At 46.3% G+C, this 72,089-nt stretch overlaps 2 protein-coding genes across 2 annotated transcripts; both read left to right on the forward strand.

The window, feature by feature from the left end:
- Nucleotides 1–11,589: 11,589 nt before the first annotated feature.
- EI90DRAFT_3195972 (uncharacterized protein) lies at nt 11,590–13,745 on the forward strand (the record flags this gene model as incomplete). The annotated part of the gene is made up of 7 exons (XM_039066405.1): nt 11,590–11,706; nt 11,768–12,361; nt 12,441–12,644; nt 12,707–12,877; nt 12,940–13,011; nt 13,087–13,135; nt 13,675–13,745. The coding sequence occupies 7 exons, from the start codon at nt 11,590–11,592 to the stop codon at nt 13,743–13,745; spliced, it is 1,278 nt and encodes a 425-aa protein (XP_038907847.1).
- Nucleotides 13,746–14,195: 450 nt separating this feature from the next.
- Nucleotides 14,196–20,250, forward strand: EI90DRAFT_3023485 (uncharacterized protein; the record flags this gene model as incomplete). Its single annotated transcript, XM_039057870.1, has 12 exons — nt 14,196–14,989; nt 15,048–15,326; nt 15,388–16,116; nt 16,147–16,254; nt 16,293–16,320; nt 16,480–16,866; nt 17,107–18,421; nt 18,492–18,853; nt 19,109–19,216; nt 19,349–19,389; nt 19,539–19,680; nt 19,729–20,250. 12 exons carry the CDS (start codon nt 14,196–14,198, stop codon nt 20,248–20,250), a joined length of 4,815 nt encoding a protein of 1,604 aa, XP_038907848.1.
- Between the last annotated feature and the right edge of the window lie 51,839 nt (nt 20,251–72,089).

Here is a 72,089-nt window from a genome sequence, read left to right on the forward strand (position 1 = left end):
CTTGTTGATGTTCCAAAGGCCGTATTCATAATCTTCACCGGATGCAAAAGACCCTGAGTCAATAGCTGCTCTCGTTCCCGAGTTATTCAATAAACACACTTGTGCCTTGTGCCCCATTTGCCCATTGTCCAACTTTGTTTCTTGAATAACTTCACAACAAGTAACCCGTTTCACTCAGAGTTTTTTTCATCGTGTAGAAAAGGTCCATGCGGCCTTTGGACACCAATTTATATGTCATAATATTAAGAACTCAACAAGTACTGGCCAATGGCACGATAGGGCACGACTTGGCACACTATTTTCTTTCCTTGATAACTTGGTAACCAGGGCAGCTAATCACTCCGGGTTTGTTGCATCTTGTAGAGGGCATCTATACGGCCTTTGGACATTCATCAAAGCCTGATAATACCGACAAATGGATGAATAATGGTCCATGGCACGATTGGGCACAAGTCAATCGTGCCCTACTTGTGCCATTGCTGTTTTCTCCCCCATTTCTGAGTATTATCAGGCATCGTTGATGTTCCAAAGGCCGTATTGATAATCTCCACCGGATGCAAAAGACCCTGAGTCAATAGCTGCTCTAGTTCTCGAGCTATTCAATAAACACACTTGTGCCCTCCACTTGTGCCCATGGTCCCATGTTTGAACTTTATTTCTTGAATAACTTCACAACCAGTGACCCGTTTCACTCAGGGTTTTCTGCATCGTGTATATATTTTCAATACCTACCTTTTGATATGCTATAGACCCCAAATGAATCGATTCTCAACTTGAGCTCAAACACTAAAACTCAGGGCACAACTTTGTTTCCTCAATAACTCAGTAACCGTGGCAGCTATTCACTCGGGGTTTTTTGCATCTTGTAGAGAAGATCCATACGGCCTTTGGACACTCGTTTATATTTCACAATACTGAGAACTGGCCGAGTACTGGCCAATGGCACGATAGGGCACGACTAGGGCACGACTGGGCACGACAATGAATTGGCCATAACTCCTGAACCGTTTACCGGACTTCCATTCCCGTTACACCGTTGGAAAGGTGTGATTTTTCTCTTTTTTATGATACCAAAAAATCGCCATGGCACAAGTATTATGATTCATAATACCTACTGTGATTAGATAGGCAAAACTGACGCACCCAATCCCGAGAGTCATCATAGAACCAACAAGCTAGGAACCTATGGCTTCGTTGAATAAGATGGCCTTGGTACCATGAGGACACTTCGGCTGGCGACTTCCAAGCTCTGGTTCGGTGGCTATGAGACTTGTTGTGAATCAACGAATGGCCCCCCAAGTAAATCCTTATCTCCACAACCACTGGACCGTTTTGGTTCAAAGTTTGTACATGTGGAAAACTTATTTAATATTGTTTTATGAACCCATAAAAAATGACAATTCACCTTGGCATCTCAATGCCGCCAAATTTCTTGTGCACGCCTGAACTTGAGGCTCAAGTGTGGAAATCCGCAGTTGAAAAAATAATGTAAAATCTTCAACTAACAGAATGAGATTCGAATAAGCACGGTGCAATTTTTGCAATTTTTTCCAACACCCAGGCTCCAACTTCCACCGACATTACCCAAAATGGCAGTTGTGGATTTCGTCCACAAGTTCCCGAGTACACATAAAAAGTTTTCTTCCTCCCCATATCTCCTCAACCAGGCGACCATCTAGGACAAAATTTTGGGGGTGTAAACTACTAAATCAACTCTACATTTAGAGCCCAAGAACGCATCGTGGGAGTACGAAATGGTGGAGAATGAGGGGATTGAAGCGAAAAAATATACATGAGGCCCTAGCGTGGAACTCTGCAGTCATAGAAATCGTATAAAATTGTTGGATAACAGAACAGCATCTAAATAACCACGGGGAAATTTCTACCATTTTTTCTCGGCATGGGGAGTTCCCATGAGCCTCCAAATTGCGAGCTGCTCCATTGGACTCTCACTCGGAATGACATTGTCGTGAAAATCAGGAAAAATCACAAAACGTTCGAGGAACATGTGAATAAACAAGAGGATTTTTTTCTTATTTTCTTACTCGATGAAATAGGCTCATTTGAGGCCGAAATGACGAAAACGGAGCCCATGAACCTCGCCCACAAGAAAACGAGGATATGTAAAATAAGATACGTACATGCAAATGACACAGGAACCATGATGACACTGAACAATGCGGATTCCTTGATCAAGGAACGAGAACTTTTATACCGCACTCCCATGTTCATCGTTGCTGTGGCGGGCAGTGGCTGCATCCTCGAAATGCGCAGCTAGATGGAAATCTTGTTGGCACTGAAGGTATGGTCATAAACAACTGGTAGAAGGTAAAGGTGCCATAATAGCTGAATGAGTACGTGCCAAGGGTTCTGCTCCACAAGCGCACAGGCGTTGCGAGCAGGTGGGTGGCCTTGAAATCTACAGGGTTGCCGGCATTGGTGACAGTGATGATGGCAGTCACAGGGGCAAGCTCGGTTGGGGTGACGGCAGGGATGTTGAAGGTATGGGCAGGTGCAGATGGGAGCACCAGGGAACAGCACTCAAATTAGTAGGAATGGTGGCACGGGGCGTTATTATGAATGCAGATCACAGTGTTGCATATGACAACAGTGATGGTGCTACTCGCGTGTACTCCGCTCGTTCCCCAGCCCCCAGTCCTCGCTTCGCTGCGGGGGCTGTCTCACTTCACGCTAAATGTTACATGGGATTGTTTTTTTTTTTTTCAATAGCCCGCACACCATACCACAGCCCCACGCAAATCCAACCCACTACGCAAACCCAACCCCCGGTGGGCAATGAGAAATGAGAAATACGGCATGGCTAGTACAATATGCGAACAAGGAGGCAAAATATAATTTTGCAATTAATAGTGTACACATAAAATATGAAGAAAAATATACAAGATACGAAATAATATGTGAAATGGATAGCATTACTCGATCAAGAAGCCCTGGAACCCATAAGCACCAGAACTAACAGACCATTGCGCACATGATAAACAGGCCAAACCTGTGAACAAGATGTTTAGCGGCACCGAGGGAATCCTACTGAAGCCGGGGTCACGGGATCAACGGGAATAGGATGGGAAAGGTTGCCGGTCCATATTCCGAGAGTTTTGGAAATTGCCAAAACCCAACCCAATAGGACCAAGCGTGAAGACAAGCCTGATAACAACACTTTTAGCGGCACTGGGGGCGTTCTATTGAGTTTGGGGTCACGGGGTCAATACCAGTAGCGTGAGAAATGTTGTCGGTTCCTATTCCGAGAGTATCGGAAATTGCCGAGCCACAACTCTGTAGGCCGTGGGAAACAGTGAGGACGATGTGTGTTGCTCAGTGATGTGATGAAGGGAGTTACCGGGCTGTGGGAAGGAAGGGAGTATTCAAAATGTTGCGTGGGAACTCCCTCGAAGGGGTCGTGGGAATGCCCTCGAAGGGGTCGTGAGAACAAAAAATCAATTCAGTAAAGTGTGGGAATTTCCCTCGAAGCCCCTTCGAGGGCGAATCCACGGGATTGGAAATGCTTATATAAGGATGTTGGGATGTTTCTAACGAAACATCCCACTGTTTCTGTGCACAGACCTCTCCCTAAAGTATAAATACCTTAAGGGCAAAAGGCTGATGAGTCCTCAGACGAAAGCGCTTGTATTCCTTGTGGGATAAGGCACTTCCTTTTGCTCTGTCATTTTCTCATCATTACCATTCTAAAACACTCGATTTCTAAAACACGCAATTACTACTTTTGCCACCCAATCTATCTCCTGTGTTTCGAAATCAGCTAAGTCATGGCCCCTTCAAACATGTTACCCCATTTTCAGAAGCAATCCTCCTCTAGAGCCCTCTCCCCTGCCTTGATTGGTGCTAGTGTGAACTCTTGGCAGGTTACTTCCAGCCAGAGGATGCACTCCCTCTCTACCTGCAATACTGTGGGTGAGGTTATAGCATCAATCCCTGTGTCCTACAGAGAGGTTTTATCGCCTCTTCTGTACCAGCTTTCAAGTCTCACTGTTAAACAGGGAGCTGTGCACATTACTTATACTAAGTTAGTGCATCATAAAGCTGTTGGTTCTTGGCCCCCTCAGTTGATGGGGGTCCATGAACCCTCCTTTGGTCTCACCAAGGAGTTTAAGGACACCCAGCCTAATCTGGTGGCAGAAATGTCCCAGAGATATGCTGAATTCCGAACCCAGATGCTGGATATGGCTATCCAGCTGAAGGATCAGGAAAGAGGCTGGCTGGCAAACTCGTTGCTTATCAGCAACTACCTTCCACCCATGCTGGATGTTATCCATGCAACTTATCTGGGCCTTAAGGACCAGTATAAGCAACCTCAATTTGAGGAAACTCCTACTGCTCCTGGTGAGCTTAGGATTGTTGGGTGGAAGGATCACCCTGTACACTTTGGAGAGTACCAAAGGGTGAGGGATGATATTTCCTCCATTTGCGCCAGAATTGTGGAGATTGAAAAATCGAAGCAAATAAAGGCACAACAAGCAATGGAGGCAAAAATCTCCCTAAAAGAGCAGGCAGATGTGGTCATGGGTGATGCTGCCACCCAAGACCAGGCACTGAAGGATGTTATTGCTTCTGAAGTGGCCAAGGCTCTTGCATCTTCTAAGAAGGTGAGTAGGCTCTCCAAGTCGCTTGGAAACCTAAAACTATCTGCTAATCCCTCCTCTCTTTCAATAGAAAGCCAATGGGCCATCCACCCAGACCAAGAGGAAGGAGGCTCAGGATGCTGGGAAGAAGCACTTTATCAAGAGTACTTCCCCCAAGGGCAAGGCCTCAAAAGCCAAGCCAGCTCCTGGGAAGCCAGGCAAGTCAAAGACGAAATAATGTCTTTGAACTGGAGGTATGAACACCCTTCTACTTACCCAGATAAAATCCTGACTATACCCACCCCCTTAGCACTCAGATGTATCATCGCCAAGGTCCCAGTAAATGTGTTGGAGGCTGCTAGGTTTAGAGGGCATGTACACTGTGGGGAGGGAGTTAATATACCAGATTTTCTTGCTATTCATGTATCTGCTGGTCTCAAATACATGTTTTCATCATATTATCGTCCACAATTAGTTTATGATGCATATGAAAACTTTGCCACATCCTTAAAGTGGAAAATTTACTTCCTAAGTAAACAAAATGAGGATGAACAACCTTATGATCCAGACTATGAGGTATATGACCCTCTGAAGGAGACTTCTAGGGCACCTTTAGCACCTCAATATATAGAGAAGGGTCTGGAGGCGGGAAAAACCTATATAGACAACCACTTGAAAGTTACACCCAGCCTTAAGCCAGGAAGAAGACACCCTGAACTCGTCCTGGTGACCCAACTTGAGGAGTATTTGACACAACAGGAATTGTTGGTCTTACCCACAGACAAGAACCTAGGTGCTTGTATAGTAACAAGGGACTGGTTCATAAGGAAATGCATAGACCTTCTAGGAGACACTCACAACTACAAACTAGTTACTGAGGAAGAGAAGGACACTATACTTAAAGAAACATACAACAAGTGTATGAGGTTAAGCACTAGGCCAGTGTTAATTAACAACATACAATTGAGCAGATTTCTTGCTTCAAAGATCCCTAAGGAAGGACTTTACATGACAGCTAAACTACCTAAGTTTTATGGAATTCCAAAAATACATAAGCAGCCTTGGAAACTTAGACCAATAGTACCCTGTCATAGCAATATGCAAAGTCCTGCTGCTAAGTATGTTTCTAAGCTCTTGAAACCATTGGTGAACTGTAGACCATATGTCCTGAAAGGTAGTAAGGACTTGGCTAGAAGGTTATCAAGAGTAACCATTCCTCCTAAGAAGAAAGTCTTTTTGATATCTGGTGACGTAGTTGCCTTTTATCCTAACATTCCATGCAAAGATGCCATTGCTATCGCATTAAAGTGGTGGCTCCAGGATGTTGGAAAGGACTTGCAACAAGCAGAAAAAGATCTATTTATTAGAGCTATGCAAGTTGCGAATGGTAACCTCCTCTTTGAATTTCAAGGACAGACATATCTCCAGTTGAGAGGCCTAGCTATGGGTGTGGCATGTTCACCAGACATTGCCAACTTATATGGTGCTCATTTTGAGGAGAAATTCTTCGATGAAGAAGATCGAGACAACTACCTATATTATGGTAGATTTATCGATGATTGTCTTGGCATAGTAATCGCCTCAAATGCAGAGGAAGCTTTGGGCTATGCTAATCAAATTAAATTTGATAACTGTGAAATTCTGTGGTCAGTGAAGGAATGGAGTACCCCATTTCTGGATCTACTGGTATATATCGATCCTGTAACTAACACTATCGAACATATGCCATATCGCAAGGCACTGAACCACTATGAAAGAATCCCATGGGCATCCCACCATCCAGTTAATGTGAAAAGAGGCACTTTTCTGGGTGAGATGTCTAGACTAGCCACACTAAGTAGTCGTTGTCAACATTACTTAGATGCATGTGTAGACCTAGCTAAGCTATACATTGCTAGGGGCTATCCAGTCAAATTGGTGCAAATGTGGATAAGAGATAACACCTCCATAAGATGGCAAAACAGGCTTAGTGAACCTGATGCTGGCTCTAGAGGGCTTATGGTGCTCAAATCCTATTTTAATCCAGCTTGGGATAATTTCAATGTCCATGAACTGTGGGACATAATCAGGAAGACCTGGGTAACACACTATGACAAGGTAACATGGTGTAACACCCCAGATTGTGCAAATGTTGGACATGGCTGGAAGTGGTTGACTCTGGGAAGACCAGAGCCTGACCTGCCAGACAAGATCCAAGGCAAGAGAGTTGTCTGGGCCCACTACCAAAAGGTAGATGGTACTGCTTCGTACTGGTCAATTGACTCAGAGGCGACCAAGAGGCTAAGGACAGATGAGTACAAGGCTAAGGTATGGGGTGACAGGCTGCCTCAGGAGGAGGATAAGTATGTTCCCAAGCCAAAGTCTGTTATCAGATGTACTGATCCTCCAAGTCCTTCTGTCAAAAGATTTCAGGATGTTAAAGGACCACTCTCCTGGGTCGTGGAGGAAGAGAAAGCTCCTGTCCTGGGTTGGAAGCGAAGGCTTCTTTTTGACTTGCACAAATCTGACTTCCTTGATTTTAATCTCCTAGTGAGCAAGAAAAGAGTCTCTAACCTAAGAGATCTTACCAACTCCTGGAGAAAAAGTGTCCTAGCAGCACATTCAGAGGCACATGGTGACCTACCTGAAGACATGGATACATGGGGATGCTAATCTGAAAGGGTATGGGGTGGTATAAAGTTGAAAGGCCTTGGGGGATCAAAACCCAAACAACCCACCCCACCCAACTACCCAAACACCCAACCCACCCAATACAACCACCAACTCAACCAAACAGTTGTTACTATATCGGGTTATAATATAAACATTTATATACATATATAAACTATATATTACTTCTATTTTCGGATTAGCCTTGGTACATGCTTATTAAGCATTGGAAATGCTTATATAAGGATGTTGGGATGTTTCTAACGAAACATCCCACTGTTTCTGTGCACAGACCTCTCCCTAAAGTATAAATACCTTAAGGGCAAAAGGCTGATGAGTCCTCAGACGAAAGCGCTTGTATTCCTTGTGGGATAAGGCACTTCCTTTTGCTCTGTCATTTTCTCATCATTACCATTCTAAAACACTCGATTTCTAAAACACGCAATTACTACTTTTGCCACCCAACCCAACCGACTCAACCCGACTCAACTATCCTAAACCCAACCCCTCCGCCGGTTGCGCCCCCTTATATATACTATCCCCTTTCACTACACCGGTTGCGCTATACACTCCCACTCTCCTATCCCCTCTCCTTCTCCTCCCTCTTCCTCTTCCTCCTCTTCTTCTCTCTTCTCTCTACTCCTCCGGTTCCACCACCCTCTTCTCTTTCACTTCCCCTTCTCCAGTTCCCACCTTCTCTACTTGTCTGCTTGTCGGCTTGTCGGCTTGTCGGCTTGTCCAGTTATCCCGTCCCCCACCAAGTTCCACAGTTCCACAGTCCCAAGTCTAGTCTACTTCTCCCCTTGTCCAGTTCTCTGCTTGTCGGGTTCCCCACAAACTTCCACAGTTTTCACCTTCCCTACTTCCACTTCCCCCTGAGCCAGTTCCCACCGAGTCTACTTGTTGTCCCCTTCTCAGCTTCTCGGGTTATCCCGTCCCCAGTTCCACAGTCCCTCAGTCTAGTCTACTTGTCCCCTTCTCAGCTTGTCCGCTTGTCGGGTCCCCCACAAACTTTCACAGTTCCCAAGTCCAAACCTTTTTTTGCTTCCTTCTCTAGTTCTCTAGTTCCAGCCTTGTCCCATTCTTGCCTTCTTGTCTTCTTGTCTGGTCTAGTTCCACTTCAAACTTCAGTTCTCACTTTTTTTACTTCCTTAGTTTTGCTTCTTCCCAAGTCTAGTTCTCTAGTTCTTGCACTCAAGTGAGACTTCAAACTCAAGTCTCCACTTTTTACTTCCACAGTTCCGCATTTTCGCTCCTTACCTTGTCTAGTTCTTGTCTTCTCACCTTCTCGCCTTGTCGCATTGTCATATTGTCGTGTTGTTGCCTTGGTGCCTTGTCTAGTTCACCTTCTTAGCTTCCAAACTCACACTTCAAACTTCAGTTCTCACTTTTTTTAGTTCAACAGTTTTCCATTTTTGCTTCTTCCCTTGTCTAGTTGTCTAGTTGTTTAGTTGTCACCTTGTCGTGTTGTCGTGTTGTCGCATTGTCGCATTGTTGTGTTCTTGTGTTATTGTCTTCTCAAGTCCTTCTCAACTCAAGTTCTAACCTCTTCTCCCGACTTTCTCACCTTCCACTTTCTTCCTATCAAAAATTGTCTTGTGGCTGTGCAAAAAAGTGCACAGCCACTTCTCTTTTTTTCCTTTTATAATTTTCACTAAAATCACACCTTCCTAACCCTCTCAACCATTTCAATTTTCGTCCATCCAGTCAAAAGTTATTTCACTTTTATTTCACTTGCACCCTCACTGCACCCTCCTGCACCCTCGAAATTTATTTTCCAAAAAAAAATATTAAAAATTTCCATTCCATTCTATCTTCTAAATATATCACTCTGAAAAAGACCCCATATTTATATCTATTTTTTTCACCTAGATATTTCACTTTTTATTTCAGTTGCACCCTCACTTGCACCCTCTGCACCCAAGTGCACCCTCAAAAAAAAATCTCTCCAAAAAATTCCAAATAAAATACTTTCCCACTCTAGTTGCTCACCATATTCCACTCCAAAAAACCCCGCATTTTTCCCTATTTTATTCGTCCACTTATCAATTTATTTATTATTTTTTTCCTCTAAATTTTATTTTCCCCATATCTCCTTACCCAGAGCAGCTATTCACATCCTCTTTTTTTCATCCTGTAGATCTCCCCTACAGCTACCTGGAATGCCTATTGCCGCCCATAATTCTCAAAACTGACTGAGAAAACATCGAGGCTTCAGGTCAAGGGTGCAGGGTGCAGAAATGTCCACGCTTATAACTTTTCAACGGCCGAACCAAATTTCAAATGATTGGTACCGTTAGAAAGGTGTGATTTTTCTCTTTTTTTCAAGCCCGGAAAATCCCGAGGGTGCAGCGGCAATAGCCTATCGCCCCCCCCTTCTATAGAGTTCTACTTCTCCCCTTGTCCCCTTGTCTGCTTGTCCGCTTCCCCACAAACTTCCACACTTTTCACCTTCCCTACTTCCACTTCCCCCTTCTCAGCTTCTCCCCTTGTCCGCTTGTCGGGCCCCCTCCAACTTTTACAGTTCCCAAGTCCAAACCTTTTTTTGCTTCCTTCTCTAGTTCTCTAGTTCCAGCCTTCTTGTCTTCTTGTCTTCTTTCTTCTTGTCTTCGAAAGTCACACTTCAAACTCAAGTCCCCACTTTTTTTCCTTCCACAGTTCCCCATTTTTGCCACCAGCCTTGTCTAGTTCTTTAGTTCACTTTCTTAGTTTCTCAACTCACACTTCAAACTTCACTTCTCACTTTTTTTTAGTTCCTTCTTCCCTTGTCTAGTTGTTGCCTTGTTGCCTTCTTGTGTTCTCCTGTTGTCACTTTGTTGTCTTCTCACCTTCTTGTCCCCTTGTTGCACTCAAGTGAGACTTCAAACTCAAGTCTCCACTTTTTTTACTTCCACAGTTCCGCATTTTTGTCACCAGCCTTGTCTAGTTCTTTAGTTGCGTTGTTGTGTTGTTGCCTTGTCTAGTTGTCTAGTTCACATTCTTAGCTTCCAAACTCACACTTCAAACTGAACTTCTCACTTTTTTTACTTCCTTAGTTTTCCATTTTTGCTTCTTCCTTCCTTGTGTTGTTGTGTGGTTGTGTTGTCACCTGTTCTAGTTGTCGCATTCTTGTCTTCTCAAGTTCAAGTTCAAACTGAACTTCTCACTTTTTTTAGTTCAACAATTTTTCATTTTTGCTTCTTCCCTTGTCTAGTTGTTTAGTTGTCGCATTGTCGCATTGTTGTGTTGTTGTTTAGTTGTCGCATTGTCGCGTTGTTGTGTTGTTGTATTGTTGTTGTCTTCTCCACTTCAGTTCTAACCTTTGTTACTCTCTTCTCCTAACTTTCTCACCTTCCACTTTCTTCCTATCAAAATTTTTCCTCTGTGGCTGTGCAACAAAGTGCACAGCCACTTCTCTTTTTTTGATTTTATAATTTTCACTAAAATCACACCTTCCTAACCCTATCAACCATTTCAATTTTCATCCATCCAGTCAAAACTTATTCCACTTTTAGTTTCACTTGCACCCTCACTGCACCCGAGTGCACCCTCCAAATTTATTTTCCAAAAAAAATTATTTTAAAATTCCATTCCATTCTCTCTCCTAAATATATCACTCTGAAAAACACCCCATATTTATATCTATTTTCTTCACTAAGATATTTCACTTTTAATTTCACTTGCACCCTCACTTGCACCCTCTGCACCCGAGTGCACCCTCGAAAAAAAACTTCCCCAAAAAATTACAAATAAAATATCTTCCCATTCTATTTGCTTACCATATTCCACCCAGAACACCCCGCATTTTTCCCTATTTTTTTCGTCCACTTATCAATTTATTTATTCTTTTTTTCCTCTAAATTTTATTTTTCCCATATCTCCTTACCTAGAGCAGCTATTCACATGCTCTTTTTTTTATCTTGTAGATCTCGCCCACAGCTACCTGGAATGCCTATTGCCGCCCATAATTCTCAAAACTGACCGAGAAAACATCGAGGCTTCAGGTCAAGGGTGCAGGGTGCAGAAATGTCCACGCTTATAACTTTTCAACGGCTGAACCAGATTTCAAATGATTAGTACCGTTAGAAAGGTGTGATTTTTCTCTTTTTTTCAAGCCCGGAAAATCCCGAGGGTGCAGCGGCAATAGCCTATCGCCCCCTCCTTCTATAGAGTTGGTCAATAACATTGATCATCTGAGGTCGTACTCATGTTCACGAGCACTAGTACGATCTAAATCATTCTATACCTATCACTCCACCCAGGTCGTAGTAGTGTTCGCGAACGCTTGTACGACCCTCAACACCCAACACTGTGATCTAATTATTATTATTATTATCAACAGATTCATGCATGGCTGGATCCCATGTCCATCTACCTTATGGACTGGCCGAAAGAAGATCCCTCCGACCGTTCATATGTTCTTTTCGACTCCTTTCACCGGGATAGTTCCCTTACTTGTGCGTGGAATGTTGAGCTTGTGGTGAGTATGGCAAAGTTGTCATTAATCATCAATTGCATCTCATGATGGCTATCCTTCCAAGTTCACCATGCATGTACTTTCAAACATGGTCCCCCATTTTTCCAACTGGGTCGTTGAAATGACACATAGTCCTGACTATGTTCCGATTCCAGTCCCCAAAGATACCAAATTCCCTTCGGATTTCTTCACCAAAGTAAGCATCTACGAAGAGAAAGCGAAGGGAAAGGGAAAGGCCTCCGTGGATGACTCCTTCCCCAAAAAACCAGATCCACACAACAATGGTCTCTTTGGATCTGGGGTATTGGAACTCAGCTGGCACCAGGAGTGTCAGTATTGGCGGACAACTCAGGAAGTTTTTCGCACGTGGAACATGCAATCGCAAACACAGCGAGACCATGTTGCATACCGCAATTCAACAGACCGTCTTCACCGGGCGATGGCTGTATACCAGCCAATCAAGATTGCTGAGGGAAAGGGTTCAAATACCCATCGCCTCTCGTCCAAATTCCGCATCGCCATGGTGCTCCTATCCCGTCATGATACCAAATGCCGTCGCCCCCTGATGCAAGGCAATGGTATTACTCCATTTCTATACCTCTCACTTCTAAATGCCCTCAAGCCTTGGACTGACGAAGATCCCAGTGACTTCGACTTTGTCATTGGCCATGCCAAGAATTCGAAGCAAAACAAAAATGAGTACATCCAGAACCCCGCTCTCTCTTTTTGTTCGACAGCTCCAGGGCATTGGTGATGAGTCTGGGGATGAAGTTGATGAAGAAACTCATTTGGGGGGCTACAAAGCATGTCGACGAATCCATGCAGGTGACATCCGAACTCTTCGTGATGCATTCAAGGACATGGGCTGGGTCCACAGGGGGGACAATCGCAATGGCCCAATGGACGATAACCTCATTAATGCATGGAATGCATTTGAATCCGTAAGTTGTATACCAAATAAATATTTGTGATGCAGGATAATAGATACCAACCTGCTGCTTAGGCACTCCGACGCCACTCAATACTTTCATCTCTCAACCATGTCATTAGCAGAGAGCAGAAGGACATTGGCAAGACGACAATCAAGGGTTCCCTGTATGACGATGACCTTGATGTCAAAGAGTGGTTGCAATCATCTGGGTGGGAGTTCAGCCCAACGTTTTACAAAGGACCGGTAAGTTTTAATAATAATAATATTGATCATGGTCTCAATTGCTGAGTGATTCTGCTGTTCAGCAACGGTCCACTAACTCCAAACCGCTCCCCGACTTCCTGAAAGGGAGTAATGATTTTAACACTGTGGTCAAAGTGAGTTCACTCAACTGTTTGATGATTCTGGGCATCCCACTCAATAATTATGAACGTCCACCGCATCATATCCAGGCCAATCGTGACACCGTGATGAAGGATCTGGAGGAGAAAGAGGATGAAAGTGAAGAGGATGAGGACAAGGAGGACGAGGACGAGGATGAGGATGAGGATGAGGAAGAGGACAAGGAGGACAAGGATGAGGATGAGGATGAGGAGGATGAGGGTGAGGACAAGGATCATGAGGGAAATAATAAGGATGATGTCAGGGGTAACCCTACAGCATCGTCCTCACCTCTCACTTCGCTAGGTGACACACCTCCACCACCCACCAAACGTCCTCGCCCTCCTGGGTCCTTACCAACATCTCCATCTGCCATGCCAACCAAACGTGGCAGAACCGCTGCTGACCCAATCCCAATTGTTTCTGTGCCCACCCGACAGAGGGCTCGAGGCACCACCTCCAAGACGACTGGTCCCTCATTGTCAAAAACGAAACAGAAAGGTGATGATGGAGACCTGGTGCCAAACACCACTGGTCTCAAAAGGCTCGGGGAGTGAGTCCCTCTTCCGCTGATTGTCCTGATTATTGTATTCTTGTATATACAATATGATGTCCACCCACACGCATATATAAATATGATTTTGTCGAAATGATTCCAGTAATTATTATTCCAGACCTCACCCAAGGGATCGTATTGATGTTCGCGAACATTAGTACGATCTGGAGTTGACAAAGCTGGTAAAAATGCTGTCAGGTGAAGATGGCATTGAATAAAATATATGATCCCAGGGAAGGGTTGTCACTAGAGTTGTTTGATAGTGGTCGTATTTATGTTCGTGAACACGATGACGACCAAGAACTTTGCGGTTGTATTGTTGTTCGCGAACACGGATACGACCTATGGTGAACAAGGAAGGGTTGTTGCCATTTTTTTTGTAGAAAGTTGATTTGATAGTGGTCGTATTTATGTTCGCGAACATGATGACGACCAAGTTCTTGGAGTATAGGTTGTTTCCAATAATTGATTATTGTGTATGTTGATATTTGCAACCACCACAACGAGCAACTGGCTCAGATATGGTACTAGTTATTTGCAATTGTGTTTTGAAATTCCCAATCCATTGAACATCTCTCTTTTGGCTGACTGAGCATTTCTGCAACCCTCTTCCTCCTCACCGCCATGGCAAACTTTGGGGATCCCGACAATCATCATGATGTGATCGAGCCAGTCCCCATTGAAGCAACAATCCCACCTTTTGACCTGGAAAATCCACAGGCTGAGGAGGCCTATGGATCAGTAAGGCAGGATGTGATTGCTGGGGCCATGATAGGCACAAACAATACTGCCTCCACCATCCGTGAACGAGACCGCTACTATCGGAGGGCTGAACAACTCTTGAAGCTCAGCCTCCTCCAAAGACTCTATGAAGAGGGAAGTGGTGCAAAGGCATTACGCCTCCTAAAGATGAAGAACAGACTGGATGTCGACGCAAAGTTTTACAAACCTGGAAATTCCGCTCTCTTTACATACCGGATGGAAGGTCACCATATTGACTTCTCACTCAAAGTCCCTGATCGCATGGGTTTTGATGTCATCCTCCCTCCCCCCTCCATTGGTGTGAACACCACCTGGTGTTTCAACCTGAACTTGCTAGGATCCGTCCGGCCATTCTTGAACCACAGAGGCGACCTTGGTTTTGACCCAACAGGCAGAATGCTGTTCATTGGGACACACAACCATGACAACGTCTTCCTTGCAATGGCACCACGGACCTTTGTTGAGGGCGATGATGAGCCAGTGGCACCGGGGACTCAATCTGGGCCCACGACGATGACTCACACTCATGTCCGGATGGCAACATGCATCATTCTCTGGGCAATGGGCCGCATTCCACACCGAGACTATTCGACACACAGCCTCTATATCGATTTGGGTGAAAGACTTGACAAGTACAGAGCCATCGCGGATTGGGTGTAGGTTGACACTGCATTACTTGCAATATTCCCTTGCTGATGCTGATCAAAATAATAGCTCGAAACAATCTTTCAAGGCAATGCTAAACCTCCCAGATGTCCGCTCCATGCATGACACGATGCAGCTTTATGAATCTCATTTCTTTTCCAATGCGCCCGAAGAATGGCATGATGACCCTTGGTTTGAGGAATCAGTGCCCCTGATTGTTTCGATGAAGTATGGTCAAGACCTTCCTCTGGATACAGAAAACTTTCATCAGACGATCACAACATTTGACCACAATAATTCCTTTGAGCACATATCACGATGGAGCTTGGCACTTGCAAGCCACCTGCGGTAGGCTGTTACGCCAATATATGATAAAGATTCCTTTGCTCATGATGTCTTGACTCCCTAGTGCTCTTCCTGTGGCGAAAATGCAGAACATTGATCCAGCTACCATCCTAGAAGCACGTGGAATGGTATTTGATGAGAATGAGCAAGAAATTACGGATCTTGCCAGTCTTCCCTATGAGGATATAGATGGAAAGGAGATCAAGATATTTGATTTGGAGGGGACACTCGTTCCACGAAGAGTCCCATTCTTCAGTCCAACAGCCCCAGCAGGAGGCCCACTATTCCAGTTGGACAATGTCACCTCAATGTTTGATCACTTCCACCATGGGGACCGGAGTGGCCATGTCGATGTGTCCATATATCCCCAAGCCTTCATGACACGGTATGGGCATTTACAAGCCAATACTGTCCTCCCTGAATTCCACCAGGCAGCACAAGCCATCAACAGTGGTCTACTATCTCGTGAGAGGCCAGTGCAGACATCTAGGGACCATGACAGTCCGGTGGGACAGGATGAGGAGGATCCAGACTATCAGCCCTCAAACCGATCATCACCATCGGATGATGATCAACCGCTTGCTGGAGAAGAACTGGATGAGGTTGAGGACCTGCTGCATCAGCATGCGGTGGAGCCAGTCAAAGGGGTCTTCTTCCAGGGATACAATCTTCTCCAGCATCGGATTGCACGGCGATCAGGAGGAGCAGAAACCATGCATGGCGTGGTCACTGCAGCTCTTGCTGGAGATTATGCCCAACACACTGAACGTGCGAAAGCTGAAGAGATGTTTTCGTATGTTGAGAGAGAGATGCCATTTGACAGGATGAAGGCCAAGCTCAACTCGGATGTCAAACCACCAACTGATCTCCGGCTAGAGAACTATTGGACTGTAAACTTTACAGGCATTGCCGAGAAGAAGCGGACTGGAAGGTGAGATGGCAATAATAAATCTTTATTTTATGGTCAAGTGGTACTGAAGTTCATAATATTCTGAAGGTCTGTGTTCGAAAAGATCATCACCCCCCTTCTAAACACATGGGTTGACCCATCATTGGTGGAAAAACTCAGACATCATATGGTAATCTTCGAACCAGAGGTGCATATAAATATTGCTTCTTCGACGGGCCTGAATAAAGTTAATATTGTCACATTTAGGTTCTTCAACAAACATACCTTTGGACAACCTATCCTCTGTTCTGGGGCATTGATCACATATACCATTGCGAGGTCCAATGCAAAAAAGAGGGACACCCACCAAACCTGCTGCGGCGCGAGTTGGTTTCTGCCCTTGAACGGGCTGGAAGTTTTGGGTTTTGTGGAGCAGGCAGAGTGTTATCCACATATGTGATGGACCCTCTGCTGCTATCAGTGGGGATCAAAGAAACTGGATTCCCATCTCTCAGTGACGTTGTCAGCATCCACCCAGAACGCATGGAAAAGATTGAAGTTGATGCTTCTAAATGGCCTCGAGATCCTGATGGGGTTCCACGTTTTGCTTCAAAGCGTGTAGTGCTTTATCACTATTCCCAGAGCACATATGAAGTAAGTGTCCACATTTCTCTCTGACTTGCAATTGGTGATTGGCAAGGTCAATGGTTGTTTTTCTGCTCGCGAGCACTTGTACGACCTTCCATCATTTTCTGGTTGTTTATGGTAACATAAATAATCATTATGATGGTCGTCATTGTGTTCGTGAACACCAGTACGACCCAGCCTTGTCATTTTATGGCCACTCCCAATGAACCAGATGCCAGAGGCTGACCACATTATTGATATTTCTAGAGAATAAAGGCAACCTGCTTCATTGAGCTGATCCACAAGGGTATCCATACCGATATCAGTCTTACCTCCCTCCCACTGCCAAGGGAGAAGAAAGTGATCCGATCACTGGCAATTTATGCAGTTGAAACACTTGAGAAGGATGCCTTGTATGAGATTGAAAAAGGAATCAAGAAATTCATCCAAGGATGCTTACCCACAGCAGATCAAGAGCAGCGACAACGCCTGAAGCGTCAAGAAGACTCACTCAAGGCACTAGTGCAGTGTCAGCACCCATTTGACAATTCCCGCAATGCTACAGAACGTCAGATTCTTGCACTCGCCACCTCCAGCCAGACCATTCACACCATATTAAAAAACCTCCCTCACATGGATGTCTATGAATGGGTCCGGCATCTGTATGACATGGTTTCTCCCCCAGACCCAGCTAAGGAGACATCAAGGAAGAGCACAAGTTCACGTCTGGGTGCACCCTTGTTTCAAGGAGGGTCTGCCCAAGAGGTGCTGATGCAAGTGTTTGCAGCATTGCGGGAACTTTCCACTGGCTATGGTTCCTGGCAGGCACAACGGGAGTTCTGCATTGAGGCCATCGTGTACCAGATGGATTTAAGTCGCATCTACCGATACCCTCATTCTCACACCTATCCCTCTGGGAGGCAAAGTCTTTGGGCTCAGTATCATTCATGGGTGGATTTGGTGTACCCAACCCAGAGCCAAAGATCAATGCATTCTGACACAATGACTGATCCTGATCGCCTTGCTGCTAGGATTGCCAGCACCCAGATTGCAGACAGCAACCCACAGGCATCATGGAATTGGATGGAGACAAAGCTGTCTGACCTTACATGGATTGTCAAGCGGTCTCGACTCCCACTGGACTGGATTCAAGCAGAGCAGCTGGAGAACCCAGTGTGCAATGAACTGACAGAGTGGCTCAAAGAAAACTATGACCACTTGGATGCCAGATTTCACATAAGCCTCATTGCTGCATTGGTTCTCACAGCCTGGGCTCCGTCCCATCGAATCAAACATAATGAGGGCAACATTCCATCAGAACGCAAGAAAGGCGCAAACATGGTGGAGTATGCACACAGCCTTGTATGGGATCATGAATATTGGACAACTCAATCAGGATGGAAAGCCAAAGTGCCACTCTTCCACCTGTGGCTGATCTTTATCTCAGCCATTGTAGTGGAGGAGAGTCCTTGGTGGCAAAGGGAGGAACGAAAAGTGCGGACTCAATCAATCAAAAAGGCATCCCGTACACCTGAGCAGGAGGAGAATACAAATATGATGAGTGCTTTTCATACCAAACTACGTATGTCCTCCCACTTATGTTCACACTGGCTTAGAGGAGCTAACAAATAATTATTATTTATTCTTCACAGAGCGGAAAGGAATCACAGTGGCTATCCTTGCCCGACTCAATCTGGTGGAGGCCTGCAGTCCCAATGCTTTCAAACCAGGAAGCCGCTTTCTGAAGGACTGGAAACTCCATACAAAGGCAACGCTTGGAGCTGGGCTGGCAACGGTTTACAAGCACCTGGCACAACCAGCACACATGTGTCCTGTGTTCTGTGCAGTGCGTCACTTCTTGGGTGATGAGTGCCGCAGACTACACATAGGAGAGAAATTCCGGGTCCCAGCCTTTAAGATGCGTGTCCCTTCCAACTCATTGAGACACAAGGCTTCAGAACAATCCCTACGTGAAGATTCAGAGTCATCAGATGATGATGATGAAAATCCTGGGGTGAGTGCCCGTCCACGCAAACGTCATCGCATCCTCTAGCCATACTCTTGAGAACCTGGTCATCATCATATATTTGTGTACATAAGTACAACTGCAATCACAACTCTGTTTTCATGCAGGCATGGTCGTATCCATGTTCGCGAACAACGATACGACCCAACTGATAGCCATTTTTTTGCAATCTCATTCATGTTTGCTACCTTATCATTGTGCATACACATCAGTATGGCCCTGTAAACAAAATGAAGATAACAGTTGCACAACACATCTAGCCAAGTTTGTCCAGAGGTCATACTAGCGCTTGCAAACAGGAATACAACCTTACCGTATGCATCAGTTTGGAAAGATGTGAAGATATACCAAGTCAGTGTGGAGGTCGTACTAGTGCTCGCGAACAGTAATACAACCTCGCCACCTAATAATTATTCTTCAAAAATCAACCAGGTTATCTTATTGTTTGCAAGCGTGAATATTGACCTTAGCATTGACTTGTAGATGGGAATTATGAGTTTAGAAAATGTGAAAAAATATGTCAAGTCAGTGTGGAAGTCGTACTAATGCTCGCGAACACCAATACAACCTTGCAACATCATTCTTCAAAAACCAACCAGGTTATCTTATTATTTGCAAGCATGAATATTGACCTTTACATTTTGACTTATAGATGGAAGTAATACGACCACAGACCAGTCTTTTTTTTTCCTATACAAGGAGCAGGATCTGAGATGCTAGGGGATGACTGCTTTTGCTGGAAGTTTGGAAATCCTACTACGACCATGGGGGACTTTGGCATCGACACGGGGTCATACACCAACCCGAACCAGTGGGTTTATTTAACCTATAATTGTTGCTCTCCTGGGCGGATCCTGAGATAGGGGACAGGAGAAGCAGCTCGCGTTTGGGAGTTGTGCAAGTCGACACTAGTTGCCATGACTGTTGCCACTCAAGACAGCGCCAATTCTCCTGGCGGACTCCACGATGGGGCACACACAGGATGGCTTCATCATTTGAAGTTCCACCACATTTCTCAGAGTTTTTCCCAAGTCGGACGCATCGTTACCACGATACACAAGCCCCTTCCTGAGCCAGACGACCATTTAAACCACATTCCTCTCACTTTCATTTCGATTTCCCCCGAGTGTTCACAGCGTCGCTGGTTCAAGCCCAAAGAGCTAAAGCCTCCCGGCCAGCTTGGAGTTCCCGCTTTTGATGACGGTCCAGAGCCCGTGCACTCGCATGATGCCCCAGAGACAAGTCCAGTACACGACAGCGCTGAGCACAAGCTAGAAGAGCTAAGGCCGGGAGACCTTAGTGACGAGAATCCATTCATTTTCGAACGCGAAGCCGATCACGTTCTCCAGTACCAAGTTGCGCGCACGGCAAAAGCCTTGGTATAGAGCCAGTTGACGATGGTGGGGTGAGGTGGGTGTTGATGGTTGGATGGTTGGATGGTTGGGTGATTGAGCGCGACAAGATCCCGTGGGAAAGTTCTGAGGTCACATGGCATTCAACACCATGCGGACTTCTTTCTTTCTTGAATCAGCAGTTTTTTATCTTGACTCCAGTCTCAAGCGGCAACAATCTTCTTGTATTTGACTCTGGGACTCCAGATGCTTGGATCCTTTTACTTCTTGTGTTCAGTGATGTAAATCGTCGATATGCGCAGTAGAATTAAAACTCAAATGGAAACAACAGCATGGTTTCACATGTAAAAATAAGTGCCTCTAAAGGGATCTGTGTGCTTTTGTCAGCTTGAGGAAAGCCTATTGCAATAGAAAGAGTGTCGGCACCTCCAGGAGGAACAGAAATACAGTGACAACTTGAGTCACAATTTTTGTGACACAACAAGCGGTGATGCACACTCTGTTCCTCCAGGGGGAACAGAAAATGCAGTGACAACTCGTGTCACAATTTTTGTGACTCAACCGGTGATGCATACTCTGTTCCTCTAGGGGGAACAGAATGCCTCTGTGACAATATTTTGTTACAATATTGTGACACAAGTGGTGATGCATGCCCATTCAAAAATTTCCACTATGCTTTCGTCAGCTTGAGGAAAGCCTATTGCAATAGAAGGAGTGTTGGCACCTCCAGGAGGAACAGAAATACAGTGACAACTTGAGTCACAATTTTTGTGACACAACAAGCGGTGATGCACACCTGTTCCTCCAAGGGGAACAGAAATGCAGTGACAACTTGTGTCACACTTTTTGTGACCAAACCGGTGATGCATACTCTGTTCCTCTAGGGGGAACAGAATGCCTCTGTGACAATATTTTGTTACAATATTGTGACACAAGCGGTGATGCACACTCTGTTCCTCTAGGGGGAACAGAATGCCTCTGTGACAACATTTTGTTACAATATTGTGACACAAGCGGTGGTGCACACTCTGTTCCTCCAGGGGGAACAGAAAAGGCAGTGACAACTCATGTCACAATTTTTGTGACTCAACCGGTGATGCACACTCTGTTCCTCTAGGGGGAACAGAATGCCTCTGTGACAACATTTTGTTACAATATTGTGACACAAGCGGTGGTGCACACTCTGTTCCTCCAGGGGGAACAGAAAAGGCAGTGACAACTCATGTCACAATTTTTGTGACTCAACCGGTGATGCATACTCTGTTCCTCCAGGGGGAACAGAATGCCTCTGTGACAACATTTTGTTACAATATTGTGACACAAGCGGTGGTGCACACTCTGTTCCTCTAGGGGGAACAGAATGCCTCTGTGACAATATTTTGTTACAATATTGTGACACAAGCGGTGATGCATACTCTGTTCCTCCAAGGGGAACAGAAATGTGGTGACAACTTGTGTCACAATGTTTGTGACCCAACCGGTGATGCATACTCTGTTCCTCTAGGGGGAACAGAATGCCTCTGTGACAATGTTTTGTTACAATATTGTGACACAAGCGGTGATGCACACTCTGTTCCTCCAGGGGGAACAGAAAATGTAGTGACAACTTGTGTCACAATTTTTGTGACTCAACCGGTGATGCATACTCTGTTCCTCTAGGGGGAACAGAATGCCTCTGTGACAATATTTTGTTACAATATTGTGACACAAGCGGTGATGCATACTCTGTTCCTCCAGGGGGAACAGAAGTGCATCTGTGACAACATTTTGTTACAATATTGTGACACAAGCGGTGGTGCACACTCTGTTCCTCTAGGGGGAACAGAATGCCTCTGTGACAACATTTTGTTACAATATTGTGACACAAGCGGTGGTGCACACTCTGTTCCTCTAGGGGGAACAGAAGTGCATCTGTGACGACTTTTTGTCACAATTTTTGTGACACAAGCGGTGATGTATACTCTGTTCCTCCAAAGGGGAACAGAAATGCAGTGACAACTTGTGTCACAATTTTTGTGACCCAACCGGTGATGCATACTCTGTTCCTCTAGGGGGAACAGAATGCCTCTGTGACAATATTTTGTTACAATATTGTGACACAAGCGGTGATGCATACTCTGTTCCTCCAGGGGGAACAGAAGTGCATCTGTGACAACATTTTGTTACAATATTGTGACACAAGTGGTGGTGCATACTCTGTTCCTCCAGGGGGAACAGAAATGTGCAAGCCAAAGTAAAACTTGCTAGAGTGCCCTACTGCTTGATGCCCTAGCGCTAGGGCAAGCTGAACCTGGTCCCTAGGAATTTTTTGACCCTAGGGCAGGATGACCCAGGTTAGGGCTAGGGATCCTGCCCTAGGGATTTTTCAAACCCTGGAACCCTAGGCCCCCTCTTAAGTTGCTCTACTTGGTCAAGTGGCTAGGCTATGAAGGGACCGACGAGGAGACACAATGGCTCCTTGCTGGTGAACTCGATCACGCCTCCGACCTCGTCGAAGCGTTCCACTCTCGGTATCCAGCGAAGCCTGGACCCGAAGCTCCTTAGGAACCCCGACTCCTCTCCCATTTCTCCTTTCCCCTCCGCTCCTCACTTCCGTTTTCATTTCCATTTCCTCATTTGTTTTTCTTCCTGTAAGTGCAGCTCCCCTTGTCTTACTAATTCTGGGCCTTCAAGGGTTCAGGCCTAAGAAGGGGATACTGTCATATCCATTCCCGGCCATCGACTTCCGGTCCCTCCGATCCCTCCGATCCAACTCCGCTCCTCCCTCGGAGCCCCCATTATTCCGCAATCCTCTCGGTACCCCTCGATGGTCACCACCCCCTCATTTCAATTTATTACCTACGCCTCCCTAAGTACGGAGCCCCGAAGACTTCCGGACAGCTCCGACGTCCGCTAGCGCACCCCCGCCTCCGCTGGGCAATACACTCGCCTGCCCTGCAGAGCCCACCTTCGGGCCTATCCCTCCTTTCCGTTTCTGGGTTATCGCCTGCCTTTCCGCTAACCCCGTGAACCGACTCGTCGGTAATATTCAGTCGGCTAATGGTTAAACCCCGTTAGCTCCGCTCCGTTCGGCTCCGCCAATTGCGGAACCGTCTCCGCTGTAACCATATATATATCCCACTTGTACATAGGTTACGCCCCAGTAGAAAAATCAACTAGAGTTACCCCCCTAGGTTCTAATTGCCAGTCAGTAAGTTAGGGCACGGACGTGTCACTAGGCACAGCGCTCTTGGCAGAAGTCGCTGAGGCCGAAGCCCTCCATCACGGAGACATTCTTTCGTCTCGACCCTGGTCTCTGACAGCCTCGGGCGATACACCCGGGCACTCTCGACCCCGGGTCGGTCCCTGACACCTTCCTTAATCCGGACATTGTTGAAACCCCATCTGAGGTCCAAGACAGAGAAGTACTTTGAGCCTCGAAGACACTTGAGCACATCTGACACAAGTGGGAGTGGGTATGAGTTCTTTATGAGTTCTTCACTGTGATTTCATTCAGCTTTCGGTAGTCTTGAACAAGTTGGAGGGATCTGTCCTTCTTTTTAACAAAAAACACTGGGGCCCCCATTGGGGATTTAGACGGCCTGATGCGGCCATTGGCAAGGTTTTCTTGCAGAAACTCATCAAGTTCCTTTTGTTCATTTCAGGACAAAGGGAAGGTGCGTGACCATGGGAGATCAGCCCCAGGTAGGATATCTATTGCATGATCCCACGGCTTCCGCGGAGGTAATGCACTGAATGCTTCCTTTGAAAAGACGTCTTCATAGAGGCAGTAGGCCTCAGGGATCACCCCTTCTGGGGGAGGCTTCTCATCCTGCCGGGCCCTCTCTGCAAATTGCTGAGAAGGGGTAGTGGTGGCCCGAATCTCCGGCACGCTGCGCGTCGACATCATGTGGACTGCGAAGACTTCGTCTCCGGGTTCTACCGATTCTACTCTCGCGGGTACAACTCTCTGACACTCAGGTGGACATCGTGTCATCGTTACCTTCTGTCGAACCCAATCCACCTCTGGGTTGTGAAGGAGAAGCCATGGGTGGCCAACAATAACCGTCTGTTGGCCAAGGTTCGCGACAGCAAGTTTACAACGCTCAGAGTGGTCCCCAAAACCGAGGATAACGTCGACTTCTTCCGTGATGGGACCGTTCTCGTTCTGAGTCCCATCAATGTTGTGAACGGGGATGGGTGAAGCTAGGGGGGTCGTTGGCAGCTGGTGTTTGCGGACGAATTCCTTGCTGACGAACATTCCCGTGGCCCCTGAATTGAGTAATGCAGACGTCAACACAGCGGCGAGCGAAGTAGCAGACCTGAGTGAGATCAGAATGTTCATCGAGCGTGGGGTCTTCCCCGTTGTCTTTCGTGCGTCGGCTCCTTTTATTTTCATGTTCTTCTTTCTTTGTGTGACTTTAGTAATCTTTCTCGCCTTTGCCTTGTTTACAGGTTTGATTTCGACCTTCGTACACGGATATTTACAGTTTTTTGAGGCGTTTACAGGCGAGTCGCCCAGTCGGGGTGCAGCTTTCACCGACTGGCATTTCAAAAACCCTCTTCGCGGGGTTCTTCCCCTTCCATGGCACTCCCGTTCTCAACAAGCTGGTCCTTGATCAGCTGGGTTATCGTGCAAAGGTCCTCTGGGGATAAGGACGAGGGTCGTGGGTCTCCTGGTTGTCTTATTGGTGTGGGTTCATCAACCACGCAGATTCTTTGTGCGGCCACCAAGGGGCAGTTGTGTGTGATGTGGCCTGGTTGCCCACAGCTGTAGCAGACGCCGTTTCGTGGGTTTCAGCGAGGTTGTCGGGTTCGGTCGAGTTCCATGGGCTGAGGGCTAGTTGACGAGGAAGATGGGCTCGGCGTCTGCGTGTTGGGCGGGTGCGTCATGTTCTGGTGAGTGACCACAGTACTGTTTCGTTGGGGTTGAGCCCGCGTCTGGTGAGGGGACGCCCCAAAGGCACGTCCTTGGCGCATCTGGGCTTGGAAGTGATCGAACCTTCTGTGCTGACTGTCCAGGAGCAGGGCCCGTTGCTTCCACTCTTCCCAGTTCGTTGGGAATGGGTGGGATCTGTAGATCGATTCTCGAAGGCGATGGGTAATGGCTCATTGGAACTTGTCGATTAACCCGGCGTCTCCGAGCCCGGACACTGGTCCATACAGCTCAAAGAGCTGGATGACTGTCTCAACGGGATTGGGCCCTTGTCTTATGTCCGACAGCTTCTGCATCACAGTCGCTGCCCGGTTCGGGTCGGCAAACATGTCCTTCAACTCTTGGAGGAAGTTCTCAAGTGTTGGGATCGCAGTGTTAGGGGAGAGGTATGCGTTAATCTTCTGGGAGGCCCACGAGGCTGCCGTCCCCTCTTTCATATGCGATAGGACGAACAAGATCTGTTGTTGATCGTCGGGATACTCGGCATGGCGGAGCGACAGGTACAAGCGGCATTGTGCTAAGAAATCTTCTAGTTTCTCTCGGTCACCATTAAAGGGCGATGGGGTAGCGACTTTGGGAGGCCTCGATGCGGGGAGAGGAGGTGGTTGATTAACCTGAGCGGCTTGGGCACTGAGCAGCGCTTGGACCAACTGGGTGAGTTGTTGGATTTGCTCCTGAGCAGACATCGTGGTGTTTGATGCGGACTCAGGAAGTAGGTTGAAACTTTCTTCTGATGTCAGGGTACCGAGCTGCTCGGACTCTAAGTCGAGGGATCCCGAGCCTTCGCTGGAGCTGAGGCCGAGGGGGACAGGATCAGTCTCAATGGGGGAACCCGGCAAAGCGGATTGCGATAGGGATTCCAGCTGAGCAGCGAGGGGAAGTGAGAGAAGAAAGTTATCTTCCTCACTCGCTACCCAGGGAATGATAAAGTCAGTATACCCGGCGAAGCGGGGCCGCTCTGCAGAAGGAAATATAACAAATGTCTGTGCCAGTCTGGGGATGATGATCAGGCTGTGCAGGTATGGGGCAGGTGTGTCATCAGTTGTGTGTAAGCAGTCCGGACTTAACCGGGCTGTACTCTGACAGGGCAGCATTGGGGCTTACAGGGTCGGTGGTTCTCGTGCTACTTAAGTGGTCTTTGGGGCACATGGTGTCGTTTGGTGGGTTGTTTGCCCTTTCGTCTGCTGTACAGTTTTGGGGGTATGGCCGTAAGTTTTCTCTTACTTCTTTTTTTTTTTTTTTTTTTTTTTTTAAATTTTAATTTTTCGGTTATATGTGCACATTTGTTTTCGTTGTTTCTCAGGGAGGGGGGTGTTTTGGGTGGCTTAGACTGCTGGGAGGTTTTCCTAGGCTTCTACCGCCCCGTTTGGCAAACGGGGCCCTAGCAGCTCACTTGGGTACAGTGAGGGTGGCCCTGCTGGTGCAGGGTCGGCAGGTTGGGGACTTGTTTGCCTGGCTAGCCTCTCTCCCCGGTACTGGCAGTCGCCCCTCATTTCGTTTAGGTTTCGTGTGTTTCTTAGGTTCCTAGTTTAACAACTTTGCGGTCCACTTAATTATTTTCTAACATTGTGCAGTGCGTGTCCACGAAGCGGAGACGGCTGGGTTCGAGTCTGGCCATGTCCCCTTTCTTGAACAACGATGTGTAGATATCCATCCTGGGGTGGATGAAAGAAAATGTGGGATAATCTCCGCACAGGTGATAGCATTTCCTCTTCTTCAACCTTCTTCACATTCTCCTTGAGACTATCATCGACCAGGATGGAAACCTTCCAGAGTGTGAGGGTGTCTGCAGGAATGTGATCGAGTGCGGGCTTCTTCTCCTCCTTGATGGCTTTTTTGAGGGTACCGACAGACTCTGTACTCGCAATTTTGACCGGAAAGATGTGGCTCGCGTCATCTTCATAAATAAGACAGTTCAGTTCGAGGGTAGGATGATCTAATCGTGGCACTAAAGACGAGGCTGAATGAGAAAATAGGTCACAGACAGAGAAAGCTCCGCGACTATCACTCACCAACACCAACACACGGGGACTGAATAATGATGTGTAGGTCTTGATCATCAGGTTGATCCGGAAAAAGGCGGGACAATCTCTTCACAGGCAATAGTGCTGGTTTGTTTTCAAGTTCAACATTCGCATCGAAACCGTCATCGACTGGGATGGAAACCTTCCAGAGTGCGAGGTCATTTGCGTCGACGTGTTGGAAAGCGACCGTCTTCTGCTCCTTGATGGCTATCTTGAGGATGCCGACAGTCGCTGTCTTCGAAATTGCCACCGGAAACACTTGGCTAGCATCATCGCCAAGTAGCCAGCAGTTGAGATGGAGCGTGACAGACATGGATTATTGGCAAGTCCGAATGATCGTACAACCACGCGTTCAAGAAAGGTTTCCCAACGCGATTGCGCCTGCGTCTATGTTTACTTATATACCACAAGCGTGAGTAACTTCCCGAAGCACAAGGTTAATATTGTTCGTGGGTATTTCCGTTGCTTACGCGCTGCTTCTTTCGCTGTTCAGTCTGGTTTTGACTTTTCACACCCAAGGCGCCGAACCTCGGCCTCCTTGTATAGCCTCATATCTGCTGTGTATTCGGTCGAACGGGTTTCTCGATGGGTAGCATTTTTGTTGACATTTCATAATTAGATGTTTGGCGCAAACTCCCGTAAGCTGTTCAAGTCCTGATCCCATTGTCTGTTGTCGCGACCCTCGTCACCCCAGACGGCGACGACTCGCCTCCAGGCAATTAAAATTTACCTGCCTCTTGCCTGGCACCGTCATTCTCTTATTAGCACCTAATTCGCACCTTTCACACTCCCAAAGAGTCTCACCATGTCGCGGTGCGAATCCTCTCCCACTCAGACCCTCTTTGGTGCGTATAGACATCACCCAATTCCCCAGTGGACGCCGTTTGATCGCCCATTTCATTTCTATTTTCCAGGATCCTTGACCACCCAGTTTCATTCTGTGTCTACATCATTTACCACAATCATTAGCACCGCTCCTGACATCACTTCCACGTTCCTGTCCACATCAACGTCTTGCACCTCCGTGGGAGCAAGTCCATTTGGTGCATTCACTACCGCATCTTGTCAAGTCTTCACTGTCACGAGCTCGTCAGTGATACCAGGCGCGTGAAGGATTTATCTATTTCTGTGTGACCCTCATCTTTTCAATTCCAGGTGCTACTACAACACTCGTTGATCCCATTCCCTTTACTCTCACTTTCACTCAGATAACTGCCTTCCCCACCTCTACCCTTTACGGTATTTCATGTGTTACGACACAAATTGCAACAACGGATACCACCGCATCCCACCCAAATTCCTCTTCATCCCCAGCCTTAAGCCCAATAGGTTCTTCGACAACGTCCACCGGATCTCTGGCCACTTCTTCCTTTTCGACGCTTTTCGGAGTGTCTGGATCCTTAACGTACCTGTTGTCAATCCCCCCGCCTTCTGTCTACACCACTACAACAGCTGTCGCCATTGGCTCGTCTACCATTATCTCAGTCATCACAACATCATCAACTCCTCCCGCGTCGACAATATTCAGTGACTCTTCAGGCTTCAAGACTCGCAGGGATTCTGAAGGCTTAATCGGTGGCGTGATTGGTGGCGTCCTGGCAGTCTGTATTTTATTGGGCATCGTCATTCTATCCAGAAGGAGGAAAAAAAAGGCGAAGGAGCCGCATGATGATGCGTTTGGTCACACGAAAGGTCCCTCAAGTCGGCTCTCGAGGCCAGGACTTGAGTGTGAATTCGATGATGACGAAGTTATCAGGGCAGCCGTATCACAACGGCACTCTCTTCCACATCTGGCGAGTGTATTGTCATTGAACCACCCATTCTGTTCTGACTTCTCCCAGAACGACCAAGGTAGTAGGGTCTCGCATGGACCCTACACCAGCGAGTTTGACAACATGGACTACTTTTTGGCGAGCCCCTATTCAACGCACGATTATTCGTCTTCATATCAAAACGTCTCTCCGCTGTCAACTCCTCTCATATCATATCCACCATCCACGCCCACGGATCCCAATCCATCTCTACATCACCATGCAGCATCCGTGCCTTTATTGCAGACTCATATCACTTTATCTCCCGATGTTCCTACTGTGCTGCCATCGCCTGCGCATGAATCAGTGTCCTCCGGCCTTCATCATCGTCGGCGATCCTCCCTTGCTCCAATGATTCCTGCACGCTCCCCAACCGAAGGTGACTCGAGTTCCCATAGCATGTTAGACGAGTCAATACGGCGACGCCGAGAAACTTCTCTCTCATCAATCGATATTGGCGGTCATTCTAGCGCGCGGGACACACTCCAGTCGTCCAGTCGGTTAATGATAATTAATCTTAGTGAAGGAGAGAGATTGGAAGATTATTCGTAGATCTAATTTGTACTTTCATCCTAACTAACTATTGAAGGATATAAAGGGTTTGAAATTGTACACCACAATCCGTTCCAAGTTAACATGTTGGAACCATCAGCGGCTCGGAAGTCGTTGCCGTGGTCTAGCTTAGTTCATTGTTGCACCCTAGCGCAAAACTGGTCTGGAATCTGTGGTTGCGTCGAACCCTTATCGCTGACGCCGACCTCCATCTTGCCTGTAGAGAAGTGTTATTGGTAAGCTTAGAGTACCCGGATTCATGCGTCCCAATAATAATCCGTTTTGTCAAGCGCATCACACACCTTGGGATGAACTCGAAGCCATAAGGTGGCTCCGGGCTGCCCGATTCCGTACATATTCTGCTGCTATTATCTCAATGCATGAGGAGGTCGAAAGGAGCTGTTTGAGCGTTTCAAGGGGATGGACATCCAGGCTCCGGAACAAGTTGGCGTATTGTTGGGAAGAGCCCCTTCTATATACGACATGGAAGACGGTGAGGCAAACGGTACCATAGGTTTGGCGTTCATGTATGTTAGCTCTTCATTGTGAAAAAAAGTTTCCTTCCCTTTCTTGATCGATGCATGGCTGAGATTAGATATCAGTCATTTATTTATCGAAATCTAGCTCCATGTCTCATTGTCGCGACCCCTCAACCCAAACTTATTGCTTAGCTTGTGCTCGCACTGATTGTTGCAGCTTGGTTGTGATGCTAGACACTGCTCGTGAAGATTTACTCGCATATTCTCTCGGTCTAGGGCATCTGTATCCGTACATCCACCGAGAACTCGGGCCGCGCTTGCAGCCAACACCAGAAATTCATCAATTCGCATCATACTGAATGCACCTCTCGTCAACTGCGGTAGGATTGTTTCACAACAGTGTCTCTCCTACACAAACATAGAGAATCAGTCCTTATTCGACCTCGGGTATCCGGCTCACTCACCCAACGCAGATCTTGCCAGAGAGCATCCTACCGCTACGGTCTGTTGAACAGCCAAGGCGCCTTCCAGCGAGGGATTCACTTCCTGCGCCCATAATTAGTCAACCGGGCTTGTAACAACAAAGAGCTGCCAACCATGATATCGAGCCCCACAAGCAGACCAGTTTCCCAAACAGCTTCACAGATATAATGACCTTCACGAAATGTTAGCCCACCTCGAACCTCGAAACAGGCGTAGAGCTCAATTTATGGACCAATGACTCATAAAGGGGATGACTTACTGGCGTTCCAGTGCTGGGCGCAACGGTAGGATCTAAGGCGTCAACATCGAAACTCAAGTGGATGGGAAGATCTCGGTTGGGACAGACGTGGTCCAGGGCCATCTCAATAACCTTGCTTATCCCATATTTGTCAACTGCATGCATGCTGAATGCCTTTATAGCATAATCCTTTAGAATCTTCTTTTCCCCCGCGTCAACATCTCGAAGTCCGATGTAGCATAGTCGATTCGGGGGGAGGAAGGGCCCATTGAGCCAAGGGAACAAAGGATCGTCGCCATTACCGGGAAGGTTAAGAAGGAATGACACAGGCATGCCATGCAAATTCCCAGAATGGGTGGTCTCGACCGTGTTGAGGTCCGCATGCGCGTCTATCCATATGACACAGGCATCGGGATACTTGCTGCAACGATCACAACACAAACGAGAATGATTCAGGGGCGCAGGTGAAGTGTCAAAGGACCACCTGCCTCACCTCAGCGTGCCAGAGATTGTGCCAAGCGCCTTTAAGCAAGGTCATGAATGAAGTGTCGACTCGAGACTAGATTAGGAAAGCGGGAAGCTTACCAAGCTATGATCGCCTCCGATCGTCAACGGAAGCTGACCTGCCTTTGCGTGTCCACTCACGGTCTTTGATATCGCCTCAGCGACACTTGAAACAAGCCTCGGGCGCTTAACGATACCAATGGGGGGGTCATCCTGTACTGTGATGTCCTCAAACTGGTGGTGCCCGTCGAAAATGACGTTCCACCCGAGCTCCTGAAGTTGATCAGGTAGTCCTGAGTTGACGAGGTGGATGGGACCTTGATCAACGCCAGGGCGCGGTTGGCCGCCACTAAAGGGGCAGCCTATGACCTGTGTTACGGAGCAACTGAAGGTCAGCAGAGAATATGGTCACGTTTAAGAAATGCACACACTCACCGCGAGAGTCATGGGTTCAGCGAGGAACTTGCACTTGTTCGCCATGAGATGGGTGTAGAAGCTGATGGGTGATAAGCCAAACCTTGAGCCTTGAGATTTTATATAGCTCTGGCATTGATGCGATCCAAAAACGTCAAGCAGGGGTGCGTGGTTAAGTCACTGGAACAACTCGGGTGACTTGATCACTCGGTGGGTTGTCTCATTGCCGGAGTCTCGTGAAAGCATTGGGAGATACCGATGGATCGATGGATTTGTAGAGGCGTTAGGTAAGACAACTGACTGTGCTCAGGGACTCCATCAGAAAATGGAAAGCGGCCACGGAAAATGCCGAAAAAGTCACTACTGCACAGCATTTTCCTCAGACGCCTCGTTGGAAACTCACCCGCTCTTAATTTTCTTCCATCTTCCGGGAACCCTTTCCGGCTCGTTCAGTCTAGGAGGCCCCCTTGGAATTCGTGAAAACTCTTCTCCATTGTTGCTCCGCTTTTCAATTCCTGGTCGTCAGATGGATACGGCGAGTCCACTCTCGTTGTCACCCCCACCGATCCAGCCAGCACAAGCATCTGCTACTATTCGAAGGCATCACACCATCTCTACCGCTACAAGAAGCTTGCGCGCGTCTGGGAAGGCGGTCATCAGTGAAGAGCCTCAGGAGTGGAATGAAGGTGATGAAGAGGAAGAATGGGCAGCGCCCCTGGCTCAAACCGCCCCCATCGGTGCGGTTGGAGAGCAAAAAGGCCTTCATCGACAAGCATCATTGCCAGCTGGGTACACGAGAGGCATGGATTTTATGCCATACTGTGTCACGCATAACTGACAATCATTTCAGAGTTGCGCCATGTCCGCTCCTCGGCTCACGTCGGCAACCGCGTCAATAGTCTGTCTGCTATAACAGCAGAGCACGTTGATGAAGAAGGCGCTGACGAGGGGGATTGGGAGCAGGAGATTCCCTGGAACAGGGAAGAAGACGAGCAGATTCACACTTCCCCGCCAGCTGCCCGCGTTTCTCGACCCGTTGTGCAACGGGGACAAACGATGAATGGCCTTTCCCCATCGCCTATCAGTTCAACATTTACACTGCCCCATCCTAATTCCCCACCACCCTCAGCGGGCGCAAATGTTCGTCGTCACCAAAGTCTTACCTATGGTGCTGCGAACAGCGGTACAGGTCACAGGCTTGTCCGCGCTGCAACTGGAAGTAGGCGGGCTGGAAGAGTGCATGAAGCCCTTGCTGTTCCTCGCACCGCCAGTCCTGTCGAGGATGACGACGAAACCTCGGCCCCTTCCAGTCCAGCTCGTTGGGCAGATGCTGGAGGAGGATACAATAGTCCGTCTAAGCATGTATGGAAAGGGAAAGAGGATCCCATCGGCGAACTCTCGAAGGCCCTTGGTGCATTAGAGATGCAGACCCAGGACTCGCGTCATGGCGATCAGGCAGGCTCCCAGTTTCAGATCCTTCACAGTACGTCTACGTCCACCCCACCTTCCTCTACCCCTCCCCGATTTGTGCAGTCGCCAGGGATCGGTCCTAGCCAGGACCTCCCACGACCCGCATATACCCAGCCATATTCGACTCCAGCCCTTCATCTCGCTACCAGTGGCCAGAATCAGATAAGGGGTCCTGTCAGCGCCTCGCCTTACGTCCCTCCAATTGGTCGACGGCAATCCCAAACCTCGGAAAGCTCTTACGCAAGCGATATTCTCCGCTCTCATACACTTCCTGAACCTTCCTCAAAGGTAGCCTCCAACGACCCCCTTGGGGTCCATGGCTACGTCGGGAATCAGACAACGTTTGGATACAGCCCGTTGTATCCTAACTCTTTCTTGGACCCATCTCTCAACCTCAATCTCGGCGCATCCGGCTATAATAGTCCAGGCATGAATTCAAGCCCTGGAATAGGCATGGTTTTGCCATATGGCACGCCTGTAAATGGAGCTTCCAGAGCCGGAAATTTCATAAGCCCTATCGGGCCCCCTCCTACAGAGACTCGATACGCGCTTAATGGAGGTGATCAAGAAACGGAATCTTTTATCACCAGTCCCATAGATATCCAGTCGCTTATCCAGCAGAAAGGTTATAATCCTGTCAGCTTCAATACTCGCCCTCAAGACGTACGTGCAGTCTCCACCTTTCGGCACCCTCTCAGCGCGATTTTTCCCTTTAGGCTCGTTATTTTGTAATCAAATCCTACACGGAAGAAGATGTACATAAATCGCTGAAGTACGAGATTTGGAGTTCGACAGATCCTGGAAACAAACGACTGGACAAGGCGTTTCGTGAAAATGCTGGTCGCGGGCCTATCTATCTCTTCTTCAGCGTCAATGCCAGTGGACATTTTTGCGGTGTGGCAGAGATGTTGACACCCGTAAGCTGACCCCCTCTCGGAGATGTACAGAAGCTGACATAACAGCACAAGGTTGATTACACCCGAACTAGCACAGTTTGGGCACAGGACAAGTGGAAAGGAGTCTTCAAGGTGCGATGGATCTTCGTTCGTGATATCCCGAATGCAGTGCTCCGCGGGATCCGTCTAGAGTACGTTCCCGTGTATGATTTTCGAGGGAGTCGCATGATGTCAGATTTATTGAACTCAGGAACACTCAAGAACGTAAACCAGTGACAAATTCGCGGGATACGCAAGAGCTGCCAAAAGAGGCTGGGAACGAGATGCTACGAATCTTCCTGACGCATGCGGCGAAAACATCGCTCCTTCAAGATCTCGCTTACTACGAGGTTGGTCCTTTGCTAATCGGTAATAGTGTTCTCTTACGCTCGTCCTTGTTCCAAGAGCAAATCACCGAACAAAGATGGCGAGAACTCGCAACCTGCTGCGCCTCAGCGCCATAAAAGACATTATCAACAGCAGCAACAGCAACAGCAACAGCAGCAGACTCAGCGAGATCAGCAACCTCAGCCATATTATCAACAAAGACAACAGTCCCCACCCCAATACTATGGATTAGATGGTCGTGCCGAGAATGCTCTGCTCCAACGGGGACAGCTCCAGCAGCTGTTGCAACCACAGCAAATGCAACAATCGCAAGGACTTCATAGCCCGCCCCTGCTGCCCCGTGATAACAACGGGCTACCGACAACTCCATATGATATCCAGAATCAGATGAATTTCGGTTATTTTGGCACATTATGAAGCATTGATTTTGCGTTCGTTTTTGACGCCCCTTCAGCTATGATCCTCCATGGATTGCATTCTCCCCACTCTCCGCCGGATGAGTGCCTGCTAATTGTCCGGCTTTCATTACTGCCCCATCTACCCGCCCTGGTTCTCGGTGCTCAATTTATGTACTCGGAACGCCTTTTAATCCGACTTGTCATTTCTTATTTGGCTCCTTCGTTCTATTCATATAGCTAGCCACGTACCCGCATGGACAGCATGAACGGACTGCTTTCAATTTGTGTACGTTTGATACGTTGTTCTTGGTTCTGCTGGATCATGGTTGTAGTGTAATTCAATGCTGCATTCAAATTCAATAATCCTATCGATGGTCTACGGTCATCGTTGGAGTCTAGTTCTCGCACTATTTCTGCGCACAAGAAAGGCCATTGCACAGCGATGACCTTGATCGGGAGAGTTCAATATGGCACCGGTCTCGCAATGCATGACTTCGTGGGAGTGTCGGAAAATCGCGAGATCAATCAAAAACACGAGACTTGACATTTAATTGTTGTTTAATGTCTCCATTTCACGAGACTAATCATGGGATAGCAACTTACCATCAGCTGATCTCAGGTTCCCGCTTCCGCTCGCCAACTAGCTGGGAAACCTGGCTGCACCCTGTCGGGATCGTTTTGGCATTCACATGCCTCCCAGCACTGATCGCGGTGATCTCTCGTGATTTCTCGCGCAACTTAGCCTGAATGGGTCAGGGGACGCTGCCTCAGACGTATGCTGGATGTTTCGGCGCAGATGCGCAAAGCGGACCATTCAGTGGAGGTACATACTGAACTTCCGCTATTGAGGAGAGCACTCATTTGCCTTGGCCGTGCTTATAAAGGGACCCTGATGGCCCCCCTTTCTTCATTGGCTGCTTGAGACTTCCGGCAGTCTGCACAGGTGCCAATGGGCTTACTGCCCCACGACTTTGAGCAGAGAATCCCCCATACAATTCCGCACTCCTCAAGGATGGTGTCAGGGCACACCTGCCTGACCCGGGTCCACCCGGACCCACCCAGCCACACCACACCCGCTCCCTGCTGTCTATCCCCCTCCCCCCTCCTTCCTCCCTCTCCTCCCCTTTCTTTTCCCTCTTCCTTCCCCTTTCTTTATTTCTTTCTTCTCATCTTCCTCTTCCTGTTTATTTCTTTCTATCTACATGGACCACCTTCCTTTGTATCGATGTACTATTGACCCATCCAGCCCACACACCCCAGACGGCTTCCTGCTGTGCCCAGCATGTGCACACGCAGTGGATGCTCTCAGGATCCCCCACAGGGACACCCGGATGCCCGTGGCTGCCTCCGAGGATGATGTGGCACTCGTCATGTGACTCAAGCTGCATGTACATAAATGTACCTGAAGTGGGAACCGAAGAAGTAACCTTCTTCTCACATTCTCCACTTCAGCCTGAGTGGCCAGGGACCACTGTCCTGGATCAGGCCTGCCAGTACGCACGCCCGCTCTACACCCCGTGACGGCCTCAGTGCTGGACATTACCCCCAGGCCCTCTCGACCCCGGACGTGTCCCTGACAGATGGCCTTCATCCCTTTTGCCTTGCCTCGCAAATTCTCAGGGACATCTTTGCTATCAGGATAGACCATCAGCTGCACTTGGCCATGAGGATCAAGAGTGCCAGGAGCAGGAGGAGGGTTATCCAGTGGAATGATGGTAGAGTGCATTAATGCTTGTTTTCCTCCTGGTCCAACATTCATATTATTGACATTCAGCACATTAGGCCTGAGTCCCTCATGACTGGATGAGCAGTCAAAGATCCATACACCAACACAATCAGAAACTTGAACTCAAAGATATCGATTGCATCTTTGAGCTGGTTGGGCATATTTGAGGTTCCATCAGTTGCACAGAAGACAGTACGAAGCATACCTGTTCCAACAACTGCACACCATCCCACCAGGCATCATGCCCCTTCCCTGGATAAGTGATCACTCATGCATCTGACTTGACTCTTTCACTCAGAGCATGCTTGTTATTCCCTGCTGACTCTTCTTCTGTCAGAACCAGACATCCGTGTTCTGTTACAAAGTCAGAGACATGGATAGCTTGTCCATTCCCCTTCTTACTGAGAGGCTGTTCTCCATCCTTAATCCATACATGCCACTGATACTCATTGACATGAAAGGTGCTTTCATCCTGATATATAGGTATGTGTTCTTTTGCACCAAGCAGGCAGCCAAATGGCAGTGGATCCATGTTTGGGCCATCGTACATTCTGTCTGATGTACCTGAGGAATGCAGGTGTTCAGAATTTTTGCAAGTGCAGTGTGAATTACATTGTGCTCACTTTCCAATCCCCTTTTCTCTAGACATTGAGTCAATGAACTCTTTACGATATTCAATAACATCAGGGCACTCATGGCCATCCATGTATGCACCCCTTTTTGACTCAACACTTCGGTAGCCAAGTTTCCAAAGCCAGCATCTTGCTGCATGCTCAGTAATTCTATTCTTCTCAGAGGGTGTGTTGGGTCATAATTTGGGTAAAAGATCCTCATTAACATGCTTAGCAAGGAGGTGGGGTGTGATCTACAACTCTAGGTGAGAATGGACTTCAGACATTGTGATGAGAGAAATGACATACTTGGCCAAGGTTCACTGTTGCCAGATAGTGATGTATGCCCACAACAATTGCCTCATTATCCAACAAACTTCCTGCCCCAAGCTTTTCCAGCTGTGCACACTCTGGGAGCTTGTGATACTTCAGTATGTAAGGGACCATTTCATGAATTTTGCATGCAAAGGCTGGACCCTTGCCCATCTGAGCAGATATTGCAAGGCTTGCCGCTTTTCTTGGTTGCTTGTGTTGATGTGGCCCTGGTTCACTCCAAGCACAGTGAAGTTTTTCATATGAAACAACAGCTGTGAGTATCATGATTGTCTTTAGGGTCACTCTTGTCTTGATGCCAGTTGCTTGTTTCAGAAGATTGTTTGCAATGACAAGGATATCTTCATCAGGCTCTTCTTCAGAAATAATGCTTTCAATAGATGTAATGACATCAGTTGCGGTGGAGGTGTGTTGCAGTGGGTCTTCATTGTCAGGTGCATCCTCATTTGTATCCTTGTCATTCATGTTTATTGTCTGATTAAGTGACATCAGTAAACATCATGTAGGGATGCTGATATACCCACCCCTTCAGAGTTAAAAGTCTCTATTGCCAGTGACTCAAACCTGCTGATCAACCTCTCGAGCCTGTTCTCGAAGTCACATGCAAGTGCATCACTGCTCTCACCACAGCCCACTGACATGTCTGGAACTTGGGAAATCTCAGAATGCATCCTCTTGATCTAATTTACAAAGAAGTTCAGCATGTGTGCATGCAATCAATGAAACTGACTCACTCTGGGTTTAAGTGTAAATGCTTTTAAAACACAATTATCACATTTTGTTGCCACTTCTGCCAGCTCCCTGGTCTTCTGCCAGCTCCTTCACATGGAGTGCTTTGAGTTTCCAAGATATGGTGCACATCCGATAAATTTAGCCTGTGTCACTTCATCATAAGGTCACCATATAAAAGCTGAGAAAAAAGTTTCCTCACCTTTTTTGTAACCTGCATAATGCATCATCTTCTTCAGGGGAGTCATCCACACCATTGTTAGCATCTGCTGTGGAGTCCGACTCATACTGGTACTCTGAGTCAGAGTTGGCAGGGGTCGAAGCTTGGTGGATCCGTGATTGGAAATGACCACAGGCTTCCCATAGTTGCTCTTGGGCCTGATGCTGACAAGCAGTTTTGGCAGGCATACTGGCTTGGGCGCTTTGTTAGCTGAGTCCTTGCACATGATGCTAACTTACATTGAACCCTATTGCCGATACCGAGATTCCACTGGTTACTGTGTATCTTAGACATCTAAACCCTCTCATGTGTGTATTGTTATGTACTTTAGCCACAGGAACCCAGTAGGCACCTTTTGTGGGCATCATTGGCATTATTTCCTAATTAGGAAGATGAGGTGGCCAATTTGCTGGTGGATTTTTTCTTAAAACTTGGGGGCACAAAAATCTATCCTGATACATTGAAAGAGTGTCCAAATGCAATAATTTTGCACTAGGTTATGCGATGTTTAGATGAGATATGATGGGGCTGAAAGGAAAGTTTGTCGGAAGCAAATTGAAGTGCCAAAATTTAGCATCCCACACTATAGTCAAAAATGAATGGACAGCCCCTTGGCTAGGTAGCACTATACCTTCTTGGAGTAGTCTCTGAGGTTATTAGGTAGTGCTTTCTGTGTACTGGCACTTGGGAGGGAAAGGGTATAATATGAATGGTTTCCTTTTCTGTACCCGGCAAGAGCCATAATTCAATTTTACTCTATCCATGTGAGTCAAACTTGAAACTGATTTTTTTAAAAATTGGATTGTGGTCAGTGTTAAAAGAGAGGTTGATTCCAACATCATAAAGTATTTTGGGATTTATTTGGCAATAACAAAGGATTTTAAAATTCCAAAACCAGGGAGCTACAAAACTACACCAGTTGTACAGCTTCCTGGTGCCACATTAGCCTCAGAAGTGTTGTGGCAGAAATGAGCTGCAACCCAAATTTCACCACAATTTGCATCCAAATAGTACCTAGGTATGAAAGTCATCTATCTTAAGGTCATACTCTAATTCTCATTATCCACCGAGTTAGCAAAAGTTCACACACACAGTTGGCAATCACATGTGTTGTTCTCCTACTTGTTTGTACAAGGGTGACGTTTTGTGTCTAATTATTCTTTATTGTATGCATGGGCATTTGTAACCTCAATACAGGCTTTCATGATTTATTTCAGATTCTTCTGTGATGTTCTATGCATTCTCCATGCTTTGTTTTGACCAGAGACTTCCATATTTGGGCAGAATTGGTCTTTGTGATCTTCTGAAGTGCAGATAGCCAGTTCCCATTCCATTGCCACCCTCACTTGTCTTTCAACATAGTGTGGAATACTCAATTCCCATCACTATGTAACTTCACAACAGCTGGGCCGATTGGCCTGAAACTTTGTGTAGTGCTAGAACCTGATTTATTATATTTTCCATGTAAATTTCATTAGGTGTTTTCAATATGGATCTTTCGTGAACATCAACTTTTCCCTGAGATATGACTTCAATGTTGCTGAACCCCTTGGTGAATATCTCCATGATGTGTGAACCTTTTGCTATGAAATTTTCCGTGCATTGAGAATCGATCCCTCCATTTCCAATGAGCTATCAAACTTCTCTTGGTCATTACTGGTTGTCCTTCATGCTCACTTTTTGAATGTTGGCTTTGTTTCCAATGAATTTCAGCTATTTCTCCATAGTCTATCTGTAGTTTTCCCTGAAATTACCTTCATTGAGTCTATTTCAAAGGCATATACATTCTTTATTTATTATAAACACAACAATGGGTTTTGCATTGATTCCTCCAGAATCTTGTTCTGCAGAACTTCCTTGCTGATGGGTGTGGGAAGTGGTTTCCATGGAGGTTTTCAGATTGATTTCATGGTCAAATCTCACCCAATTGGCCTCATTCTTGCTTTAATTGATGCTGAGCTTGAAGTATTTTTCTTAATTTTCTATCTTGGCATTTGTTTATGTAGTCATGAAAATTCATAAAATTTGTTAAAATTCATTAAAATTCAAACTTTGCTATCCTTTCATTTCTACTTGTCATACAGGGGTTTTGTAATTTTCTGGCATATTTCCATGATGTGGTTTCATAGAGTGACTGTTATTTCTCCTACAATGGTGGGAATGGAAGTGAAGTGGATGAGTGGGATGGACTTGGATGGCCTATAGCAATATCTGTGGTAGTGGTGTGGTAATCCAGGGTCAGGATTCCCAGATGTGACACTGATCTCCCTTACAGTATTGCTTGCAAAGGAAAACTGATTTATTTGACAGTGGAAACAGAATTATGAGACAAGGAGAAAAGAACAGGGGTTATCAAACAAAAGAGAAAGTTGACTATTTGGAGAGGTGGAATAATCCTTACAGTTTGCATCTGCATTTTGCAGCAAACTGTGTTTCCTGGTCCATGCTACCATCGACAGAGTGCTCCCTCTTCAACCTCTGCATTGCTGCCCTGCTGCTTCCTGTCTTCCCCTTCCTCTGGTCATTAGATATTGGTTGGCTGCCAGAAGCTGTGGAAGTAGAAATGGGTGAGGATGAGGGGCAATGTGTAGCCTGGAATGAAGAATGGGCTTTGCCATATATGGGCTCCAGATCTTGAGGATGAGTCTCACAGTCTTGATAGAAGACACCTTTGTCAGAGAACATTGCAAATACCATCCTACCATCACCTTCCCAACCCCCAGCATCATGTTCAAAGGCGGCCCCTCTGATAAAGAAGAGGTCACTGGGATGAGAGGGAAAGGAATAACCCAGCTCAGGAAAATGAAGCTCTCCACCCTCATATTTGCCAAACACAGCAATGGCATCAAAGCAAGACCAACAAGATTCTTGATCCTTATGGTACTGTGTGTCAGAGGGAAGATGAACAGCATGGCTGAAAAAATGGCTTTTGACATGGCTGAGGTACCCATCAGGGTCTCTGAAGTCCCTAACAGATTGCCAAATCTTCCTGCTTTGCTTGCAAAGATTTGGTGCTATTCTCTCTGCATAAAGATTGAGAATATGATAAAGGGGTTCACATTTGTCATGAAACTCCCTGATGGTTTTCTGTCAGGATCCGGACCCAGCTGGGAGTGGCTGGAGGGCGAGACCAGGTGTGGAAGCTGGGGTACTCTCCCCAGCTGCTAACTCCTCAAAGTCGCTGAGGGGACTAGCCTCAGCCTTCACAGGGAATGAGCTGAGAAGAAGGGTAAGCTTTCTCAGCCCCCTGTGAGGCTGACACAAAAGGACCCTAGGAACTATACAGTTCCCACTTGCTGCCGACTTTCCATAATGGGTGTGACCTGTGGGAAAGTTCTGGGCAAGCTGCTTGCCCAGAATGTTCCCGTGGTCACGTGTCCTGGTGAGTTACTCTCCCAGAAAGTTCCTGTGGCTGTGGCTGTGGCTGTGCATTTCTGGGCGAGTTGCTCACCCAGAACGTTCCCACAGGTTCACGTGCACACACATCATTGTGTGAAACAGTGGGGGGAAGGATAGGGGGAATGGGGAGATGTGGGGAGAGGGTGGTTAGGGAAAGGGTGAGGGTGTTTGAGGGTGAGTGGGGTCAAGGGCTGTGCCCTGACATTTTCAGAAATTTATTTGAGTCCCTGCTCACAACTGGATGCAGATCCTACATACATTCATCAGCTATATGAGTGTGACACATGAGAAAGACTAACCTTTCTACCAAGGCCTTGCCAGTAAGCAAAGTGGGCTTGGCCACTTTTGAACAGCTCAGAAACATCTTCCTTGAAATTGGTGTGGTATTTTGAAGTGGGAAAGCCATATTGATGACTGAATTTAGCCCTGGCATCCATAATTTTGTCCTGGATAAAGCAAGATGGAGGTAAAAAGTAATATTGATCAACTCCAATAATTCAAACATACATGAATGAATTCAAATACTCCTGGGAGATGAATTGCCAGGAGTACTCCATTCCTGTCCTCTATAGCAGCTCCATATTGTCCAGCAATATTTTCTCAATTGGGGGGGTGGGGAATTCAATATCCCTCATGTTGGTTTGTGTTGCTTGTTTGTTGGCAGCCTTATCATTATGACTTGCCACATCTCTGTAGTCTATGTCAATGCAAACTGGAAATACTGTTGAGTCATTAGCAAAAAATACAATAGAATGACACAACCTGTATTTTTGAGTGCAGTAAATATGGCTGCCTCAACTTCCCTCTCAGCAAGGGTTATTGCTTCCACCCAGGGATCTTTAACACCCCTTACCCTCTCTTGGTGGTCATTCAATGCAGTTTTCCTAAGATTTAGTTGAGTGAAGTCATCTGATATGCATGTTCCTGAGAGGCTTTCATGTCTTTCACTCTAAAGGGTGTTGACACAATTCCAGTCTTTTGATAGTAGTTTCTCATCTTATGTGACCTCCCCCAAGGTTGCTTGGGTGGTGGAATGGATTCCATGGAAGTGTGTGTGTATGGTGTGTGTGTGTGTATTGTCAGAGACCAGATCCAGGATGAAAGATGATGTCCCTGAAATGGAGGGCTTCGGCCTCAGTGACTTATCCCAGGAGCACTGTGCCTAGTAACATGTCTGTGCCCTAATTTACCGACTGACAAGGAATTCTAGAAGAGGGGAAACTCTAGTCAATTTTATCACTGAAGTGTAACATATCTACAAGTTATGTATATATAGTTACATAGGAAGTGGGCCTGCAATGGTGAAGCCGAGCAGAGTGGAGCTAATGGAGTTACAGGTTAGCTGACTGAATATTACCAATGAGTTGGGTTATGGGGTTAGTGGGGCGATGGGCTATAACCCAGAAACAGGAAGGAGGGATGGGCCTGGAGGTAGACTTGCAGGGCAGGCAACTAAATTGCCCAGTGGAGGCAGGGGTGCACTAGCAGACGTTGGAGCTGTCTGGAGGCCTTCAGGGCTCTGTACTTAGGGAGGCATAGGTAATATATTGAATTGAAGGGGTGGTGACCATCAGCGGTGTTGGAGGGGATTGTGGAATCTGGAGGCTCCATGGTTAATGACAAAGGAGTGGAGGCAATCCGGAAGGACCGGAGGTGATGGGAGGTGATGGCTGTGGATGGATATGACATGTATGGTGTGTGTGTGTGTTGGTCCTTGCCCTTGTATATGCTGAGGGAGCCTTATGCATCCTTGTTTGATTCAAAAGAAAACAAGACCTGGATGATGAAAGCACATGATGCCAAGTTTATTGAAACTGGCAATGGCAAGCAAGTTGGGGGTGCATGGATGATAGGAGAAGCCTGAGGGGGAGTAGAAAGAGAATCTAAGGCTGTTGCAGAATGTCAGAATGGTGATGAAGGTGTGAAAGTGAAAGAATACAGCAAGCACACCCAAAAATCACCCAATTGACCAAAAATTGCCCCAAAATCAACACCAGGGGCTCGCATGAAGCAGCCCATCACCAAGAACTTCACTCCTCATTGATCAAATGGCTCAAATGCCAGTGCATTGTCCATTAACTCAGAATTGGCAATTTCCAGCTGTGGGCTCTTAAAGCCAAAGGGCATCAGAAACTGTCAGAAGATGGACTGAAGACGGATGGGTTTCTGTCTGAGTTGGGGTCAGAGGTGTTGGCAGAGGTCTGTTGGAATGCACATGCATGGATATGTGGGCAGAAATGTGCGGTGTGTCTGGAAGTGCTGTTCAAAGTTAACAGAGTGGGATTGCAGCCTCAGTGACTCAAGTGGATTGCTGTGCCCTGAGCTTGATGTTTGGGGGAGATGCAGGTTGCTCTGATAACCTAGTTGTGATTAAAGCCGGGGGAAAGGAGTGTCCCCATCTTAGGGTCAGCTATATACATGTAGAGTCTGGCAATAAGGAAACCAAACAGATTGCCAATAGAATCACATGATCATAGAATGTTCCAGAAAATGCCGGAGATGGTCTGGGCCACCAGGGCTTAGGTAAGCAGAGTAGACGGGAATTGCTGGAATACTTCCCACATGCATATGCGCAGCCAGCATAGGGTCCAGGGTCATTGCTGATCCCTGACAAGCACTGACAGACCACCCTCTGTCTGCAGACTTATCAGCACTGCACTGATTCCCACATCCCATTTCACGGACTTGTGTCAGTGCCACATGCTGACCCCACTTTTCCTTTGGCCTTTTGCCACTCAGCAGCATACATTCATTCCTTGCTGAGTGCCTATTACATATGTTTATCCACTCATTCACTTAACTTGCCAATATCAGCATTGATCCACTTGTCAGGGTTCAGCACCCCGCCTTAGGGTGCCCCGGACTCCCCACCTACTTTACCCCCCTTTTATTCTTTGACTGTTGCCTTGTTGTTGCCTTTGTGTGTTGTGTACATGCACGCACGGGATAGCGCGGGAACTTTCTGAGCGAGCAGCTCGCCCAGAATGTTCCCATGGGTCACAGCCACAGTTCTGGGCGAGCAACTTGCCCAGAACGTTCCCACACTTACTGGGCACTGCCACCTGGATGTTCCCTCCGGGTCACACTACACAACTCTAGGAGCTGTATAGTTGTGGGCATGTGACCCATTCCTTTATATAGCAACCATGCGGGGAGATGAGACCTTTACCCTTCTTCTCATCTCATGCCCCGCATAGTGTGAGGACAGGTTAGATGGGGGTTGAGGTCAGGGAGCCTCCAAGTCTGAGGCCGGGCCCTGACACCGCTTTTATTGACACTAGGTTATTGTTCCTATTGTTCTTCCCATCAATAACCCCTCACCACTCATTGTTTGTTTGTTCATTCCTTGCTTCCAGTTCCCAGGCTCTTGTCCATTATTTAGTTTGACAATCCCTGCTCATTTCTGCACTGGACTGCGCTGGACCAACCGGCCCTTCTATATTATATCATGTAAATACTTTCAGGGACCTCAGTCTGAAATCAACTAGAGTACCCCCCTGTTCTGGTCTGAGTCCCTCCATCTGCAAAGGGGGCTTCCCCCCTCCAAGTCCGTGCTCCTCCTACAGGTCCGCTCCACCCACAAGTCTTGTTTGATGAGTATGCATGTCCCCTGACAGTGCTGTCACAAACAAGGACAGCATGATGGCCAGCAAAGGTATGGAGGGGAGTGTTGACCTGACCACAGGGTGTGGAGGGCAACCAGAAGCATCAGAGGTGAGTGGAGGTACAGATGCAGGTGGAGGTCCGGATGCAGGCAGAAGTCCAGATGCGGGCAGAGGTCTGGATGCAGTGCATGGCTGTGACCATATAGCGGAGTGATGGGTGTGGTTCAGATGGAGATGAGGCAAGGAAACTAGAGGGACTGGATGCCAGGAGTGCCAAGGGCTCAGGAACTGGAGGTAAGGTTGGGATGCCAGCAAGGTCCGGGGTCGGATTGTTGACCAAGTCTCACTCAATAGGACAGGGGCCCAAACAACCAGAAACAATCACAGAAAATTAGATAAAAATCATACAACCTCCATGGACCAGAAATAAAAATAGCAATAAAATCATAACTCAACAAAATGAATTGAAATAAAATATCGGAAAAATACTGGAGAACAAAGTCGATGACCTGAGTATCTACGCAAACTTTCAAGTCCAGAGATCAGAAGATGGTCCAGAAAATGAAGAAAAACAGCAGATAAACCCACATAAAAACAAAAAAAAGGTTTCCTGTATCAAATAAAATATTAGAAATTTGTGGTAACATGGGAAAATAGTTTTACGAACATACGAAACGAATGACAATGAGAAATCGGAAGGAAACCAAGGAATTCACATAATGACAAACAGTTGGGTATGAGGAAAAGATGAAAGAATTGGAAATATTTATATGAGGAAAATAGGGAGAAATATTAATCTTTGTTTGTCTTAAATAGTTAAGTATAGGTCTGTGTACGGAAAGATTTCATGTTAGAATCTGAAGAATTGAGGGAGAAACAGATTTAACAAGATTAAAACACGCTTGCAGAGAAGACTGGCTCAAACATCCTGAGTTTATGGTAGAAACAAATGAGCTATAAATGCGAAACTAAAGAGTTCGAGTCCAGGAACGAGGCATAATTTATCCAGAATTAATTGTAAGAAAATGGATAAGCTAATGCCAAAGCAATCTGGAGAACCTCGAAATTAAATCTTGAAAAATTCATATCTTCATAATAATCCTCATAGTTTACTGTTGTTGATACCAACAGAAAGCTGCACCCTTAAGCTAACAAATAACCCCCATGACATGTGACTTAGAATAAAGTGAGTAAACAAGGGTAAAGACGCAGTGCAATTGGGTGATTCCCACACCAAAACTTCCAGAAAGTTCTAGAAGCAGAATGGGATGCTGATTGCTTACATAAGAGGATTACTAAGCTCAATATAAGATTACTCAGCAATGTAAATAGTAAAGTGACATGTGAAAACAGAGAGCTTAGCACATTTTCTGGTTGACCCCTCTTCCTTCTTACTCCTCTCCCCTATGTGCTCTGGCTCATAGGTCATAAGGCATCCTAATAAAAATTAAGTTTTATTAGTATAAGTGTGCAGTTCAGATCACATCTGAGTAAAAGTGATCAACCCTCAGTAAAAAGTTAAGAAGAAGTTAAGAAATAGTGATGTTGAGTCAAGTCAGTTGGAGTCACTCTGAGTTAAAAAGTGACAAGAGAGAGGTGCAACTAAAAATAGTAGGTCTATAGCACGATTTTCATGTGGAACAATCAGGTAGACAAGTGAATTGAACCCTGAGAGTTACATACACACACAAATAATTAGTAACACATACAAATATCAATACACAAAGCAACCAAAATGCTACAGTGGTTGAGTTAAAGTACCAATACTAACATATAAGAAGAACAGCCTTTTATAGGATTTCTGTTCTCCTCCTTCAGTGGATTTGCCTATCGGCATTGATTCACCACTGACAGAGCCCTGGGATTTGTTGGTTGAGACAGAAACTCTCTTTCCTTTGCCCAAGTATGACCCATGAACCATGAGGGATGAAGTGGTAGGGTGGCCACCCAGCCTGCATCTCAATAATGGATGTCATTGTATATGACAGCCTGATTCACCCATCATGATGGCATGCTGTCAGGGCATACACCTTGACTTAGCCCACACCTGCACTCGCACCCACATCCGCATGCACACCCAGCCGTTACACCCCCTGTGTGCACCCTGTGCCGGATGCTCCATGTGGCTGGATGCCCCAGGCCCCGGGTCTTGGGCCTCATGTGACTTCTGGATATCTCCAGAAGTTTTCGTTATATTGGGCCACTGTGGGAAGGTGAGAAGTTAGCTTCCTTCTCACCTTACCCACAGTAGGCAAGTTGTACATATACTACTTGCCTCTTTATCTATTCACCTTCTCACCCACAGCAGCAGCAGCAGCAGTGTGCCCTGGACAGGGCTGTGTTCCTTTAGGGTTGTGGGCCATGGGGGGAGTCATGGGGACCCATGAGACATCCCCTGACACATGCATGCCAGCTGTCTGTCTCTCTGTGAGTAGCTACAAGGTATCCAGGTCAGAAAGGTGCCATGATGGGGATAGCTGGAGAGCAGTTTGAGTTTCACAACTGACTAGCCTTTTTCTGATCTGTCTTTCATGAGACCTTCTAGGCTTATGAATGAAGTGATGATTGTAAGTGTCACAACACAGTAAGGCATGATTTCACTATGATCCTTTCCTCTCTCTGCTTGGTACTCAGAAACTGGATTCAAGGTAAGTCTGTATGATCACTGTGGAGCTGCTTCTGCTTACATACTAGCTAGCTTCATAAAGTCCTCAGCTCCTATGTCATGGAGATGATTGGTGAGATGGCTCCAACCATGATGAAGGTAATGTGTGTCTCCCCTGATGGAGCGAGGGCTAACAGAGTGTTTCAGTGTTAACTTTATTCCATGTTCCTTTGCCCCATGTTCTTCCTTTTTTGTTTTTGTTTGTTTTTTTTTGTTTTTCCTTCTTTTATGAGATGAAGGCTTCTCCCTTGTACATCCCAGATGGATCACATTGGGTTTGGATTTGGATCCCAATGGTAAGGCTGGATGGAAGAGGTGTTTGAAGGGATCTGGAGGAAGGTTGGGTTCTGTTGGGAGGGATTTAGCCAGCATGTATAGGTGTGAACAGTGTGGAGTCACTCAAACATGTCTAACACCTTATGAAACACATTATGAAATTGTTCAGGCCATATCTATATTGGAAACATAAAAACAGCATTGAAAATATCTAAAATCAGGATCTGGTGGTTTGCAACGTTTCAGGCCAATTGGCCCAGCCATTGTGAGGCAGCAGCAGTGTGATTTTCTGCCCTTTTTAAGAGAATGGGGAGGAATTCTCCCTTCTTGACCTGTTCTTAAAGTGGCATAATCCATGGGAGGTCCAAGACTGGTTCTTCTACAGATCTTATGACAGATCTTACAAATCTTACAATGTAATCTATGGGAGTGTCATCTCAGAATTTTCACTCCACTGTAAGGGATTAACCTATTCCCATTATAGTGATGCTGTTATTTCTTTATTTATTTGCACTGAGATATGTAATTTATGTATATATATATAACTTGGAGTAGTTGTAAAGGCCCCACATAAAACCCCTTCCATTCATGCTACAACCCAATACAAATTTGACATCTAAAAATAGTACTAATTCTTATGATTCAGATGATATCAAGAACATCCCAAACAGTGGAGAATTGACAGAGTTCTGCATTGGACAGGTGAGGCACAGCAGGTCATGAGTATGTGCAGGCATGGGAATCTCAAGCAGCAACCCAGAATTCCAGCCTCACTTGTTCCCACAGTGTCTAATAAATTGGTAAAAATGCTTATTGGCTGTGTGAGAGTTATCCCTGGCTTCTTTTTCAATTTTGGCTCTTAATTCCATAAATCTGTTGAGAAATCACTTATTTTTTATATTTTCATATTTTGCCATCATTTCAGATATTGATTGATTTTCTTTTATTGTTACTGTTACCCTTTTTTATTATAATCCTGTACATACCAGATTTGAAAGGAAGTTTTCCCCTCCCCCAAAGTCTCTAAGGTGCTAGGACATGCTAGATTTGGTGTGAGTGTGTGGAATTCCAACAGTAGGAACAAGGGCAGTGGTCTAGCTCACAACAAGTGAGTAGTGGACACTGAGCCCGGACCTTGCAGAAATCCTAGAGAACATCAGGGCATGCCTTCGGGTTGCTAGCATAAGTAGCGCATTGCCACATGGCCCGTGATCCCATCAGCTTCTGCTTCTTTTCTGCTTCTTCATCTCTGCTTTGATCCAGTCTGCAGCTGTCGGTTATGATGCCACATGATCTTCTATCTTCCTTGATCCGATACTACCAGTTATTAGTTAGTTGGCTAGTTACCACCTCTACCATGTACATAAGACCATGTGCTGGTGTGGGCATGTCCCCCAGCTTTGCTATCAACTAGGTTTTGGGGACTTTCCTTGTTGCAAGCACACATGACCCTGACAAGAACCCACATGGAGTTTAAGGATCGAGAGCATAGCAAAGTCTAGTCAAGAAAGTAGAGTTTGGAGAGTTTGGCCCCTTGAGCGGGAACATTGGGAAAGAATCTTAAATATCTAGGGAACCAGAAAATCTCTGACTGTAATCTCTTTACCATCTGAAAGCACTGTTTCTCAACTTTTTCCACAGTTCTGTTTCATTCTAAAAGCTTCAAAACTGGCAGAGATATTGCCCAAACAGTGAAACACCTTGTAATTCTCATAGTAATGTGTCAGGGCATCACACTTGACCATATGACCCCAAAACCCCACCCCCAGTCTCCTCCTGTGCTCCCCACCTTTCCCCATTTTTCTTCTATTTTTTCAAGCATGTATACAGCCCTGAGCCCAAGGCAAACCTGTGGGAAAAATCACATGGGCTGGGGGACAGGCTTTTACCAGAGGTCACACTACAAACTGTTTAGTAGACCTTTTATAGCAGCCTAGTGGGGAATAGGGAAACTTACCCTTCTTCTCAACTCAATCCCCACTAAATCCTTTCAGTGATTTTGAGGAGCTAAGGACAGGGTCCAGCACCCTGATATCCTGTCCCTGAGTGAGGGCCAAGCCTTCAATATATTGACACTCCAAAGTCTGGTGGACCAGATATCATATGGAAGAGTATCTCTTGGCATGGACAGACACTTTTTGACCAAGTTAGAAGAGGGGAAATTGCTGAAACACCTGAAATTGTATATTTTTCCACAAGTTATTGAATCTTTGACAAAAGAGTGTTTCAGAGTTCTCCACTTCTTTGTTGTATTTTTCCTAATTTTTTGGGATGGTCCATTAACTTGTAGAATTTATTTTCTCATGTATTTGTATTTGCTTGCTTGGTTTCTTGTATTCTTGTCCACTGTGAGTGAAATTTAATGACTGCCTGGGTTCCTCAGATCATGAAAATATTTTTTTGGATTTTTTATTTGGGGTTTACTTAAGTACCAGAGAGATGACTGTCATATCTGTACCCAACCCTCTCCCTTGCCAACTCCCAAGAGGTTATCCCACCTCCAGTTCCAAAAATACACTCATGTTAGGCTATAGTATATGACCCACTTGGATTTGTAGTGACATAGTTCCATTAGGATGAATTGTCACATCTCTGTGACTGCCATGCTGAAAGAGGGCTTGCTGCTTTTTGTTCTGCCATTTAGGTGCTATTTACTTGCTGTAGAGATATATTTTGCTATGTTAAGCATTTTGAACTTATCACCTAGTTATTGAGTATTCTGGTGATTCATTGTTTTATTCTTCAGATATTATTTCTCCTACAGTGCTGAAAGAGAGCTAAGAGCTCTCAGTGCCAACAAAGCTTGAGGGGAAAACCACTCCTTTCTCTGATAGCCTTGATCCTAAAACTCCAGGAAATTCTCCAGAAATTCTGCAGCACTCTGACACCTCCTAGTGCCTTAGAGAAATTGGGGAGGGGAGAACTTGTGTTCCAAAAATCCAGTATGTGTCAAGGCACAGCCCTTGACCCCACACACCCTCAGATACCTCTCCCCCATCCTCACCCTTCTCCCATATTCCCCTATTTTCCCTTCACTGTTTCACAATAGCACATGCATGTCAGATATGTGTGCCACTACTGTTTGTCTAAGGGGGTCCTTAATTTTGGGGCTGGCAAGGTAAGTCTTGAGGTTGGAATTCAAGGGGATTTCTGGTGGCAACTTTACACTAGGGTACAGGCAATTATGTACATAGTCTATATATAAGGAGAGATGGAGGACAAAAGAACAAAGGGAGGTCTGAATCGGACCAAGGTTGGTCCAAATCAGAACAAAAACAAAGGTGTCCAAACAGAGGTAAAGGGAGTTCAGAATAGGAACAACACCTAGGGTCAAGGGTTTGACTCTATGGTGTGTTTGAAAGGAGGTAGAGAGGGCAGGAGGATGGGAATATTGGCAATGGTGTTTATGTGAAATGATGTCACCAATGCATGACTACTTCCTGCTTTGACAATTACTAGTTATGATGGGGTGATGGGCTATTCCCTTCAGACAATGCATCAATTGATGATGTGTGATTAGTGATATTCTTATTGATGTGCAGACAGCTGACTCATTGCTTCTGTGGAAGGATACCTGACCCTATTGAGATGGCTGATAATTGATGGTGGGTTTCTAGTTGGTCATCACCACCTTATCATTTCAATTAGCATTTATCTCTGACCTGTTGGTTGCTCTACCTTCACTTATTATCAACTTCATTATTTGACATTTCCCCTGTTACATTGGGTAACTGATGCTTAAAACCTTGATGTTTGTCTTCACTGATGCCCTGCAGTTCTCTTCACTTTTATGCTCATGAGACTGGGGTACTTATTATATTTTTACCAAGGTCATTCATTCACTTACCCTATATCTCTACCTAGTCCTACTTTTATAGTGTTGAACATTCCCTCAGGCACCTACTAGGATACTACACATGGGACCCCAAAAATCCCAAATAACTCCTCTCCTGTCTCAGTCTGAAGTCAACATCACCTACTACTGGATGTTTATGACTCTACTTCATCAGATGTCCCAGGATGCTGATGTATTGAAGCAATATGTTCTTGGTCAAATGCAGAGCTGTTAACCACTCTATTCCACTTACAATCCCACTGCCCATGATTTATCCTGAAGGGCACTCAAGGATTATCTGGAACACATGGGAGCAGAGTGTGAGAGCATGTCTGAATTTATTCAGAAACTCACTACCATTGAACATGCTTTACAATATCAACATGCCACTCTTGGTAACTTCCTTCAACCTGTGGCCACAATCCCTGTGGAAGTTCTACAAAGAATATCCCTATATGCCATTCAAGATAAAAAGGATTTTGATGGTAATTGTCCTCCTATGACCCCTCTCTGCTAATGTGCCATTCAAGAGAATAGCCAGCATTTTTCTTCTCCAATTGCCCTCAGTCAAGTCAGCTCCACTTGGAGGCATGCAGCTCAATCATGTCCTGGAATATGTGCACCACACATCCATTATTCCAAGGGCCTCCCTTTAGAAGTCTGTGAGGGAACACACCATCCTATGCACAGAGGGATAGTTGGGCTTGAGAGCCCTGATGTCCAGAGCAGGATAACAGCTCTGTCATTAGTCCTGGAGAGGCTTCATGGGGTGGTAGGTGATTTCTGGGAAGATAAGGGTGTGTTACATGGGTCCATTGAACGATTGACTCTCTGGGTGCCTTACTCTGCTGAGCATGACTATGCTTATCAGGAAGTTCTGTCCCATCTTCCATTACTCCATCACCTCACTATCAGTGGTGGTTTCATACCACTTTCAACCACTCCATCAGCAAACCTCTCTACCCTGGCTCTCATCAACCTCTTTGTTGGAAGACAAGAGTTTACTTGGTTGCTGGGTGTCTGTAAAAATCTCCAGGAATTGACCCTGGATAGGGTGACCATCTATGGGAGTGGCAACATAACCAGTAGCCAGGGGTTAATCCCATCTCTCCACACTCTTTCCGTTCACTATCCCAACCCTACCACTGCATTTCTATTTAAGGGCTACAGGGCACCTCATGTCCAACACTTTGCCTTGAGTTTTCCCCCCACTTGGGATGACTTTGCATGGGGGTCAGACAATGTCAATCCTGCTGATTATGATGTGGACTGGCTTGTGCTCCTGGATGCTGTGGAGGATTTTGTAAGTGGACACAGCACTTAGTGACTTTGCTTTACTAAATTACTTGTGTCTCTCAGAGCTACTTCACATGCCAATGATAAAGGCTTTCAGGTTGGAGGGGGGGGGGGGGGGTTGAGAACCTTGAGTCATGCCCTTAAACAATTATGGCCTCTGTCATATCCCGGATCTTCTGCCTCCCTCCACCCTATCACTACACAACTCCTATGACCTCCACCAGCCCTCCCAACATCAGCAAACCTGGTATGGACCTCTCAGAGCTCTCAGAGCTCTGTGAGCAAATTGAGTCTTTTGCTGTGCACCCTCTACACATAGAGTCAAGAAAATGAAATATATATATGATTTTGTTCTCATAAGGATGCAGAAGTGCAAAGATAATATGGATATCCATTTTTGGAAATGCATGTGAAATAGCCATCATCATCACTCGAAAAGCTCTATGAGCTCATAGAGCTTTGTGTTTTTTTTTACTAATGAATGGTCTTCATGTCTCCATGGAATCTGCTGAGTTATCTTGGCACCAGTAGTGCAATGGTAATATGGATATATGTTTCTGTAAATGTGTGGAAAATAGCCATCCTCATCACTCCAAAGGCTCCAAGGGCTCTATGAGCTCTATGATCTCAGCAGGCTCATAGACCTCATAGACCTTTTGTGTTTACTGATGTATCCATGGAATATGCTGAGATACAGCACCTTGTTTATTGCTATTTGAAAAATTTGAGGAAAAGTCCAAAATTCAAAACTTTGCACTTTATCTTTCATCTCATTTCTTGCTCAAAACTCATCCAATTTTGATGATTCTATCTATGTGCATTGGAAAGCACTTAAGTGTGGCAACGTAACCATGCATGTTATGTAGGGTATAAATCAGTTTTGAAAAGTGTCCCAAAAAGAGTAAATTTAAAATACAGCCCAACAAAGCAAACAGGAAGCTGATGTATCCTTCAGATATCATCCATACATCCATACCAAGCCTTTTGAATTGTCAAAATTGGTTGAATTTTGGGTGAGAAAGGAGATGAAATATATAGTGTAAATTTTTGGATTTTGGAGTTTGCCTTGAAAAGGTGATTTCAATTTTTTTAAATTATTTCTAAATGTCCTGAAATTTCTCTCCCTAACATTTCCCAAGATTTCTGAATTTTCCCTAATTTTCCCTGATTTTTTAGAAAATTTCCTTTTCTCAATTTTTTTTGAAAGTCCCCCATTTCTCCCTGAATTTTCTGAAATTTCCTTAATTTTCCCTGACTTTTTTTCAAGTTTTTAGAAACCCCCCAGTTCCCCCTTATTTTCCTCCCATTTTCCCCTTCATCCCCCCCCCCCAATTCCCTCTGCAATTCTCCCCCATCCCCCCCTTCAATTTTCCCCTCATCCCCCCCAATTCCTCCTTAATTTTCTCCTCATTTCCCCTTCATTCTCCCCTCCAAATTTCACCCATTCCCCCCCTCAATTACCCCCCATGTCCTCATTTCCCCCCTCATTTCCCCCTTCAATTTCCCCCATCTCCTCCCTCATTGCCCCCTCCAAATGTCACCCCATCCCCCCCCTCCATTTCCCCTCATTTTCCCCCTCATTTTCCCCTAAGTTGGATTAACCCTATTTATAACCCTAAATTCAGTGTATATATCAATTGGGTTGTGTGGCCTTGGTGTGCAGTGCCACATGAGGGGTTCAAGTTAAGTAGACTGTTGTCTGGTTGACCTTAGGGTAGGGACTTGACTGTGGCCAGTCACATGATACTGTAGTCAAGCTTTTTAATTTTTTGAATATTTTGTGAATTAAACATGGGCTCAGGGTGCTCATAGAGCTAATAGTCCTCTGTGGGCAAATATATCTCTATGAGCTCTCAGAGCTTTGAGCTACTTTCCCAAGCTCTCAGAGAGGAGGACTTGCAATTTTCAAAGTTCTTAGCTCTGTGAGCTCTCATACCTCCTGGTTGGGTTTGCTGATGAATCTCTCTCTGCTGCCTCTGGTCAATGCCAACACCCCTAGGACTACCTCCTCCTTCAACTCTCTCCTGCTCTGCCACCCACCTATGTCCGCATCACCTCTGGACCTCCACCACCATACCTCCACCTCCTCGGACCCCTTGTTCAAAGGAGATGTGCCTGCTCATTGTTGATAAATCTCAACTTGCCTATCCACCCTCCTTCCTACCTCCAGTCTCCAGCACCTCCTCACTTCCGGTACCTCTGGTCTTGATAATCTTATTGTTTTATCATTTGATATTTTCTACAACCCCAATCTTCTGGACTACAACTTCCGGGCTCCGGACCTTTCCAGACACCTTTTCTCTGTAGTTCCCTGCTTGTTCATAGACGTTTCCAGACCTTGCCATTCAGTTGGCTTTTAATTCTCTCACTCCACAACCTCATGCACCGCTTCCGCACCTTCCACAACCTCTGTCCATTTCTGGTTGTCCTTGACACCTCTGGTCAGGCCAACACTCCCCTCCGTATCTTGCTGGCCATCATGCTGTCCTTTTGTGACAGCACTGACAGACCACCCTCTGTTGCGGACTCATCAGCACCATGCTGATTCCTGCATCCCTTTGCAGACTTGTGTCGGCATTGCACCGACCCCGCATCCTGATTTGCGGACTTGTATCAGTGCCGTGCACTGACCTCTGCTTTTCCTCTGGCCATTTGTCACTTGACAGCTTATCATTCATTCCTTGCCAAGTGCCATTTATTGTTTGCTTCCCTGCCAATATCGGCATTTGATCCCCTCTTTATTGGCACTAGGTTATTGATCTCATTCAGTTATTCATCAATAACCCTTGCCACTTATTGTTTATTGATCTGTTCCTCGTTTCCAGTTCCCGGGCTCTTGTCCTTATTTAGTTTGACAATCCCTGCTTATCTCTGCACCGGACTGCACCAGACTGACCAGCCTTTCTATATTCCCTCTTTTGATTTCCCTTACCTACTTATACTTTGTAAATACTTTCGGGGACCTCAGTCTGAAATCAACTAGAGTACCCCCCCTGTCTGGTCTGAGTCTCTCCTTCTGCAAAGGGGGCTTCCCCCCCTCTGAGTCCGTGCTCCTCCTACAGGTCCACTCCACCCGCAAGTCTTGTTTGAAGTCCGCTGTGAGTGTCAATCCGTAAATACGGGATCTCCCCCAAACATCAAGCTCAGGGCGCAGCGCTCCACCTGAGTCACTGAGGCCGCGATCCCACTCTGCTAACCTTGAACAGCACTTCCGGATGCGCCGATATTTCCGCCCGCATATCCGCGTGCGCGCTCCAACAGACCTCTGCATCACCTCCGACCCCAACTCAGACAGAAACCATCCATCTTCAGTCCGTCCCCTGACAGTCTGCCCGACTCTGACAGTATTCCGTCTCTGACAATATTCCAGTCTCTGACAGCAATCCAGATCTCTGACAGTAACCTTTGTTTACCTTCAGATCCAATTGTTCCCACTATATGTATGCACGTACCCCTCTAGTAAATAGTTCCCCCAGTTATAATATAAACAGTCTTCAGCTCTCCAAAACCTCCTCCAGGACATCTATTGCATCCCACTCATCTGCTGCTCCAAAGAACTGAGTAACAGGTGCTCCTAGAGATGCCTTGGTATAACACCCAAAAGAATCACATGACAAATGATTGACCCTTGCTAACGCCTTCTTCGTTAAGTAGTGAGGGGGGGCTTCCAGCCTTCTGCTGGCAGCCTCGGTTCCTTTGTTGCCAGCTCCCCTGACAAATTGGGGACAACGAGAACATACCGGGCACAGCGCTCTGTTCCAAGTCGCTGAAGCCAAGTCCCTTCAACACCCCATCACCCTCGGAGCTCTGACCCACCATCAGACGACCCGGAACATCGAGCTCCACCCAACAGCGTCACCTATCGGACCTATCCTAAAAAACGACCCCATCTTGACAGCCTCACACATCTGCTTCAAAGCCTGACAGTCTTTCTAATCTTGCAGAGCTCACTATTTCCATTCAGAAGGATTCCAAAAAGAGTCTACAAGACATGGTGAATGTTTGGCTCCTGATTAAAGCACACTTGGAATGCCATCAAGTGGAGTCAAGACCACTTCAAAGATTAACTGTTATGGAAATGGGATTTTCCCATTTTTAGCCTCTTATGGGCTCTATGCAGTACAATATCACGTGACATGTAAAATAGTAACAACGAACCAACTATTATCACCCAAAACACCCAATGTCCATGTTATTGTAAACCCCACTGTTACAACATCTGTTACATTAATTGTAACATCTTCTCAATGTCACGGCCCCCTCCTGCACCCGAACGCTATAGAAATGGGCCAATTAGGCCCCATTTTTATAACATTAACAGTGCCACATACTATGTTTCAGGATGATTTGGATTGGGTTCATGTCAGGGTACCGAGCTGCTTGGACTCTAAGTCAAGGGATCCCGAGCCTTCGCTGGAGCTGAGGCTGAGGGGGACAGGATCAGTCTCAATGGGGGAACCTGGCAAAGCGGATTGCGATAGGGATTCCAGCTGAGCAGCGAGGGGAAGTGAGAGAAGAAAGTTATCTTCCTCACTCGCTACCCAGGGAATGATAAAGTCAGTATACCCAGCAAAGTGGGGCTGCTCTACAGAAGGAAATATAACAAATGTCTGTGCCAGTCCGGGGATGATGATCAGGCTGTGTGGGTATGGGGCAGGTGTGTCATCAGTTGTGTGTAAGCAGTCTGGACTTAACTGGGCTGTACTCTGACAGTTCAAAGGCATGTGCAGGAGTTGTGGTTTTCAGATTGATGATGGTGCTGTAGGAGGGATGACTGGATGACCCAAACATGTGATATTGTGGTGGAGATACCAACCCTACCATTTCTGCAGTTTCTGTAACCATCCCAACCAGGTAATAGCCCACCCAAGCATGTTAGTGTCTTGAAGGCCAACACATGCAGGTGCTTGAGAAAGACAGAAAAGAGAAGCATAGTAGGTAGTGCTGCTTAAACTCACTGTAAGAAGCAGGATGGAATGAGAGACTCAAGGGATTGGGCTGCCACCTCAGCAACTTAGGGCTTCATGTGTTTCTGGTGTGAGGCCCAAGGCCCCTTTTTTAGTCCTGAGTGACCTCACATTGAAGTGTTGTTTTCAATGGTGCCTCTCCATTCTCCTTTTGGGTTGTTATCAGTTAAACCCATCACCCAAGTTGCCCATAATATTCAGTTGACTAACCCTTGACCCTGTTATGCTGGCCCCTGCCAATTTATGGGCCCTCCACCTAGACTTCCCATGTATCTATATATACCATACTTGTAGATACAGTCAATAATCAACCAAAGTTTCCCCCTCTCTAGAAGACTCTTCCATCCACAAATTAGGGCCCCAATGTGTTACTGGGCACAGCACTCCTGGCCTGAGTCGCTGAGGCCACAGCCCTCCAAAACATTGAGTCATCTCTCTCACTTTGAATCCAGTCTTTGACAGGACCGGACTCACAATCTCCCAGCCCCCTAAGGCCTGTTGCACCTCTATCATTTTTTTGATATTTTCCAGACCAGGTTATGGCCACTCAGTTTCCATATGGGGCCACTTTCATGGTATTTTCACCATATCTCCCCCAGTTCTCCTCCAAGAAACCTCTGCTGTCCCACAAAGGACATTCCATCCCATTAGCTCCTGTCACTAATGCTACCCTTCTTGTACCCACTCCACAAGTCCTAATAAAGTGATTCCCTCATGAGCTTGCTGACCCAGCTTGTGGGTAACATCCCCTTTGTACTCCACTAGTTTATTATATCATCATGCTGTAAGCAGGCTAGGGATCTAACCCACTAGGAAAACAGGAAAGGATGGGGACCGGATTGGTATCCAACAGGTCAGGAAAAAAAGGGGTAATGGTGATAATGGTCCGGTGTGGTGCGTGGGTGGCTCTAATCAATCTCTCACCCCACCTCTCTGGGTGACACTAAGCGAGGACTGATCTAGAGGTCTTCTTACTGATGTTCTTCTATGTCGTACTACTCCCTACTAGCTTGGGAGGGGCAAACTCGGTGGTTTCTAATCCAAGGGGAAAGGTGGATACATCCTCATGTACAGGTATATATGAGAAATGATCAAATAAAAATGAAGGAAAATATCCGATGAGTCCCATGTGCTTAGGTGGATCATATCGGCAACAAACAATATCGGAAAAAGGAAGGGAAAACAATAATCAAGAAAACAATAAAGCAATAAATGATTTCCAGCCAAAAAATACCCAACTCTATCCATCGCCAATGAACTCCCGCTAATCATGGATCCCAATACTCCTAAATGACGCGTTTCCAACGGTACCAATATCGTCCAAATCGGTGCAGTGGTTGCTGAGATATGTGAAATCCAGTCTGAGTGTGGCCGTGCTGCTGGGTGGGCGTGGGAATTTGGTCTGTGAGGACTGGGAATGTGTTTGGAAAAATAGGAAAAAATCATGGAAGAGTAGGAATGGTATATGAGGACGTGTGTGATGTGTTTCGTGAAGTGGGGATGTGCAGGGATGGGGAAATCGCGATATTTGGTTCGTTTGTGCAGTACCGGCTGTGCCCGCCTACAACATACCATAGTTGATGGCACCTTAGTGCAAGAAATCAATGACCAAGCATCCCCCCAGAGACCCTGCCCCTTGCTTGAAGTTAAGGGCCACACAACAGTGTAACCAAACATAGGCACAGCCTCCCCTTGCTCTCTCCCTCCATCCTCATTTCCAGGGTCAGTGTTACAAAAATGGGGCCGGAGGCGCCCATTTTCATCCGTTCTGGTGCAGGAATAGGGAAGGGGTTGGACATAAGAGTTTACAGGTGGTTTCACAGATGATTTAACATGTTGTTTAACAGGTAGTGTGGCAGCGGGTTTTCGTTGATTATTGATTGGATAAACTTAATTATTATACAAATCATGTGATACAGAACCCATAAGAGTCTAAAATGGGAAATTCCCATTTCCATAACAGTCAGGTCCAGTGCCCTTTCTTGCACACATAACAGGAACCACATATCTGACAAACATAGAAAATCAATAAAAAATACTTTGAGCTTAGCACCAATAAGATAGAATGCTTGGGAGAATTTACAATGAATAATAAAGCAAAAAGAAGGCATTCAGATAAGATTTGACCAAGTATTTTACCAGTGTACCTCTGAGGAAAGTTTTTTCCCATGCCTGTACACTCAGGCAAGGCCAAAATGGAGGAAATGTACCACAAAACAAAGGTTCTAAGGAAACTAATGCAGAAACTGGTGTTGGATTTATCATAAGGACTTAGAAATAAACTCAATAAAGGTGTTTTCAGGAAAATCTACAGATAGAGGATGGAGAAAAAGCCAAGATTTGGAGATGAGAAAACTCCATTCATCTTACTCACATCATAATGACGTAACTGTTAGCCGAGATTGCGTGAGATATTTACATAGTTAGATTGCAGGTACAATTCATTGCACTATTATCGCTATCACGTCACCCCTTACCTGCTATCGCCTGTCCATCCACATCATCCATCCTCCTATCTGATGTCATACTTCTATTGGTTACCATGTATTCCCAGTGTAGCTGTGCTCTTGTGAGTTAGCAGAACTCATCAATATAAGTGTTATGGAAATGGGAATTTCCCATTTTAGACTCTTATGGGTTCTGTATCACATGATTTGTATAGTAATTGAGTTTAACCAATCAATAATTAACCAAAAACCCGCTGTGCTAACATCTGTTACACCACATGTCAAACCATCTGTGAAACCACCTGTAAACCATTATGTCCAACCCCCTTCCCTATTCCTGTGCCAGAACGGACGAAAATGGGCACTTCCGGCCCCATTTTTGTAACAATAAGGCTCTCATGCCAGCTAGGCTAGCTCCCTAGCTTTGATATCGACTAGTTTCCTGGGGATATCCTTATGCACGAACTGACACGTGGACTCTGACACTCCCCTCAATTACTGCAGGAGCTCTACTCAATCCACAAAGGGTTTTCCACCAATCTCATAGCTTTAGCTTCTGTCACTAATGCTGCCCTTCACTTACCCACTCCACAAATCCATAATAGGCATTTCTCTCATGCCCTCACTGACTGGACATGTGGATACCATTTATCACTGGTTTCCCTTTGTTCCCTTTTAGTCTTATATACATATGTGATGGCACCTCAGTGAAAAATCAATGACTGACAATCCCCCCAGAGTTTGTGCAACTCCTTCCACAAATTAAGAGCCACACCAGACATGTAAGAGATAAGAGTGTGTTGGCACAGTGCTCCACTACAAGTCACTGAGATCAAGGCTCCTCCACTTGTGCTCTCCCTCCATCCTCCCAGGGTTAGGGAACTGTCAGAGTACTGCAGTTCTCTGCCATTTATTCCATTTATCACTTCCTTTTTATCTCTCTCATGAGCCGAGTCATTTCTTATTTGTCAGAGGTCCTTGCCTCATGTCATTGTTTGTATGTCAGCTTATCTACACAGCCCCCACTCCCATGTCCCATATCCTTGGACCTCATGCCGCATCCCTGTAATCCCTGCTTAACTGCCCCTTATTTACCACCTGGAAGCAGGGAGAGAAGTAATCTTCTTCTCTCACCCTTTTTGCCACTCAGGTAACCCTTGTCCAACTCTTTTCCACTTTGGAATCTGTTGGATCATAATCGTTAACCTGCCATCCTGACAGGAACATGGTGGTTGTCCTTGACAAATAGAGCTGGACTATTTTAATACTCCTTTGGGGTCCAAAGTTAGGATACAGATAATAAAATGCAGGAACAATGTTATGAATTGTCACAAGCCTGTGACTGCCATGCAATCACTTTTTTGCAATTCAATTCCACTTCGATGGCATCCACTTCACAGATGTACTCACCTCATCCTCCCCCTTGGGCTCGTTGAGCCAAAATTGCTGGAGAAAATTGCCTCAAGAAGAGAGAAGGTCCCATCCATATCCCAGTCAAAGAGATGGATCGGTCTTGGGTCATTCGGGACAGGCTCATTGGCAAATGGGGAGTATCGACCTCAGATGGACTCATATTGCCCCGAACCTAGTCAATCCAACCACAACAGGGATGTGGATAGAAGGTGGTCTCCATGACCAGTGTCATGGGCAACTGCTCAAAGGGACACCCACCCTAATCCGAGAGATTCAAATCTCGATTCTTCCCCATCTAGTCTGGTACCATATAGCACTGGAAGGCCACCATCTATCCCGCAGACACCAACACCACTGTGCCTGCGTTCATCATCAACCTGGCAGCCCCTCCAACAATTGTTCATCCTCCTCCCTTGAACCTGCCCTACCCTCTGCCTGCACATTACTTGGGACAGGGTCCACACCCATCCTCCTCCAGTGGAGCTCAGTATGACACCCTCCCTCCAGAATCCTATTGTCAGGGTACCAAGCTGCTCGGACTCTAAGTCGAGGGATCCTGAGCCTTTGCTGGAGCTGAGGCCAAGGGGGACAGGGTCAGTCTCAATGGGGGAACCTGGCAGAGCAGATTGCAATGGGGATTCCAGCTGAGCTGAGCAGCAAGGGGAAGTGAGGACATATCATTTGTATATACTATGTGCAACATACCTGAGCAGTGAGGGGAAGTGAGAGAAGAAAGTTATCTTCTCGCTACCCAGGGAATGATAAAGTCAGTATGATGATGATAAATCTATCTTAATACCCTGCGGCCTCGTGATGTCATGGCAGTGCGGCTGTCCCATCAATACACTGTAGCGTACATGATGTGTGGGTAGTCTGGTTGGTATCGTCTGGTGTCAGCGACCCTTATGTGGTGTCGGTGGGTATTGTCGAGGTGGATAAAGTCAGTATGCCCAGCAAAGCGGGGCCGCTCTACAGAATGAAATATAACAAAAAAAAGAAAGAAGAGAGAAAAGAGAAGAAAGAAAGAAAGAGAGAAAGAGAAAAGAAGGAGGAGGTGGGGGAGGAGTGGGTAGCAGGGGACTGGGTCAGGTGGGGCTGGGTCAGGCGGGTGTGCCCTGACAGGTTCCCATGTTATTCAACAAACAAACTTGTGCCCTCATCTTGTGCAGAGTGGGGGTCGGGCGGGGCGTGCCCTGACAATTGGTAAAGTGAATGCGATGTGCAGGCGTGGGAGTTTGTTAAAGTGAACACTTCGACAGGATATGGTTTTGCAGAAATTGCGCAGCATGGAGGAATCGGGGTCCACCAATTCTCCTAACCGCATCAAGCAATGCCAGCCTGTGAACACCATTGCGAGGAACAATATGTCGTCATGGGAAGGAGAGAGGGGCAAGCTGTTTTGGATGCTAACGAGGTCCTCCTCTGTGAGTGCCCTCTTCCGCCTGGTGGGGGAGTTGTGCAGCTTCATGCATCCGTTGAGACAAGGACCTCATTAGCATCCAAAACAGCTTGCCCCTCTCTCCTTCCCATGATGACATATTGTTCCTTGCAATGGTGTTCACAGGCTGGCATTGCTTGATGCGGTTAGGAGAATTGGTGGACCCTGATTCCTCCATGCTGCGCAATTTCTGCAAAACCATATCCTGTCGAAGTGTTCACTTTAACAAACTCCCACACCCGCACATCTCATTCACTTTACCAATTGTCAGGGCACACCCCGCCCGACCCCCGCTCCGCTCCCCCACTCTGCACCGCTTCTCCCTCTTCCTTTCTCCTTTCCTCCTTTCTTCCTTTCTTTCTTTATCTCTCTCTCACATGGACCACCTTTCCCACTGCTCAATGTATCACTGGTGTGCATGCCCATTTCCCCTCCTGTATCTTACCATCCCTATATCGCCGCCACCACCACTGCACTCGCCCTGCACCCACAGTGGGCCCTCTCAGGATCTCCTGTGGAGACACCTGGAGAGCCGTGGCTGTGTGCGAGGGTGACGTGGCGCGCCCCACATGACCGATCCCGCATGTATATAATAACAGCTGGAGTGGGAACCGAAGAAGTAGCCTTCTTCTCACATTCCCACTTCAGGCAAGTAGTGTAGCCTTCCCTTTTAATGATAACTCACATTCCCACTTCAGACTAAGTGGTTGGGGATGCTCACCCCACGATGGGATCGCCGCTATGCACAGCCGCTATTCGTCCCACCAAGTCCCACATGCCGGGACCTCGCCGCTTTCAGAGCTGTCCCTGACACCAATGCATAAAGTGGATCGTCTGTTTGAAGGATCCCAAATCGTGCTGGAAGGCCATAGAAATCGACTGGACCCTTTAGTGGTCTTTGCTAAGTATTTGGTTTCACGCTGAAGGAGAGAACGAAGGAAGGTCAGTTGGGAGGTTCAAACGAGACCACCACCAAGCTGTTCCCTGGTTCTTTAGTTAGGATGGGGAAGTGTACTAGTGTTGTTTATTGTAAATATAGTACCAATCCGAGTGTTTTGGCTAATTCTATTTTTATGGGTTAGTTTTAAAGTTCCTGGGAATTGACTTACAGATAAACCGAGCCCTGCGGAGCTGTTTCTTTATTGAAATTTATTAATTTGTCTAGGTGTAATTTTGTGTAGCGTTGTTTAATTTGGATTTAAACTTGAATTTAATCTTCTACTTGGTGAAGTTTCAAAGATTCTATTCAGTTAATGAATTTGGATGGTGTCTGGAGTGTCCCTTGAGTTCGTTTTATTTTTGTCTTTATTTTATTGCTTGTTTTAACAGTAGCAAAATAACTGTTTTGTGTTTACACTTTGAAATCTGGAGTGTTAACCAGCTCTCCTGTTGAAATATCTACTTAATATTTCTCTCCTTAATTGCTGCCTTTTACTACAGTGGCAATCTTAACTGTATATCACTTTTTCGCACTGGAGTGACAACCAGAAATGCTTGAGAAAAATAATACTCTATTTTCTTACTTCTCTGGGGGGGGCGAAAGGTCGCAGAAAGGGTCTCCCTTTTATACTCCTTGGGTCGCCTTCCTTTTTCACGCTCTACCTTCTATTTACAGGATTTATTTACAGTGTATTTTTCTCAAACTGAATAAAAAGTGAAATTTTCACGCTATAGTTCCGCTGCGCTTTGCTGCGCTGAACTGCGGTCTACTGCGGTCAGACTGCGCCTGGAATCCTTATTGTCCTTCCTCGCCTAAGCTATTTTAATGGTTAATTAGAATTTGTCTGCGCCGCATTTGCCGCAGTTCCCTATTTCAAATTCCCCATATTTCCCATTAAGTTCGCTATGACTCGGTCATACTGAATTCAAACCTCGCATTACTATGCGTGCGACTGTGCTGAGACCTTCAGCTGATTTATTCCAATTTTATTTAGTGACATTTTAGTTAAAATGAGACTGAAATGATAAATGAGTGAATTATTCAGGTTTAAAACTGAAAGAAAAAGTTGCTAGTAATCAAGAATTACTCAAACGAATGTGTTATAGCTCTCTACTTCATTAGAACATCGTTCCCTAAAATTCCCGCCATGGTCCGTCATAGTTTAGTAGTTTTCGTGAATTTCGTTCATATTCCCTGATTCCCCTTTGTATTATCACATCCTAATCCTCCATATGTATTGTTCGTTGTTATAGTAGGTCGTCCTCGAAGATATCATATTTTTATGTATTTTATTTAGGGCTCTAGACCTCTTGAAGCTGTCTTCCCGCATGTTTTCAGGTTTCTAACTTCATGTCCTTGTATCTCATTCATTTCTGGATGTTTTCTCACGTTCTTGGTATCATAAATTTCCATTTATTCCCACCTTTCCAATGGTACTAAGGTTGTGTCCTATTTCCCTGTATTCGTTGAATTAGCAAAGTTTCGCGCGCACATTCGGTAATCACGTGCGTCGTTCCCATAGTTGTTCGTATGCGGGAGCCGTTTTCGTTTAGTTGTTCGGGATTTATGATATGCGCGGGTGTTTATTTCTTTCATATGGGCTTCTGTGATTTATTTCAGATTTTTCCCTCATGATCTAAGGTTGTTTTGCACCTTTCGTGCTTTGTTTTGACCGGGCTCTTCCTTATTTGGACGGAAATTGGTCTTCGCGATCTGCCGAAGTGCGGATCTCGGTTCCGACGGCTGGTTCCCTGCGCATCGCCACCCTCACGTGTCATTACACATGATGCGGATTCCTATATTCCTGTCATGGGTATAACTTCACAACGGCTGGACCGTTTGGGCTGAGAATTTGCATAACTATAGTTTCCTATTTTTCATAATTTCCGTGTAAATTTCGTTGTATGTTTTAATTATGGATCCTACGCAATCATCGTCTTGTCCCTGAGCTCGGACTTTTGATGTCGCTATTCCCGTTATTGGATTTCTCATTAACGCATGATCCTTTTATTATGGAAATTTGGGAGGATTAAGAGTAGATCCTTTCCTTTCTAATGGGCTATCAAGCTTGTCTCGGTCGTTACTAGTTAATCTTCGCGCTTGCTTTTTAGACATTGTCCTCGTTTTGCAGGAGTTTTAGTCATATCTCCGTCGTTTATGGGTAGTTTCCCCTATAATCACTCTCATTGGTTCCGTTTGGGTGACATCTACATTTCCTATTATAAACACGACTTTGACTTTTGCATTAGTTCCTGAGGAATCTTTGTTCCGTGGTACTTCCATCCTTGCTATGTGTGCGGACGTGGGAAAGTAGTTTCCGTGGAGGTTCTCTGATTATTTTTATAGTCAAATCTTGGTCGATTGTCCTAATTCTTGGTTTAATATTTGCTATAAATTCCCCCGAGAATTCCGTCTCGTTGATGGTAAGCTTGAAGTATTTTTGTTATTTTTCTTTCTTTCGATTTATCGTGTATAGTCGTAATAATTCGTAAAAATTCGTAAAATTCGTTAAAATTCAGGTCCTTCTATGTTCTCATATCTACTTGTCGTATGAGGTTTTGTGATTTATCTGGCATATTTTCATAATGGGTTTCCATAGTGTGGCCGTTATTTCTCCTACAACGCGATCACCTGTTTCCTCACCTACCCAAGCTTTGGCTGACCAGCAGAGGAATGGTGCCAACATGGTCTTGGTTCATAACCTGCCTCCAATCGATCTTCGCTAACGACAATGTCAGCAGCCATTCTCTGTGATCGGGTGGGGCAACTGCACTGGCCCTTGCTGGAACTCCACTCACTCGCATCCAAGCAATCGGGCATTGGTCTTCAGACGCTTTCTTGATTTACATGCAGCAAAACCCTATCCTGATCCAAGGGACACTGTTGGGAACATCAGCTTTTGATGGTGGTGCCAGTTGATTCATTGTCCGGCTATGCTCAGAGAACTTAGTTGCACGCACTTCATCATTATCTTCTCCACCACCATCCACCCTCACCTCCACCATCGGTAGATTGAAAGGATATGGGTCACATGTTGCATGCATGCTGCCAATTCCACCTGGCCCTTTGTGGCCGTTTCCCACTACCAATGCCTGATAGCCCTGATTAGTTGTTGTTTAATGTCTCCATTTCACGAGACTAATCATGGGACCGCAACTTACCATCAGCTGATCTCAGGTTCCCGCTTCCGCTTGCCACTAGCTGGGAAACCTGGCTGCACCCTGTCAGGACCGTTTTGGCATTCACATGCCTCCCAACACTGATCGCGGTGATCTCTCGTGATTTCTTGCGCAACTTAGCCTGAATGGGTCAGGGGACACTGCCTCAGATGTATGCTGGATGTTTTGGTGCAGATGCGCGAAGTGGACCATTCAGTGGAGGTACGTACTGAACTTCCGCTATTGAGGAGAGCACTCATTTGCCTTGGCCATGCTTATAAAGGGACCCTGATGGCCCCCCTTTCTCCTCCCCCTATCGCCTGGTATCTCACACTCCCTCGGTGAGTGAGATCCAACTTGCCGCCTGTTTTTTCCAGGCTTACTCCTTTGACCCACTGCCGCTGCCGCTACCGACACTCTGTTCTCCCTGAACTTGCTACTGCCAACACTTTTCACGGTGTGACTTCACTCCTGCTTGCTTCAGCTTTCAGCTCTTGCTGCCTTTTCTTGTCTATTTCTTCTCTGAACATCTTGTGATCACTGGCATGTCGCAACATGCCTCAGCCAATGCACGAAACGCCACCGAAGACTCTCGAGACACCCAGCATACCTCAACCAATGCACGAAACGCCACTGCAGATACTCGAGACTCGCAGCATGTCTCAGCCAATGCATGAAACACCTATGCAGACATGTCAGGGCATGGACAGTTATCCGGCCAGCCCGGACCCCTATCCAGATAGGTTGAGTACCCGTAAGCCGATATCTGCATGTGATTTGCCATAGTTTTCCCTTACAGCCAGTGGCACGACCTCATATGCAACTGTCAGGGCACACCCACCTGACCCGGCTCCACCCGGCCCAACCTGACCCGGTACCCCGCTGTCCACCCTTCCTCACCTCCTCCCCCTTCCCCTCCTACTCTCCCTCTTCTCCCTTCCTCACTTCCCTTTTATCTTACTTCTTCTTTATTCTCTCTTTATTCTACATGGACGACCTTCTTTGTATCAATGTACCATTGACTCATCTGCTACACGCCCACCATGTACCCGGCCCGGGCACCTCGGGCGACTTCCCACTGTGCCCAGCATGCGCGCATGCACCGGATGGCTTCGGGATCTCCCACGGAGACACCCGGGTGGCTACAGCTGTGTGCAAGGGTGACGTGGCACCTGTCATGTGACCTAAGCCGCATGTATATAAACGAACCTGAAGTGGGAACTGAAGAAGTAGCCTTCTTCTCAACTTTCCACTTCAGTCTAAGTGGCCAGGGACTACTGTCCCGCATCGGGCCTGTCAGTACACACGCCCAATCTGCCCCCCACCAGGCTCTCAGCCCCAGACGCTACACCCGGGCTCCCTCGACCCTGGATGAGTCCCTGACAGCAACAGACACATTGACCTCAATGCCATTGTTGAGGACCATAACACCGTTGCCCCCCAGTACCATGAAGCTATCGACCTTGGAAGCGGGGCTGAGCTCACACTCAACAGAGGGAATTCAAAGGGGAAAGCGAAAATTCAATCGCAAGGTGAGTGGATTTTGGGTTACGAAAAATATAAGTGTGCGCTTCTCTACACCTACCCGCACCAGCGAAATGAACTCAACACCTACTATACACACATGCTGGACAAGTTTAATATCTGCAAGGACACCCTTGGCGTCATCAGATACGACTCTGCTGTCTGCAAGTTCGTCCAAGAACGACACCACCTCTGCTTCATCGACATCCACCTCTTCAGCGACATCGCTTTCAAACACCTCAACAGCGGAGGATCGGTGCACAATGCACACTTTGTCCCAGGAAAGGGGAAAGGTAAACAAGGAAGAAGCCCAGGTACAGTCCCCATCTGTGGAGAATTCAATACAAAAAAGGGGTGTTCTTTCAACCCATGTAGATTCAGGCACATCTGCCGGGACTGCAACGGAAATCATCCACGCTTCCAATGTACCAAAGACTCGACTCAAAAGACAATTGTCTGAAGAAGCTGAACCAGCACTAGAACGCGCTGGAAGGTGACCTTGACATATGTGCTTCATCTTTGGGCAGGATGACTGTGGGCGTATCCCATCGGCAACTTATACCGAGAGTGCTCTCCCAATCCCACCTGTGCCTGTTAGCGATTACAAATACAAGGATATCACTCAGACAATTGCTAAGCACCCACACTTGTTTAAAATTATCACACCGATAAATGTTGACCTCTTTGAGTGCTTATTAAAGAATCATCTGAATCGTACACTTATGGGTTCAATGTGCCATGGGTTGCGCTGTAGGCGGGATAATCGCCCACGCACAGAGCCGGCTCGGATACCCGCTTCCACCATTCAGAAAACCCCTTCCATTCATGCGACAACTCGATACGGATTTGGTATCTAAAAATAGTGCTAATTCGTACGATCCTGACGATATCAAGAACGTCCCAATCGGAGGAGATTTGACGGAGTTCCATGTTGGGCAAGTTAGGCACGGGCATGTGCGGGCGTGGGAATCTCAAGCGGCAACCCAGAATTCCAGCCTCACTCGTTCCCACGGCGTCTAATAAATTGGTAAAAATGCTCATTGGCTGCGTGAGGGTTATCTCCGGCTACATTTCCAATTTAGGCTCTTAATTCCATAAATCCGTTGAGAAATCGCTTATTTCCTTATATTTTCATATTTTGCCATCATTTCAGATATTGATTGATATTCTTTTATTGTTACTGTTACCCTTTTTTTTATTATTTCGCCTAATAAGGTATGCAGGTGCCATATGGTACCAATATTTCCCATCAATTATTCTAAAAATAATTATTTCTTATAATCCTGTACATACCGGATTTTGGAAAAGAAGTTCTCCCCTCCCCCATTTTCTCTAAGGTGCTAGGACGCGCTAGAGTGGGTGTGAGTGAGTGAATTCCAACAGTAGGAATAAGGGCAACAATCTAGCCTGCAACGAGTGGGTAGTGGATTTGTTGAGCCCGGACCTTGTGGAAATCCCGGAGAACTCACCACGGAGTTAAGGATCGAGATAAGCAGAGTATAGTCAAGAAAGTAGGAGTTTAGGGAGTTTGGCCCCCACGAGCTTAGTTGGCATAGAGAGCCACGAGCCCTCTTGCAGCACCATGGCTTCTGGCTGTTTGCGGATACCGATGATCCCAAGTTGCAACCTGGGGGTATGGTTGCGCGTCCTTCAGGTTTACCGAGCCTGGATGACAAATCAGTTGAGTTTCTTTGCCAACAACGTGATGCCGAGATGCTTTTGGAGTGGTATTCCGAGTCTTTTGGCCCTTCTCTTTTACCAGGAATGACAGCGCAACCAGTTTTCACCGTCCCAAAGAAAGGATCTTCAAAACTCCGTTTGGTGAACGACCATAGTGCTGGATCAAAGTCTCTTAATTCTCTCATCCCAGCAGAGGGGGGTTTCGTTAAGCTTGACAACCTCACAGATTTAGCAACGAATATCCGGGCACAAATGGCAACCAATGGTGGTAAAAGACCTTTCTACGTGTGGAAATCTGATGCTTCTCAGGCTTACCGATGGCTTCCGATGCACCCACGTTGGCAGATGCACCAGGCCACACTCATTGATGGACAGTATCACGTTGACAGGTGTGCTGTGTTTGGGAATCGCGCATCTGGTCGTTTGTGGTGCTTGTTTTTTGGCCTGGTCTGCTGGATCGGAATTCATGATAGAGGGATTATGAACTTATTGCACTATGTCGATGATGCGTTCTCGGCCAGCTTCTCTCCTTCACTTACTTTTTACGCACCTTACAACCGAAGCATGCCTACACCTCAGGCTGAGTTCCTCCAATTGTTGGACGTCATCGGGGTTCCTCATGAAGACCACAAGCAACAGTATGGTGAAGTCTTGGAAATCATTGGTTTTGAAGTCGACCTTCCAGCGATGACCATTCGGATGCCGAAGGATGCAAAGGCAAATCTGGTGATGGCAATTTGTGATTTTGTCAACAACCCTCCTACCCCATGGCAACAATCTCTCCGATCTTGGCCCTGAATCCTCGGATATACAAACTGGGCCCTCAATGTTTTCCCCCTCCTCAAACCTGCACTCAACTCCTCATACAACAAGGTTGCAGGGAGGAAATTTATGAGCACACTCATTTATATTAACAAGCTCACAAGGAACGACTTACTTTGGTTTGCGGATCAGGTGGAATCTCTGGAGGGTGTTCAGATGTTGGACAGCAAGGAGTGGGGCGCTGAGGATGCAGACTTCCAGATTTGGGGGGACGCTT

Source organism: Cantharellus anzutake, assembly GCF_015039405.1.
Source record: "Cantharellus anzutake strain C23 chromosome Unknown EI90scaffold_213, whole genome shotgun sequence".
Lineage (NCBI taxonomy): Eukaryota > Fungi > Basidiomycota > Agaricomycetes > Cantharellales > Hydnaceae > Cantharellus > Cantharellus anzutake.